Source organism: Engraulis encrasicolus, chromosome 2 (assembly GCF_034702125.1).
Source record: "Engraulis encrasicolus isolate BLACKSEA-1 chromosome 2, IST_EnEncr_1.0, whole genome shotgun sequence".
NCBI lineage: Eukaryota > Metazoa > Chordata > Actinopteri > Clupeiformes > Engraulidae > Engraulis > Engraulis encrasicolus.
The window spans coordinates 52,915,133-52,987,221 of NC_085858.1; the positions used below are offsets into that span (position 1 = coordinate 52,915,133).

At 44.3% G+C, this 72,089-nt stretch overlaps 4 protein-coding genes across 7 annotated transcripts in view; all 4 read right to left on the bottom strand.

Moving 5' to 3' along the window:
- The window catches only part of cacng1b (calcium channel, voltage-dependent, gamma subunit 1b), a 15,977-nt gene extending 15,940 nt beyond the window's left edge, over positions 1 to 37 (bottom strand). The window contains exon 1 of the mRNA XM_063216716.1: positions 1 to 37. This exon is cut by the window's left edge and continues 216 nt beyond it. Coding sequence (XP_063072786.1) covers positions 1 to 37 — 37 coding nt within the window.
- A 13,049-nt stretch (positions 38 to 13,086) lies between these two features.
- cacng4b (calcium channel, voltage-dependent, gamma subunit 4b) lies at positions 13,087 to 32,293 on the bottom strand. Its single transcript, XM_063216717.1, has 4 exons — positions 32,080 to 32,293; positions 16,472 to 16,555; positions 15,175 to 15,315; positions 13,087 to 13,643 (listed from the first exon to the last, which is right to left on the bottom strand). Exons 1-4 carry the CDS (start codon positions 32,291 to 32,293, stop codon positions 13,087 to 13,089), a joined length of 996 nt encoding a protein of 331 aa, XP_063072787.1.
- Positions 32,294 to 40,141: 7,848 nt separating this feature from the next.
- On the bottom strand, positions 40,142 to 44,688 carry aimp2 (aminoacyl tRNA synthetase complex interacting multifunctional protein 2). Of its 2 annotated transcripts, none has more exons than XM_063216728.1 (4): positions 44,536 to 44,688; positions 43,643 to 43,843; positions 43,306 to 43,540; positions 40,142 to 41,392 (listed from the first exon to the last, which is right to left on the bottom strand). In XM_063216728.1, exons 1-4 carry the CDS (start codon positions 44,548 to 44,550, stop codon positions 41,001 to 41,003), a joined length of 843 nt encoding a protein of 280 aa, XP_063072798.1. In that variant the 5' UTR covers positions 44,551 to 44,688; the 3' UTR covers positions 40,142 to 41,000. The 2 variants fall into 2 exon arrangements, with proteins under 2 accessions (XP_063072798.1, XP_063072789.1); XM_063216719.1 differs by having other exon boundaries at positions 44,422 to 44,688.
- A 26,410-nt stretch (positions 44,689 to 71,098) lies between these two features.
- Positions 71,099 to 72,089, bottom strand: part of pvalb8 (parvalbumin 8) — a 2,250-nt gene continuing 1,259 nt past the window's right edge. For 2 of the 3 annotated variants that reach the window (XM_063191421.1, XM_063191431.1), the window contains exons 4-5: positions 71,806 to 71,915; positions 71,105 to 71,412 (exon numbers count right to left, since the gene is read on the bottom strand). In XM_063191421.1, the coding sequence (XP_063047491.1) occupies positions 71,387 to 71,412; positions 71,806 to 71,915 (136 nt within the window). In that variant the 3' untranslated portion in view covers positions 71,105 to 71,386. Of the gene's footprint in view, positions 71,413 to 71,805; positions 71,916 to 72,089 lie in introns of all 3 variants that reach the window. The other variant, XM_063191412.1, reaches the window with a different exon arrangement.

Genomic DNA, 72,089 nt, shown 5'->3' on the forward strand with positions numbered 1-72,089 from the left:
AGATGACCTTGACCTTGGTCTTCTGGTCCTCCAGCATGGCTTCCTTTCTCTTCCGTGTTGCCTTGTTTAGTTCAAGCAGACTTGCTGAGGTTCCTCTTAATTACCACAGACAGACTGGTCGTAATACCTTATTAGATAATCACCTCACTTCTTCTTGTGCTGGTCTGTTCCTCTGTTGTGGTGTCCTGTTTAGTTCTGATAGGCTTCCTCTTGTTCCTCCGGGTCCTCCTGCTTTCCTCAGACTGGTAGGAAAGGATGGCAGTTAGACAGTCACCTCACTACTCCTTCTTGTGTGGGTTTTGATTTTGTTTTTTATGTTTAGTCTTCCTCTTGTTCCTCTGTTTCCTGTTGCTTAGGCTACCTCAGACACACTGGCAGTTGGGCAGTCACCTCACCACTCCTCCTTGTGAGGGTTTGTTTTTGTTTTGGTGGTAGGTTTTCCGATGTTGTCTTCTTGCTGTGACAGAGGGTTCCCTGACCCCCCTCCTCTTGGGTGAGGCGCTGTTTTCTTCTTGACGTGAGGGGTCAAGCTGGAGGGTTCTCCCTGACTGTCAACAGGGGCACCTTTTCGGTTGTCAGGCTGTTAGGTGCTGTATCCAACGCGCTACAACCCTCTGGTCACAGATGTCGGCTTCTTCTTTTCTGCCTGCGTTGAAAAAAAGGGGACAGCTAATGGTGCCCTAGATTTCTTACTCACACTCTCCCTCCCTGTTGGGTGTGTGTGTGTGTGTGTGTGTGTGTGTGTGTGTGTGTGTGTGTGTGTGTGTGTGTGTGTGTGTGTGTGTGTGTGTCTGTGTGTCTGTGTCTGTGTCTGTGTCTGTGTCTGTGTCTGTGTCTGTGTCTATGTCTGTGTCTGTGTGTGTTAAACACCAACGCTAACATGCCTGACAACAGCTTATCAGGCTAACACACACATACACACACACACACACACACACACACACACACACACACACACACACACACACACACACACACACACACACACACACACACACACACACACACACACACACACACACACACACACACACACATTAAATATAAAATGCTTCATTATCAATTTGCCACATGCATGCCTCCTCTACCTCCCCTTTGACCCACAGGGTTGACGTTTCCGATGGCAACCTTTGTCACGCTTCGGGTGAAATCTGGGGCAGTTTCCGTGCCGAGGCTGTCAACGACGAAATTGGACATGATTGGATTGTAAATAGGTGTTCACAGCAAAGTGAAAAAAGATAGTGTTTTGACATTCTGAATGCATTTGAAAGCAGTTGTCCGTTTTGTTTGAATTTTTACAGCTGCTGACTGTTTTTTTGTTTGGTTGGTTGGTTTTGCCATTTCTTATTATCAGGCCTTGAGGGAAATCTCTTCTATTAGTGATTGGGGAATAGGGATGTGTTTCGGGGGTGGGCATGGAGGGAGAGGGATTGGGGGTGTTTGATGGAGCTTCTCTACTCTACCACACTGAGATGGGGTGAGAGACAGCAGCCTATTCACTTGAACACTTTGTTGCATTAGAAATCAGTAGAGGAGAGATTCTGCTGCCTCTTGATTTTAGGAAAAATAACAAGGAAACAAAGCAAAGGTTTGCTATCATTTTTGGTCCATTGCTCAGCCTGTTTGATAGATGCAGATCAATCCCGTTACTAAAACGAAATAGGCCTACAACAAAAAGATAATGTAAGCTTTTAATGGCAATAATGTGTACAGTATTAACAAGTGATATCAAAGATAAACATGCCGTTGTTGTCAAAAGTCAAGTTACTTTTCAACCCACCGCTACCATTACTTGGCTCGTCTTATATCAAAAATGCATATTATCAATTATGGAAAGGACACAAAATAGTTGCCATCATTATTGACGTTTGTGTCATCAGAGATTGATAAAAAAAATGTTTAATATAGTCTGTCAGGGAGGCGATTGGGAGGTACAGAGGCTTTTTATAAAGAGTGGTGGCCCACTTTTGTCTGCAAGATCTTGACCCATTTCCTCCCTGGACGATTCTTTCTCATCTTCAGTTGTGACACAGAAAAAAATAGACTCCAATTTTAAATAGACACCTGATGGTATATATTGCAGTGTAACCGCATAACAGCCTCTTTCAAAACACTGTCATGGCTGCAGTCACAGAAAGAAGACTCACGCTCATACAGTAAGGGGAGGTTGAAGAAGCTGTGCTTTGTCAGTTCTTTATTTTGGAGGATGTGGCACTAACACTTTATAACAACTGCCCTTTAAATCATACATAAGCTATTTGTTAACTCTTCATTAACCCGCCATTTGTACGTCATTTGTAACCTTTAGTTTCACACTACTGTTAGTTTTTTTATTGTTTTGATTGGCCTTTGGTGTCATTAACCTTATCTTCCATTCATCTGCTTATCATAAATGGGTCTAAGCTGATAGAGACGCTGTTGTGTTTTGTGTGGCATTTATCCTGGGAACCTTGCTGTGAAATCACCAGTTTTCCTCCTCTGATTACTGAATCTCATGAGCTGCTCGTCCACCTTGTGTGTGTGTGTGTGTGTGTGTGTGTGTGTGTGTGTGTGTGTGTGTGTGTGTGTGTGTGTGTGTGTGTGTGTGTGTGTGTGTGTGTGTGTGTGTGTGTGTGTGTGTGTGTGTGTGTGTGTGTGTGTCTGTCTGTCTGTCTGTCTGTCTGTCTGTGTGCGTGCGTGCGTGCGTGCGTGCGTGCGTGCGTGCGTGCGTGCGTGCGTGCGTGTGTGTGTGTGTGTGTGTGTGTGTGCTCCTTCATGGTCCCCATTGCTCCAGATGGATATTCCCATGTGTCTCCCCTGCGGTTGCCACAGTTAGTTTCCCCACTCATCTGCACCTGTGGCTTGGCCCTCCTGTGATGCGGGCTACCTCCTGTGATGATTGCTGTGTCCTATGGTGTGGGCTGCCTCCTGTGTGTGAATCGTTCCTTGGGTGGATTTCTCGAAACCAAAGCTGCTTTCTACATTAGCTACACTCTAAGAAAATTTCCCTGCAAAATAACGGCAGTTACTGGCAATTATATTTACCTGTAATTCTACTGTTATTTCACACCAAAAATCAAATACAGCTCATTGCTGTTTAATGTATCACAGTATATAACATTTTTTCAGCAGCAATTGAACTGTTAAATAACAGTACTCTACAGAACGTTCACAGTATTAGTATTGTTAAACTAAAAGTGCTCTACAATATTTATGCAGTAGTATAAGTAAAATAACAGTACATTTCAGTTAAAAAGTTGAATTGTACTGTCTGATGACAGGCAAATACTGGGTCATAGTTGTATTCATGAATATGGCCATGGCAACTTCCCACCCCACCCATCATTCTCCATAACTGTGCTACCGTGGCCATGTTACCACCCCACCCTCCCATCGTTCACCATGACTGGAGTGCCTTGAGCATGATACTATGGCGCTATGCTGTATTGAGAAAATGGTTTGCGGTGGTCCTTTGAAAGTGTGGGCATGAATAAAATTTCAGAGTACGCAGTGCTATGTTACAATGATAGTGTGCAAGGTGGGCTTTTTACTGTATCTCTTGATGAGGCAATGATGAATATAGCATTGGTCAGTCTTTAAAAAAATATTTTGCACCAAGTAGCGCAGCAAACAAGCAGCACTACAAGCTAGCTCTCAAAGCAATGCCTAATTTGCAGCAGGCACATTATATGCAACAATGCCACAAATGATGCCACATACAGCAAGCTTTCACAAAGAGCAAAGTGTGCAAGCATGTAAGCAAGCTTGTAGGCAAGCTTGTAGGCAAACAAGTGCTATGCTGTGCCATGCAGGCCAGCCAGCAGGCAGGCAAGCAACTGAAGTGTTGATAGTCCAGATTTATATACAGGTGCAAGAGTACCATGTGACCAGAGTCATCAGGCCCTTGGCAGGTGACGCCCGTAATTGAATAATGGCATAATAGCCCTACTCAGGTGAGGCCAGGCACTGATTAGCAGATTGGTTTAGATGGGGCTGCTTGTTGCAAGAGTGTTACAAGTTCTTAAAATGTTTCAGCCATTCACACTTTCATCACTATCAAAATGCATGTGCTACTCACACTTTGCTGCATCAAGCACTTTTTAAGTATTGTAGTTTCCTTAGAAATTGTTTCATCATGCTTGATAGTATCAGATAATCTTTAACCAGTCAGAATGACTTCAGTTCTTCAGGTGGTATTGAAGTTTGATGGTGATCACGGACAAGTGGAGGATGAATGGGTTTCAATGGTGCTGCCTAAAATAACTTCTTATTTTCTAGAGATGCACCGGATCCGGTTCCGGTTCCGGATCCGTCAGGATAATAGAGTTTTTCACAGGATCCGGGTCCGGCAGGATCTTAAGCAGTGGATCCGGTATCCGGCATGTTACCTAAAAATCAGGGTCTGGTGCATGTCTAGCCTAGGCTTTTCAGTCTTTCACAACCCCAATCACTGCATGGAGTGAAATCCCTTTGGAAGCGGCTATTGCAGGCAGTGTGGCAATAAGCCAATGAGTCTAAAAAATAGTTTGCGCCAAAGTAATAAAAAGGGCCCACGTGTGCGAGTAGACTATATGTTTCAACCCTTTTGTAGGATCCGGTATCCGGTTCCGGATCCGGCAGGATCTTAAGCAGTGGATCTGGTATCCGGCAGGATCCTAAAAATCAGGATCCGGTGCATCTCTAGTTTTTTCCACTACGGCGAATACTGCTATTGTGCAGTACTTACTGTTTATGCTCAATATGTGACTCAAAGTAATATTTTCACAGTAGTTGTCTGTTTTTTCGAAAAACAGTAGAATGCTGTTGCAGAATTGCCGTAAATAAACAGCTATTTGTTACAGTGTACTTTGTTGTTTTCAATGCATTTTCCCATTGGCAACTACCAAAGTTGCTAACAGGCTTACAACTTCTCTTTTGAGAAATGCACCCCTGGTTTGATTCCAGCATCAGCTTCAGTCGATGTGTTTCCCGATGCAGGACTTGGAAGCGGAGACTCCTCGCCATGTTGCCTGGTTGGGGTTTTGTTTTGTTTGGCAGAGTCTTATCATCTGTGTGTGTCTGTGTGTGTGTGTGTGTGTCTGCCTGTGTGCGTGCGTGTGTAAATGTGCATGCATGTATGTATGTATGTATGTATGTATGATATTCAGTGTAGAGATGCACCGGATCCTGATTTTTAGGATCCTGCCGGATACCGGATCCACTGCTTAAGATCCTGCCGGATCCGGAACCGGATACCGGATCCTACGAAAGGGTTGAAACACATAGCCTACTCACACACGTGGGCCCTTTTTATCACATTGGCTCAAACTATTTTGACTGAAAAGCCTCGGCTACCGGATCCTGGATCCTGGAACCGGATCCGGATCCTGTGAAAAACCCTATTATCCTGCCGGATCCGGAACCGGATCTTGGATCCGGTGCATCTCTAATTCAGTGTAGTGAAAAAAGTGAAAAGTGAAAGCCCATTGGGAAACTCCAACTCCCATTGTCATTGTGACACAGCACTCCACAGCACACAAGTGAACACTGCACACTGCACACAACGAAATTGCATTTATGCCTCACCCGTGCAAGGGGTCAGCCCTCAGTGGCGCGGGACGGTACCATGCTCAGGGTACCTCAGTCATGGAGGAGGATGGGGGAGAGCACTGGTTGATTACTCCCCCCACCAACCTGGCGGGTCGGGAGTCGAATCGACAACCTCTGGGATGCAAGTCTGACGCCCTAACCGCTCACCCATGACTGCCCAGTGTAGCTTTACAGGCAGTGTTTACCATACTATTTACTACCAGTGTTCATTTATGTTTTATAAGAGCTATGTCATTTCCACAGAGGTTATAAGCATGCATCCAGAAAAATTATTCTATAGTGTTGGTTGTTGTCGTGTTTGACAAAATGGTTGTTGGGCCATTCTCTGTTTCTCCCGTCTCTGTCACGGTGTAAAATTGCACATCTCACAGTGAATACATGCACAGCTTTCACGCTTTGCATTTTGAACAGCACAGAGACAGCATGTGTAATAGGCATTCCCTGCTTTCTCAGCCAGCTGAATGTGTCTGTGTCTGTGTCTGCTGGCATGGCAGCCAGACCTACCGGCACTACAGCCATGATGAGCTGCATTTTCCTTTTAAAAAAAAAGCCAGCCAGCACCATTTTATTTTAAAAGGATTGCAGAGGGAAAAATGAAGCACACATAGGTAGGTAAACCTGATTATTCTCTGGGGGAAAAAAATAAATGGAATAAAATAAAATAAAATAAAATAAAGACAGCCAGGCGGCCAGGCTTCCATTTTCTCTAATGTGTCTCTGCGGCCTCTGTGTTTGCCACCACTCTTGAGCAGAGCAGAGGCAGGATGTATGTGTAGGGTTTTTCTGTGAATATCCTCATTTATTTTGGCCATGGTGGACAAACAGCTAAATTGTATGGAACTGAGAGCGTCTCTTCAGAGCTCAAAGTCCTTTTATACTACATCCTGAAGGCTTCAACAGTTCTGGGGTGCATTTCTTGAAGCCATAGTTGCTAACTACATTAGCTACTTTGTTGTTTGCTATGTAATAATTTCCCATTGGCAACTACCTGACAGAGGTTCACATGAGTCACCCATTAACACAAGTCAGTGTGTGAACTGAATTGAGTGTAAGAAGAACTGATCTGATGTGGAGGAATGGTTAAGTGCCCCTCAAAAACTGAAGACTCAAGGCAGAATGATTTCAAAGTCCAAAAAGAAGTAGCGTTGTACACCCCTTTGAAGTGAATACATGCAACTTTGTAATACGAGTTTGCCTCTCACTGCACATAACTAGGGGTCTGATATTGCACAGAGCGGGGTCATGCATTAGGGATGCTAAGGTGTTATTGTATGACTCAGAGCACATTAACAACAAATTATTATTTGTCCCTGCTCTCTGATGCTGCTGCTGATACACTAGTCTGGATGGAACATGCAAAAGCCCTTACAGCACATTTGCATATGGTTAAGTGTGTACACAGTGCGCTGTGTGTGAGAGTGGGTGCGTGAAAGTGTAAACGGGTTATTGAGATTTTACTAGTTGCAGGCGGCAGGCTAATGCCACTAATGTTTGGATTAAATGTTTGTTTGTTTGCTTTGACTGGATCATCAGATAACCTCAGACGATTATCACATTAACATCAGCCTGACTCCCCAGCTCAAAATGAATGTGTTTGTCTTGGAGAGTCATGAGGAATTAGGCTATTGTGTTGACACACAGTAACCATGGTATTGGCAGCCTAATCTCCAGTCCAATCGAAAGCCTATGAGGAGCTTTATGCTATGTTGATGTGTTGAGGTGTACTACACTTTCCACAGAGTGTCTGAGAAGTGTTTCTTGCGAGACGTATGGCGTGAAAACGAACCCATGTGCCCAAGTCCCAGGGGAGCGCTAGATATATTATATTGAACTGAAAGGCATTATGCAGTTTCTCACATCTAAAACAAATTGTAATACTGTAAAAAGGGAACACTGAAATATGAGACATAATAACACATGGCATACTGTACGTGTCCCTGTTTCTCTTCAAAATACACATTTACGACATGGTAGCCCTCAGCCTAAAGATGTTTCCATGTTAGCTAAATTGACAAATGTCTACAATTACATCCAGGCTTGCTTCTGTTGTCAGCTGATGGTGGCTGCACAACTCATAAATGTGGTTTGCGCAGCATAAAGAAGAAAGGACGCAAAGTAGTTTATTGATTTGAAGACAGAGAAGGAAGAATTATTTATCCAGTTTGGGTTTTGCGTTTAAATTTTCCCCTAGACACCTTGATACCACAGCACCTCTGTGTCCTTGCCTTGGGTGAAGTCTGACTAATACAGCATGCCCCATCTGGTGCATCACAGATACAGGTCCATCCCACACACCAGTTACAGCATAACTCTTTTCATCCTTATCCTTGGCAGCCTGAGAGAGAGGGAGTCTGTCTATTAATTTCTCACACCTGCTTGTGAGAGTATACACCTGTACATACGGTCACAGTCATGTGTACGGTATGTAGCCTACCTCATACTGTACATATGGTGAAAGCTCACCTAGAAAACCACAACTCCCATTGTCATTGTGACACAGCACTCCAGAGGACACAGTGCTCACAGCGAAATTTCATTTATGCCTCACCCTTTCAAGGGTGGCAGCCCCAGTACCATGCTCAGGGTACCTCAGTCATGGAGGACGATGGGGGAGAACACTGCGGACTCCCCCCACCAACATGGAGGGTTGGAAGTTGAACCGGCAACCTTTGGGATACAAGTCTGATGGCCTAACTGCTTACCCATTACTACCCGTACATATATGATGTACTATACTTGTCACAAACACCTCTTCCATGCTTTGTCCTCTTCTGCCTCCTTCTTTCACATGTGTACGGCTTAAAAAGAAGTTGAAGACAAGTGTTGTACCACCATTGTAGACAGAAACAATGATTGACAATGTGCCCCAAAGAGGTGAGATTAACAGGTATTGTGCTTAAATTTTCCTTCGAGTTTCTGAGAACCACTCTTGTAGACAGACACTGGTCTGGATAACTCAATCTAACAACCAATGTTCTAATGGCTAAGATTAACAGTGTCTTTCAAATGCCTCCCACGGATTGGGATGTAAATGTTTACAATAGCTTTCATTTATCCTTGGTGGCCGGATTCACAGGCAGAAGAATGCTCCGTTTTGAAGCGAGAACAGAGGTCCTGATATAGCTGTTTCAGTGATGAATGCTCATGTTTGTGTCTTATAATCCCTTTGGGCCTGCAGGGCACCTTGAGAGCGTTATTCATTGTTCATGCTCATGTACATAGAGATACACAACTCTACGCTGAAGAAAGGGAATGCATTTATCCCTCGGTTTCCCCGCACCGGAGGCTATAATACAACATGATTAGATGGGAGTACAGGACTCATAACTCCATAATGCATCTCTGTGTCAGGAGGATGAGGAGGGGTCCTGATGGCTCGTCTCGCCCCGGAGACACGCAGGTCTAACTACAAACAGTGTGCCGCCTCGACCCTGGGTTTGACTGATGGCCCGTCACTCTCCATGTTCCCCAGACGTCCATCAGGTAACACACTGGCAGGCAGGCAGGCAGGCGGTCTGTCTTGCACACATGATGTCACCGTGGCACAAATCTCATTGTCTGGCCCACAACCACTGCACTCAGGGCTGCTGACAGCTTTGGCTGGGCCTGGGACATAAGAAATCTAAAAGCCCCCCCACTTCATACAATGCAATGAGGACCCAATTCCGCCCCCACCCGCTCTGCTTGGACCTGGAGCAACTGACCCCCTGTTGGTTTCCCCGAGCCCACCCCACCCCGCGCCAACCCAGCTCCTCTTCCCGAATTCCCAAGATGTGTGACATTTACAGCGGGCAGACTTTTTGTCCGTCAGTGGCGCCTGCGTCTCTTGGTACTGTGCCACCGCACTGGAGCCACACGCACAGGAGCAATGGGCAGAGTGAGACAGACAGGGGAGGTGAGCAGAGGTGGCCTTGAGATAGACACAGAGACAGAGCGACAAGAACCATCTCCCAGACAGACTCATAAGAGGCCCAGGCTATATTTAACTCACGTCCACCATTCAGACAAATGTCAGCTGTTAAAAGTGTGTGTGTGTGTGTGTGTGTGTGTGTGTGTGTGTGTGTGTGTGTGTGTGTGTGTGTGTGTGTGTGTGTGTGTGTGTGTGTGTGTGTGTGTGTGTGTGTGTGTGTATTTGATGCAAGAAAGTTGTAGATGTAATTGGCTACATTCAGAGGAATGGGCTACTGAGTTACGCAGCGGAAATATTTGGCTGCTGCCATTATGTGAATACCGCAATTAAATTGTATTATCAAAGTCTGCAGGCAGGTCTCTAATTGTGGCCTTTAAAGGTCTCCTGGGGTGTTCCTCGGAATGGATGTTTGTGAAAACATAAATGTAAGTGTAAACAAGGAAATATAAACAGCGGCCACTGAGGGCAAAGGTGTTGGATTAAGTCATGGATGGACTCCAAGGGAACCATATGTAGCAGGAAGGATTTACACCAGCACAATGTAATGAAACCACTGTAGACTGATTCAGTAACCAACAGATTCATGATCTCTAACTGAACTTGGGATTGAATTAAACACTGGTGTTTATGTTCCAATGCTTTCTACTTTTGTCTTTTCCATACTACCTGTTTGGCACACCTCTAGCATCTTCAACAAGAAGCCATTTTGTTTGTGATTACCGTGAACAAACATTTCAAACAAATGTGATCATTCTGTGAGCCAATACCGTATGCAGTCTAATAATGAAGAGTTAATCTGTGATTGAAACAGAGTGTTTTTAATGTTGATGTTTGGCACAGAATGGAAAATCCACAAGAGAAAACCTCCAACTTAAGACACGACAGGCCACATTTCACAATCTATACAACCTAAAAAAAATCCAAAAAGACATGAACAAAAAATATACATCATTAAAACAGAAAAGATTTAGGCAAAAAATGGCACTTCAGCAGATGTGTTTGATCACATACACTCAGATGTGGATACTGATGTCAAATGTCAAGTTCAATAGAATCCAGAATAAAGGCATTTTAATCGAAGGGAACACCAGCTTTATCACACACCTGTAGCACTTTGACAAAAGATGGAATACTGTTTTCTTTTCCTATACACGTTATTTGCGTCAACAGTCAACACTCTGAAAAGAGCACACACAGTAAACTTGTAGTGCTAATTCAACACTTAGAAAGTCTTATCTAACACACGTTGTGTTGGTTCTATTCTCTAATGCAGTGTTTCCCAACCTTTTTTGTCTCATGTACCCCCCGGGCCTTTTTTTTGTGCCACGAGTACCCCCTAACTTGTGTTTTACATCGTTTTTTTCTATTCCGGTGTGACTTTGCTCCATGCATTTGTTCAAATTACATTTTTCCAAGTACCCCCTTCAGTGTGCTCGCGTACCCCTAGTGGTACACGTACCCCTGGTTGGGAAACACTGCTCTAATGGCACGAATACACCAGACGTGACTTGAGCGACAGTGACGGAAGTGATTGACTTTGTGTTGAGCCGCTGGCCACAGAAGAGACCAAAGAGATTCGGGCGACTGGAGGTGATTTGAGCGACTTGAGCGACAGTTTGTAGTTGGACTTCAGCAAATATTATGTATAAAAAAACCGGGCAGTCATGGGTGAGCGGTTAGGGCGTCAGACTTGCATCCCAGAGGTTGCCGGTTCGACTCCCGACCCGCCAGGTTGGTGGGGGGAGTAATCAACCAGTGCTCTCCCCCATCCTCCTCCATGACTGAGGTACCCTGAGCATGGTACCGTCCCACCGCACTGCTCCCCATGGGGCGCCACTGAGGGCTGCCCCCTTGCACGGGTGATGCAAATGCAATTTCGTTGTGTGCAGTGTGCAGTGTTCACTTGTGTGCTGTGGAGTGCTGTGTCACAATGACAATGGGAGTTGGAGTTTCCCAACGGGCTTTCTTTCAAATAAATGACCCATGATTCAGCAACAGCCTCCACAGCCAATTGGGATGTTGGAATGCTTGCAATCTGCTTTTAACGGGTATACTCTGTTCTATCGCTTCTATCGCTTGTACCACTCTGCTACACAGTCCAGCGATTCTCTGTTGCTCGATATCTCGTCGCTGCCGGTGTGTTTGCTTGGTAAGTGTTGAATTAACACTGCACTTCAACATTTACGGCGCACAAACTGTGACACATTTTTTTCTTGCTGACAGGCACAGAAAACAGAATAAGACAACTGTGGCTACAGAGATTATGGCACAAGGGAGGTGTACAGCACTAACCTAAAGGCAAATATATAGTATTTACAAAATGCACACAGGTGGCTAGGGCACTATTTCTCCTTTAGCACCATTGCAGTCCATGAACATCACATTTCTACTGGGTGGTGAGTGTTTGTATACTGTAGCTTAGAGAGGGGAGATATATAGTATTTCTCTCTTCCCATGACGATGAACATCTGAATAAAATAGTAATCAGAGTATATTTTCCAAAATGGACGTCTTGTTCTAGTGTCTGAAATTGGCAAATACAGTAGATGATGCAACACACAGTACGTAAGTCTTCTTCTGACATTCTGACAAGGTCCATGGCGATTCTCCGTAGAGAATTCATTCAATGCTGTTGAAAAATATACAAGTTTGGTCCGCCACACATGATGATGTGGCATTGCCTCTAAAGTAACTATACCCTGTATAATCACATGGCATGTTCATCGTTGACCTTAATGGACTTTGTCTCTTATGGCCCTGCACAATTGCTGTAGGTGAGACACTACATTCTGATGGTCTCAAAACATTTAGAAACATGTGGCACTTCCATATTCATTTTTTCATTTGGGAATGGTCTGAGGACCAGTCTGTGCGAGACTTATTGGGAAACTTCAGCACCCCAGCATATTATGGAAAACCCACTAAGTCCAGAAAGAAAGAAAAACATTCCTTTTAGATCTTCAAAGGAAGTCCCAGGTATAATCATAAACAAAACAAAAAAACAAATATCCCTCTCAATCCATGTAAATGTTCCAGCTAAGTTCATTAAGACATAAAAGATCCTTCTGAATCCACAATGCAAAGGTTCCCACTGTGTTCCTCCAAAGACAGGTTTGTTCAAGCATTGGCCAGCTGGGCTCATGATACGCAGGCTTGATACTCAATACATACTCAATTCACGGGGGGATCCAACAAGGGCAGCTTGGTTGCAGCTAAACAGGCACTCACAATCTCTAGAACACCATGGCTCTTTAGGTACAGTGATGGAGGCACCACCTTGGTGCAGCTTATAGATGACTATAACTCATGTGGAGCTTGGACAGAGAGTGTCATGACTCATGTGGACATAGTCTATCTGACATAAACAATGTGGGCTTGGTTGAGGGCAAGACAATAGTGAGATGGTCCTCTTGAGCCCTTGTTTGCACTCAGACAGTGTGGGCTTGGTTGAGGAGAAGACTGTAGTGCCATCGTCTTCTTGAGCCCTTGTTACGTATACGCACGTAGGCTTGGGATCTGGACAGGCCCAGAGTCAGATCGGCTTGGTCCAAATCCAGTTCCAATGGAGGTTGGCTGACGTTACTCCACAGTTACCACAGCCTGGTAACTCATACAGGAGTGGTCCGTCTGTTGAGGGTGTCGTTGAGGTCGTTGGGGAAGCAGTTGTGCACCTGCAGGAAGGCGGCGGGGTCGTGTTCCGGGCTGTAGGTGCTGTCCGTGCCCGCCTTGAGGGAGTGCTCACGGGTCAGCGTGTACATGGAGATGTCCCCCAGGGGCGCCGTGCCGCCCGCGCTTCCGCTGCCCCCTCCGCCGCCGCCCCCGCCCCCCACCGACGCCTCGTGCGAGGAGGCCTCGGTGGAGTGGGAGCTCTCGCGCGACGGCCGCCGGCGGTAGCGGAAGCTGGGGATGCGGGAGTAGGGCGAGGAGGAGGAGGCCGTGCGCACGAAGGCGTGGCGGGAGTGCAGGCGGATCACCTCCTTGTTCTTCTCGATGTAGATGTTGACGGCCAGCACGGCCACCATCTCGGCCACGATGAAGGACAGCGCGCCGAAGTAGAAAGACCAGCCGTAGTTGTACTGGCTCTTCTTGTCCTCGCCCTTCTTGTCGCCGGGGTCGCCCGTGTTGCTCGAGATGTAGACGATAATCCCGATGATGTTGCTTAGGCCTAGAAATAACCAAGAGATAAAAAGAGACTTTCTTTGAGACCGTGATGATGTTCCTGCACAGTTCTGCTTGCAGTGTTAATGCAACACTGTTCTGAGAATATATAGGACCCAATTAAGGTAGAGTTAATTCAACTCTGAGCTTTGAATGTACACGTAGTGAGTTGAATTCTTCTATCCTTTCTAGCTACAGGTGTTCTGGGTTTGGCTCCTTGTGTGCCTGTCTGCCTGCAATGTCAAATGGGGAAACTATTTCACTTTCACGCTGCTATGTTCCACTGCACATTTGATGTTTATTTCTGGCTTGAGTGCTCCGGAGAAGATGTGAAGAGTTCAGATGCAAAAACCCCTAACTCCATTTCTGAAGACCTGCACTTCTATATTTTTAGAGAATTCTGTTGTTGGTTTGGTTTACATTCATGTACTTGATAATACATATAAATAGTTATATTACATAAATAAAATAAAAATCTATGTAATTTTGATAGCTTTGTATTAAATAAAAATGAATTAAGATTATTTTCTGAGAAGGCACTTAGGGGGTTTTGCATCTTAACTCTTCATGTGACTCTGGGTATAGAGTGGTGTTAAACCTGAGCTTCTGTGGTAAAGTAACAGCACCTGTTTTACCATTTTCACTTTAATCCATCATGGGAAATACATTTAAAAACTATTTTCATACAACACTGAATTCATGAATATGATAACACCGACAGAGGTTTTGCTATTCTACAATAAAGAAAAAATAACTCTTTTTTTAAAACAACATGGAATAACCTCTTCGTGAAAATTCAAGCCAATTTGTATGATTTAGATGATCTGAGCACCTAAAAGCATTGTTTCATCATTTGTAACTCAGGTTGCAGGTTGGGTCAATAGATCAAAGAAAAACTCATTCCCCATTGCGGTACACAGCACACATTTAACCCATCAAACATGATGTGACCAAGAGGCAGCCATTACAAACACTGTCTCTGGAACATTGTGTGTGAGGACACAGTACACAATACAATTTCTCAAGGCACCCCAGTCACTGGGGTGAGACACAGTACACAATACAATTTCTCAGGGCACCCCAGTCACTGAATGGGGAAGAGTGTCATTCTCTCCACCCACACCTATCAGGAAATGCTTGTGTTACATTGCAAGTCCACTGCCATATCTGCTTCCCCAACTATCACAGCCTGCATCTACACATACATTTGTATTTACCTTGAACATCTGTATTAAATGCTCCCAAAGGAAGTCCAGTTGCCTACAACTGAAATGACTTGACTAAGATGATCTGTAGAGATGGGAACCTTGACAGACACCTACTACAGACAGGTCCCAAGGAAGACCATAGGAAGGTTGTGAGCAGGCCTGACAGCTTTGGATGGGCGCATGACAAAGTCATCTGAAAGGGCCCCCCCGTCTCTCAATAGATTCAATGTACTGAGGAGGACCAAATTCTGGGCCCTCAATCACCCTGGGCCCAGGATAACTGACTCCTTTTGTCCCACCCTGTCGGCCTCCCTGGTCGTGAGGACTGACCTGCGGCTACAAAGAGGATGCCAGCGCTGAGCAGGATGCTGTTCCTCTGGCTGTACATGCGGCCCACCGCCACACACATCGCCCCCAGCAGCAGCAAGATGGAGCTCAGGATGGGGAACACACTGGACGCCCGCACTATACCTGTTGAAAACACAAGCACAGACGGAGTAAGTACAGTATGCACGGCCCTAGCCCTGGCCTCAAACAGCCAGTGTACTGCCTGTTACTTCGGAGACACAGTCCAGTGCCAACCCATCCCCCAATCCCCCGACACCCCCCCCCCCACACACACACACACACACACAAATAAAAGTACAGTATATATAACAGAAGCCAACTAGCAGAGGGTGGCATGGAACGTTAGTAAATCTCCCTCCCGAGGCCTCATACAGTATCGGTAGCACTGAGCTATTAGACTGGACCCTTTAGCTCAGCGGTATCCTGCTGTGCCTCCCATGCCCGAACTGCAGAGGTGTCAATCCCGGGTTCAGAAAGTAAAAACCCTGCCACAAATTGGATCCAACCATCTCCGAATCACCTGATAATTGAACACTCAAGACCAGCTGCTTATTAGAGTCACCTGTGTTGGAAGGAAACTGTGGCAGGGTTTTTACTTTCTGGACCAGGAATTGACACCTCTGCGGCGAACTGGAGCATTGACTAGGAGGTGGCAGGTGCGAGCCCCGAGTGGTGGACTGCGCAGGAACACCTCAGTCACACTGGTGCCTTTGACCCGCAATGGGAGTGAGGTTTAGGGAGGTGAGTGTAACGGAGGCCAACTAGTAGCAGACTGTGGCGTGGAACGTTAGCAAACCTCCCTCCCGAAGCCTCACAGTCGTTACATATGCACACAAGGGTGAAACTATAGGATGCGCAAGGATAATCTATCGTCACATGCATATTGTGGACATATTGATTAGGGTTTGACTTTGTAACTGTGTAACACATCCTATGGACACACTTATTCATAAACACGGGCACGAACCTCCTGGACACATGCATACACACACACACACACACACACACACACACACACACACACACACACACACACACACACACACACACGCACACATACACACACACACACACACACACACACACACACACACACACACACACACACACACACACACACACACACACACACACACACACACACACACACACACACACACACACACACACACACACATCCAGATTACTAGAATAATAATGTAGTGATAATACTAAAAGCCACAGTGTATATGTGTGGGATAAGCATGGCTCATTAAAGCTAGCAGGCCTGTTTACTCACGTAGGAGGTATTCTGAGCTGTCTGTGTCGTAGTCATTATCATCTGGGAAATGATTGATCCGGTAGCAGTCTCCACTATTGATGCCTGAGGAGCAGAGGAGGAAAGTGTTCAAGTGGCTATTGAGCGTCCATACATTTGCATGTACGTACACTTACTCATCATTAGACCTTTGTTTCCCATGGCAACATACAAGTGAAGCGGATATCGAGGAACAAGACCACTTATCACCTCAGTCAGGGCTGCTGACAGCTTTGGCCGGGACCAGGACAAAGTCATCTGAAAGGGCCCCCCACCCAAAACATACAGTGCAATGAGGACCCAAGTCATGAATGTAATCAACCCACCCCACCCATCCCCTCCCACCCCAACCCGGGACAACTAACCCCTTCATCCTCCCTACCCCAACCCTGCCGGCCTCCCTGAACTCAATTGTTATCAAGTAGATCTTTCATGACTTCATGATTATGTACCAGTAACTGCTTCGTAGTTAATTAACTACAGACAAAACAAATCATGCTCCGCCATTTTGAAAAAAATGACAGTGTTGTTGTGACACCTGATTGCTTGCAAGTCGGCAAGTCAGAAGCCTAGTCAGTACAGTCCATGCGATGGTATAATTAGACGTTCATTAGCCTGTGTTGATTAGCCCTGTGTCGGTCAGTGTTTTGACAGGAAGACATGAATAAACAACATCAGAAATGTCATCCTCCTCCTCTTCACGCTGCTCCCCAGCTGAGCGAGAGATCTGTGTGTGAGTCAGACATGCACAAAAAACACCTAACCACTTTTCTTACATAACCAATGAAATAAGTTACAACCAAAATAGCTCCGCTTTTTGTCAATATCCTATTCACAGTACACGTAACTGCTACTGCTGAGCGAGGTCTGCCGGCCTTGGACAAGTCTAGCCTGAACAAAACACATTGGAGTGTAAGAAGAAATCGGGTTCACACAGTCTATCTATGCAAAATGAGCTGGAATTCAAACTGAACAAGTCCAATCAGAGATGGCAACCTGACCCCCTTGCCAATGCTAGTAGATGCACACAATGCTGTGTGTAGCGCCACCTACAGGAGACCCAAAACACTGGGCGGACACACAGCCAGACAAACAGACAAACTGAAAGACTAACACAAAGTAAAGTTTGGTGTCTTGACAGGCCTTGACACAGGCCTAGATGAAGGACTAATGAAAAAGATACTTAAAAGAAGCACAACATCCCTGCACTCAAAACATCATTATTACTATATATCTAAAAACTCTCTTTGCAATTTGTTTTACCAGCTTTACTGTATCTTTCACACTGGAGTATACATTTTGGTTACCACTCTTGTTTCTCGGCCCAAACAAAGTCTGTAACACCAGTGTCTTAATTCAAAATTCTCATGCAGTGCCAATCACTAGGGTTGTTGGTGCACTCTGACTGTCACTCACTCCAACAAGCCTGGGTCTTTGGTGTAGCGGTCAGAGACCCATTTCAGTTCCCCAGAGGTCAGGGGTCCAAATCCAGGCATGGTAACTCCACTCCCCTTTGCTACAACTGTTGGGATCCATTGGGATCGGATGCAGACTGGACTCGAACAGCCTAGTATGGGTCATTTAGCACACAGCATCCCACCCCCACTTGTCTCTTATGCTTACCGTGCAAACACACAGAATGCAAAAGGAGCGACAACGGCGACGGAAGTAATAGACTTTGTATTTAGGAGCTGGCGACAAAAGAGGCAAAAGCGATTTGGACAACAAGAGGCGATTTGAGCAACACGAGCGACTGTTAGCGAATATTATGGTAATGAGCTATGATGCGGTTCTTTGACAGTCATCACAGCCAACTGGAATGTCGGAATGCTTGCTGCTTTTACTGTCACAATGATAGGCTACTCTGATGCTTTTATCGCTCATGTTGTTCTTGCTGCGAAAACAGCAACGCTTTGTAGCTTTTGTCTCTTTTGTCTCTTCTGGTGTGTTTGCACGGTTACTCCTGACCATGAGATGAATGATGGGCAGGGAAGGCGACAGGGGAGGATAAAGGGGTCAGTTGTCTCGGCGCTGGGAAAACTACCCCAAAATTGGTCGCAAAATTGGGTCCTTATTACATTGTATGTATTGGGTCAGGGACCGGTTTAGCTGATTTTGTCCCGGGCCTGGCCAAAGCTGTCAGCGGCCCTGGTGAGGGGTAGTGGGTGGTGGTGGTGGGGGTGAAGGGTAGTGGGTGGTGGTGGTGGTGGTGGTGGTGGTGGTGGGGGTGAAGGTTAGTGGGTGGTGGTGGTGGTGGTGGTGACTGGTAGTGGGTGGGGGTGGTGTGGAGGGGTAGTGGGTAGTGGTGTGGAGGGGTAGTGGGCGGTGGTGGTGGTGGGGGTGACTGGTAGTGGGTGGTGGTGGTGGTGGTGGGGGTGACTGGTAGTGGGTGGTGGTGGTGGGTGGGGGTGACTGGTAGTGGGTGGTGGTGGTGGTGGTGGTGGTGGGGGTGACTGGTAGTGGGTGGTGGTGGTGGTGGTGGTGGTGGGGGTGACTGGTAGTGGGTGGTGGTGGTGGTGTCTGGTAGTGGGTGGGTGGGGTGGTGGGGGTGAGGGGTAGTGGGTAGTGGTGGTGGGGGTGACTGATAGTGGGTGGTGGTGGTGGTGGGGGTGACTGGTAGTGGGTGGTGGTGGTGGGGGTGACTGGTAGTGGGTGGTGGTGGTGGGGGTGACGGGTGTAGTGAGTGGTGTGGGTGGGGGTGACGGGTGGTGGTGGTGGGGGTGATGGGTGGTGGGTGTTGGTGGTGGTGGTGGGGGTGAGGGGTAGTGGGTGGTGGTGGTGGTGGTGGTGGGGGTGAGGGGTAGTGGTGGTGGTGGGGGTGACTGGTAGTGGGTGGTGGTGGTGGGGGTGAAGGGTAGTGGGTGGTGGTGGTGGTGGTGGGGGTGGGTGGTGGTGGTGGTGGTGGGGGTGACTGGTAGTGGGTAGTGGTGGTGGTGGTGGGGCTGGGGGGTGGTGGTGGTGGTGGTGGGGGTGACTGGTAGTGGGTGGTGGGTGGTGGTGGTGGGGGTGACTGGTAGTGGGTGGTGGTGGTGGTGGTGGGGTGCTGGTAGTGAGTGGTAGTGGTGGGGGTGACGGGTGGTGGTGGTGGTGGGGGTGACGGTGGGTGGTGGTGGTGGTGGTGGGTGGTTGGTAGTGGGTGGTGGTGGTGGGGGTGACTGGTAGTGGGTGGTGGTGGTGGTGGTGGGGTGTAGTGAGTGGTGGTGGTGGGGGTGACGGGTGGTGGTGGTGGGGGTGACGGGTGGTGGTGGTGGTTGGTGGGTGGTGGGGGTGAGGGTAGTGGGTGTGGTGGTGGGGGTGGTGGGGGTGAAGGGTAGTGGGTGGTGGTGGTGGTGGGGGTGACTGGTAGTGGGTGGTGGTGGTGGTGGTGAAGGGTAGTGGGTGGTGGTGGTGGTGGGGGTGACTGGTAGTGGTGGTGGTGGTGGGGGTGAAGGGTAGTGGGTGGTGGTGGTGGGGGTGACTGGTAGTGGTGGTGGTGGTGGGGGTGAAGGTTAGTGGGTGGTGGTGGTGGGGGTGACTGGTAGTGGGTGGTGGTGGTGGTGGGGGTGACTGGTAGTGGGTGGTGGGTGAAGGGTAGTGAGTGGTAGTGGAGTGGGGGGTGACGTGGGTGGGTGGTGGTGGGTAGTGGGTGTTGGTGGTGGTGGTGGGGGTGACTGGTAGTGCGTGGTGGTGGTGGTGGGGGTGAGTGGTAGTGGGTGGGTGGTGGTGGTGGGGGTGACTGGTAGTGGGTGGTGGTGGTGTGGGTGAAGGGTAGTGGGGTGGTGGTGGGGGTGAGCGGTGGTGGTGGTGGTGGTGGGGGTGAAGGGTAGTGGGTGGTGGTGGTGGTGGGGGTGACTGGTAGTGGGTGGTGGTGGTGGTGGGCGTGACTGGTAGTGGGTGGTGGTGGTGGTGGGGGTGAGTGGTAGTGGGTGGTGGTGGTGGGGGTGACTGGTAGTGGGTGGTGGTGGTTGTCCTGTGGGGCTACTCATCCTGAATATACTGACATAGAGGAGACTGACTCCAGTGCTCAAGGGAGACAGCTGTAGCTGTAGCTCTCTTTTCGCCTGTCAGTAAAAACGTGCTTTCAGGACAGTTACTGACAACCGACGACAGAGAACATGGGTTATCTTTTGCGTCGACAAAGCTGAACATGACAGATCAAATAATATGTCAAACTGCCTCACTGAATAACGCACAAACATCACACATGCTCCTGTCATGCCAAAAGGCCCCAAAAGAGCTTCTGATGGTTCCAGGTGTGTGTGTGTGTGTGTGTGTGTGTGTGTGTGTGTGTGTGTGTGTGTGTGTGTGTGTGTGTGTGTGTGTGTGCGTGCGTGTGCGTGTGTGTGTGTGTGTGTGTGTGTGTGTGTGTGTGTGTGTGTGTGTGTGTTTATGCGTGTGCATGTATGTGTGTGTGAGAGAGAGACAGAGACAGAGACAGAGAGTTTGTAGATGTGTAAGTGTGCACATACTGTATGTTTTGAGTGGATGAATTAGTGTATGTCCTGTTAGTGTATGAAATAGTGAGATGGTGTGTGTGTGTGTGTGTGTGTGTGTGTGTGTGTGTGTGTGTGAGAACGTGTGTGAACGTGTGTGTGTGTGTGAACGTGTGAGTGTGTGTGCGAACGCACGTGTGTGTGAACGCGTGAGTGTGTGTGAACGTGTGTGTGTGTGTGTGTGTGTGTGTGTGTGTGTGTGTGTGTTTGTGTGTGTGTATGTGCATGTGCATGTGCGTGCGTGTATGTCTGTGCGTGTTACACAGGAAGGGCCAACAGAGTCTGTGCCGGGGGCCCTGAGGTGAGACGGTGCAACACGCTGTTAACTGGGTCTGCTGTTTAATCAGGAGCATCCAATTAATTAGAGTTAAATAGGTCTGAGGAAGTGGAGCACTGTTGCTTTTTCCCTCTTCTCTCAGCCAGCCATTGTTTTAAAAAGAAGGGCCTATTTAGGGCCGAAGCTGTGAGCTAGACTCTCCAAGCTGATGAAGGCTTAAGTATACCCCGGAATGTCATATAGCTAATCAACTTAAAAATCACGTTGAAAACATAGAGCCATAGCATAATATTCTTAAAATGTATACCAAATATATATATATATACACACACACACACACACACACACACACACACACACACACACACACACACACACACACACACACACACACACACACACACACACACACACACACACACACACACACACACACACACACACACATATATATATATGCCACAACAATATCCAGATTGTTGAGATTATTGCACATCCCAAAGGGGTAATTTCCCCTGGGCCCATGGAGAGGGAGAGACCAGAATTTGGTCCTCATTACATTTTATGTATTGGGTGGGTGGGGGCCTTTCACATTACTTTTGTCCTGGGCCCAGCCAACGCTGTCAGCTGGCCTGAATAATGCATTCCTGCTCTGTATTCCACCTAGATGGATGTAAAATGCAAACCTGCTTTCTTCATTATTCTACAGGCGTTCATGTAGCACATCTGTATTCTCTATTTGTGGTCCAAATGTGGATTTCAAAGATGTCTGACTGATGCCAATATTCTCTCTCTCTCTCTCTCTCTCTCTCTCTCTCTCTCTCTCTCTCTCTCTCTCTCTCTCTCTCTCTCTCTCTCTCTCTACCAGAGCAGCCATTTTCTGTAATCGTCCAGTTCATGCTTAGATGTAGAAATGCATGATTTTCAAGGCACTGTTTACACGCCGCTTGGCTTGACAGACAAGACCACAAGACCTGACCATGAAAAACAGAGCTTGTCCAATCCTGCCAACATGTGTAAATAATGCATGCAACAGGACGTTCAGAGTCTGCATGTTAGGGCTCTGAAAACATATTTGTGAGAGATGAAATAGTAATATAACTAAGGACAAGGAAAAGATAAAGGAAACAGTCATGACCAGGGCTGCTGGCAGCTTTTTCCGGGCTCAGGACAAAGTCATCTGACCGCCCATCCAATACATACAATCAGGGCTCCAAATTGACATTAGACAACAGGCCAAATGCTGGTCAAAATTCAGTTTGGCTGGTAGAAAAGACCAACTCACTAGCCAGTTTGACCCATTAGTGAGTGTGTTTGGCTAATAAGATTAACTTCTACTAGCCATTTTGGCTGCCTACAATGTAATGAAATCCCAATATTAGGTCCCCTCGTTCCCAGGGCCTGGGTCAACTGCCCCCTTTGCCTCCAGCTTCCCTGGTGATGACTGAACCATATCTAGGCCTATATTAGAACACCTGTCACCTGTCAAAGAATATAAAAATGCTGGAGCTCATGGGAGAGCAAGACAGGAAAACAACACCCCCACAATGGATGCCATAGTTACTATTTCTAGTTATCTTCTCCTGATCCCTAATCATATTTATTACATCCCCGAAACGCGGAGCGTCGGGGATGTAATGGTTTTGCGTGCACCGCCGCCGCGTCCGCGTCCGCGTCCGCCGCCGCGTAAGGTCTTTCGTGTTAACGCGATAACTTTTGAACGGATGTTTGGATTTGTCCCAGATTTGGTGTGTGAATGCTCTAGGGTGAGTTCATGAACTGATTACAGTTTGGAGGTCAACAATTTCAAGATGGCCAAATTCAAGATGGCCGAATTTTTGTTTGGCCCATTACTTCTGACCGGGTGGATGGATTTGTCCCAGATTTGGTGCGTGAATGCTGCAGGGTAGGTTCATGAACTGATTCGAGTTTGGAGGTCAACACTTTCAAAATGGTGGAATTTTTATTTGGCCCATAACTTCTGACTGGGTGGATTGATTTGCCCGGTAACTCCTTAATTTAATGGTTCACCATTTCAGTGAATCTACCATATCAGGTAGGCCTACAGTGTAATAACCAGTGTAACAATATTTAATACCATGTAATACTAGAGTAATACCAGTGTAAAAATAGGCAGTACCAGGTACAGTGTAATAACCAGTGTAACAATATGTAATACCATGTAATACTAGTGTAATACCAGTGTACAAATATGCAATACCATGTAATACCACTTACACACAAATAGCCTACATGATATAAGTACAAAATTGGTACATGGTGTCACACTGGTATGACGTGGTATTAAATATTGTTACACTGGTTATTACACTGTACCTAATGTGGTATATCCACTGTAATAGTGAACCATTAAAACAGTGTTACCATTTGCCCCATTTTTTCCTTCATTTTCACAATAGTCATTTGGTTTTAAGCCTATGCACGTCATTGATCTATGTATAGATATTAAATATATTTATTTTATATTTTGTATTTATCATAAACGTTCATGAAAAGGTGGACGGGAGTGGTAGGAATGATTGGGGACTGGAAGCGTCGCGTTTCGGGGATATACCTTAAGCAGTCGAAGGCGACTGCACAGGCAGTCTAGTTTCTCATTCCTTTGTTATCAGATCAATTGATTATCCGATGTAGATGTTGCTTTCTTATGTGTGTGTTTGTCTGCCAGTGGTTAAGGCTGCACACACACACACACACACACACACACACACACACACACACACACACACACACACACACACACACACACACACACACACACACACACACACACACACACACACACACACACACACACACGCATGCACACTTCCTGCTTGTGTGTCTCTCTGGTAGCACCTGAATGTCATTAGTAAAACCTGCGATAACTGCTTCTGACAAACTAATTTCTGTCGAACAGAAAACGGTAGTGTCAGAAACGTCTTAGCCGATTTGTTCCAACACCTTCCATTTTCACTCACACCTGAATGCAGGCAGTCTAATCCTCTTAAGACACAGTCTGGTGTGCAAGAAAAGGTGCACATCTATAGCTGCAATGCAATAATTGTTAGACATAACCAGAACAGACATGGAAAGATGCAAAAAAAAGAAGCCAAAACATTTGTACAAACCTCTAGAACAGTAATATGAAATCGTGTGCTGTAAATTGTTAATCAAGTCTCCAATGAAAACAAATCTATAATGGGAAAAAAACCAAAACACATGATTTACTTGAAGAAAAAAACCCCTCTCCACTGAGTATGATGCTCTGTCTCACAGATGTCCCTCACCACAGGGGGAATTCAGCAGTGCTACACACACAACAATTACACAACAATTAGGTCAGCAGTATGAAAATTGCTAGACTAAAGCAGACCAACCAAATAAGGTTTTTTTTGTTTCATGTGCATGGCCCTGAAGGCCTCTGACAGGTATTACGTACACCATGTGACAAGAACAGATGCTGGCCAAGGCTGCCGTCATCCGTTCGTCTGCCCACACTCCCTTTCACATCACGTGCTACACAAAGACAAATGTTTGTCTCTCAATCTGCATTTTGGAACAGACCCAAAGGCACTGGCTGCTCCATGTCTTAATTAATTTGTGATACATGTTTAATGGCACAGCATGCACTCACAATCGACAAAGTGTTTCTTACACATTGATCACATTCCACCATATTTAGTATTTCACTTAGCATTGAATATCTAGAATACCACAAGACCTATTATGAAAGATTTCATAAAGGTTGGGTCAGGCATATGGCTTTTTCCCTCTTTCTTAATGGTGCTGACCAAAAGAAAGTATAAAAGACAAATAAGAGGAAAAGGATGCACCATGCATTAACAACTTTTTTATTTCGCTACACAGACGCATTTCGGCGTTCTGGCCTCCTCAGTGTGTGATTATGAGTGATTTCCCGTTATGAAAAGGAGATGGCAAAAAAAGCATTATCTGCACAATCTATTGTATTGATTGGACATGTTCTTGGGTAAAGGCTGATAACTGTAAGCTATTCAACTCACCACTTGTCTATTGTTCACAGAACAGGAAACTGGCTGTCTTCTATGAACGGTGTGAATGGGTTCATCTGTTTCCATTAAATTGAGATCACGATTTGTATGAGTGTAGCTTGTGATACGTACATTCCTTGTGTGTGTGTGTGTGTGTGTGTGTGTGTGTGTGTGTGTGTGTGTGCAAGCTTATTGTTCTTGTGTTTGGCAGCCTAGGACATGTACATAGGCTTGCATTGCGTGGACTGCAACTCTGTGGACTCAATAAGGACAATTCAAAAAAGACTGCTAAATACTGCTCAATTTCTGCAACAATTGGTAGTTTAGCAATATGGCGAAGGAGGTGCCATGTCTACCCCTAAACAACTTAAATTAACCAGGCCATTCTGACCTATGATTCTGATCAGTCCCTACTGATTGCTCTGACATTTGCTTCCATCACTATTTTGATTTGTAATGCTGCCTTCTTGGTGAGATCCAAATAAAAGTACTAAACTGTGTGTGTGTGTGTGTGTGTGTGTGTGTGTGTGTGTGTGTGTGTGTGTGTGTGTGTGTGTGTGTGTGTGTGTGTGTGTGTGTGTGTGTGTGTGTGTGTGTGTGTGTGTGTGTGTGTGTGTGTGTGTGTGTATCATGTGCATGTGCATGTGCATGTGTGTGCGACTGTGAATGTGTGTGCGGATGTTGGTTGTGTGCCTAAGTGCTTGTGTGGCTGTGTGTGTTTGTATATCTGTCTGTGTATGGGTGTGTGCCTATGAATACATGTGTTTGTGTGTCCATATGTAGAGTGTGATGATGTGTATGATAGGCTGTATGCACATGTGTACCCGCATGCATGTATATGAAAGTGTGTGTTTCCCATACGTTTGTGTTCATATACAGTACATGTGTATTAGGATATGTGTGTATAATCAGTACACATGTACAGTAGTATATTTAAAATGTGTGTGTGTGTGTGTGTGTGTGTGTGTGTGTGTGTGTGTGTGTGTGTGTGTGTGTGTGTGTGTGTGTGTGTGTGTGTGTGTGTGTGTATAAGAGAACGGGGAGAGTAATTGCACCCTGAGAAAGCCAATATGACTGTTGTAGCTGTAGGCTGGCCATTATGCGCTCACCTCCCTGCTCTGATCCACCGCACCGCACCACACCTCCTCGCACCACACCTCCTCGCACCACACCTCCTCACACCTCCCCCGCCTCGCACCTCCCCGCACCGCACCTCCCCACACCACCCTGCACCGCTGTGTTAAACAGGAGCCGTGCATTAGCCACCCGTTCTCTCATCTCCCCTACTCTCAGCACCGGCACCTGCACCTGCCCCATGGGGATACACATGCGTATACACTACACTGCCTACGATATCAGACTCTCACTCACCACACACACACACACACACACACACACACACACACACACACACACACACACACACACACACACACACACACACACACACAGAATGGCAACATTCACTACCATCCGCACCTATCCCTTAAGCACTCACACACACAACTACCAACCCAACCACCCACGCACACATTCACGCGACCACCACCCACCCACGAACGCATAACACACACATAACACATTTACCCAAAATATGCAATGCACACATACAAACATTATTTACACAGACACACAGACAGACAGACAGACAGACAGACAGACAGACACACACACACACACACACACACACACACACACACACACACACACACACACACACACACACACACACACACACACACACACACACACACATAACACATTTACCCAAAATATGCAATACACACATACACACATTATTTACACACACACACACACACACACACACACACACACACACACACACACACACACACACACACACACACACACACACACACACACACACACACACACACACACACACACACACACACACACACCAATGCAAAAAACACCAGCATCAACAGCTCACTCACGCACAAATACGCACACTCTACCATCACCATCGCCACATCTTCCCTCAGGCTCTCTATCATCATTAGAACCCCCCGACCCCCCCTTTCCACCCCCTTCCCTCCCTCTAGCTCTCTCTGAGCAGGGGACAAGGTTGCCAGATGAGACTGAGGATTTCCATCCCAAAAAATGCCCAAAACCCACCTGGAAACACTAAATCCCACTCAATTTGAACAAAATGTTGTTGATTTCTATGGTCACAAATGTGCAGAAAATCTGCCCAAATGCCTGTTTTTTTTATATATTTTTAAATTTTATTTATTTATTTATTTATTTTTACCATTTTTACCTGTAGACGGCCATCCTAAGCAGTCCAATTTGGGCAGGAAACAGCCCAATCTGGTAACACTGTCCAGGGCCCCTGATGGAAGCGTGCTGCTCATCATTCACAAAAAATTACTCTGCCCCTCTTCCTCTCCTCTCACCTCCCTCCAACCACCTCCCCACTCTCCTCTCTTCACCGCTAAGCCTTTACTTGGCTGGTCACCACCTGACCTAATCACAAGTGTCTTTCAGATCGAAACGATTATGCAGAGCTAAAGGCAGTAGTATGCCTTAGTTCCCAGGCTAAGCCTTTACAAGATAAACCTTTGAATCCAAAGTGATACTCTCACCCAGCAGAGTTTAAATGGCTACCCAAGGGTCTTGTACAAAGTAGGTTTGAGATTGACCACGTACATACAGTAAGCTACTGTATTCATCTCCCTAAATAAATGTCAATTTAATGTGCAGGAATTAAATATTCAAGATGTTATGCCAATGAATATTATTTTCCTTATTAACACGGTAAGTTGCCTGTAATATCCGGCCCTTCAGTCAATATTCTAAACCCAGTGTGGCCCTTGGGAGAAAATAATGGCCCTCTCCTGCCCTTCTGTCTACTGTCTCCTCCACCCCTCTGCTCCATCCACCTCCTCTATCCTCTCCTCTCCCTTCTTCATCTTCAACCACGTCTCCTATCCTCCTCTTCCATACCCTACCATTCCCCCTCTTCTCTCTCCATGCATTCACCTTTCCTCGTCTCTTCTCTTCTCGTCTCTTCTCTTCTCTTCTCTTCTCTTCTCTTCTCTTCTCTTCTCTTCTCTTCACCTTTTGCATCCCCCACCATCTCTCCTGCCTTCCATCCATCTCTCCTCTCCTTTCGTCTCCTCTCCTCTCCTCCCCTCCCCTCTCACCATCTCTTCTCTTCCATACCCTACCTTCTCATCTCCTCCTCTCCCACCACCACCTCTTATCACTTCTGCTCTCCTCTCTCAATTCCACTCCTCACCCTCCTGGGCATAGTGGCAGAGCCACGCTGCTTCCTGCCGTCCTGGCTTGCCCATAGCCCCTCTCTTGGCTGCATATCTGAAGGAAGGGCCCCTTCGTGTGCGTCATAAAAAGAGACGGTAGAAAGTCATCTCGGCCGGCTCAGTGGGCTGTGTGGAGATAGTGTCAGGTTGGGGGTGGAGTGGGGTAAAAACAAGGAGACATGGTGAGAGAAACACAAGCAGGAAGTGTGAATGTGTGTGTGTGTGTGTGTGTGTGTGTGTGTGTGTGTGTGTGTGTGTGTGTGTGTGTGTGTGTGTGAGAGAGAGAGAGAGAGAGAGAGAGAGAGAGAGAGAGAGAGAGAGAGACAGATAGAACGAGAAAGAGAAAGATAAAAGAGAGAGAGTGATGTGGAGAAATGGATTCCCGTGGTCTGCCTGGAAGCGCTACAGCGCTCACACGACGACAGTGGCAGCACACCTTCTCCATGGCAACGTCAGCTCTGTTTCGCGCCAATCTGATTTCCATAATGTCTCCTAGGACGCCTTTGACATCTTCATTGTGCTTTAATACAACAACCAATAACACTCCCCCCCAGCCCAGCCCAGCCCAGCCCCCTCATCGCATTCCCAAAGCTCATTTCTCAGCACCCTTCAGCTATGTGAGGAGGTGGGCATGGGAGGGGGGGAGCTGGGGCTGAGGACTGGAGGGGAGGGTTGGTGCCTACTAGGCAGAGCCCATCAAAACAGCTGTCACAATTTGGCTACCGGATGTCACAGGATGTTATTGGTGCAAATTAATCCAGGTACTGAAAGGCAGTAATAATGTTGCTCACCTGTGGTAATTGTAAAACAACCTCCTGCAATAACAAATCCTTTGATATTTTTTTAATCTGGCAACGCAGCAATCATACGGTCGGCAGGCAGGGTAAGGCAGATAAGAAATGGCCTCCTGTCGTCAAGCTATGAATTGGATGAATGAAAAAGTCTTCACAGACAAGGTCTTTGTGTGTGTGTGTGTGTGTGTGTGTGTGTGTGTGTGTGTGTGTGTGTGTGTGTGTGTGTGTGTGTGTGTGTGTGTGTGTGTGTGCGTGTGTGTGTGCGCGCGCGCGCATGTGGGAGAGAGCAAGAGAAAGAGAGACAGAGAGAGAGAGAGAGAGCAAGAGAGAGAGGGAGAGAAAGAGAGAGAGAGAGAGAATGAGAGAGAGAGAGAGAGAGAGAGAGAGAGGGAGAGAGAGAGAATAAAATAAAAAAAAAATCAGACAGACCAGAGTGTGCGTACAGATGACCCATATATTACATAGTATCACTACTAAAAACTGAGTTGGTCAGCCTGTGAATGGGCATTCATGCAGCAATAGAGTGGACCCGCCCCTCCTTGACTCCTTGGCATGGATCCTCGCTCGTTAGCACCACTGATTTGGTGTGCTAAGCAGTGGCGGATGGACACCAGAAGCCGCCCGGAGGCTAATTAGTGACTTGTGGCCTTTCAGAGGAGCTGACACCTTTTAATTACAGATCAGTGGCTCATGCTGTGAACGGAAAAGCGACAGTTCTCAACCTTGTCTTATCTTCTCACGAATGATGTGCACTTGCCATGGCTTCATGTCTTTAGTCTCCTTCTTCATTTAAATAAGTGTTCTGCAGAGATGGTGCCAACCTCCTGACCTTGCTCCCCCCCCCCCAACCCCCCACATGTTCCGTGTCTTCCACGTCCCACCCCCTTTCCATTGCTTTAGGTAGCAAAAAACATCCCCATGATAATTTGAATTCATAATTTCAAGTCCACATGCATGCTTGTAGTCTGTGATATTAATTGCAATATTGCTTCAGCACCACATAAATGGACAGCTCAGAGCAGGTGACAGGTCATAATGTGCATGTTTCTTCAGCACATTAATTCGCGACAAAACAAGTCACATAACGTTAACGTCACGTCGGTTCAGTCCTGGGCACTGCAGTGGTGGGCAGCGCGTAACAGGTCATATAACATGGACATTACTTCAGCACCACGGTGCTGGACAGCGCATAACAGGTCATATAACATGCACATTACTTCAGCACCACGGTGCTGGACAGCGCATAACAGGTCATGTAGCGTGAACATCAGGCTACTGCATTACAGTAGATTACTTCAGATCCACAGTGAAAGACGGCACACAACAGGTCATAGGCCTATAACGTGGACATTAGCCTACTTCAGTAGCCTACCTCTGTTGTGGACAGAGCGTAACAGGTCACATAACGTGGATATGACTTTGTCCACGGCGGTGGACAGCGCACAACAGGTCACCGTGGGCGCTTCATGTATTCCGCCATAGAAGCACATGCGCACGGATGGTCTGTAATGCTATTGATCATTTTCACCAAAGAGCAGAATGTAGAGCTCTTGAAGCGGTGCTTTTCACCTAAGCAAATAGCCTATTAGGTTTCATATCATGACCTTAGTCCAAACTAAGAAAACTGTTTGTGGATAGGCTACTTTGTGCTCTTGGCAACCTATGTAACCTGTTAATCCACTCCATTGGATGGAAGTTTCACGGTTAATACTAATACACAAAGTGAAATTAGACACATTTCAGACACAATCCAACCATCCGCTTCATCTCAAACGAAATCCAGCAACAGGTCTGACTAGAACACCATGGTAGGCTACCTGTACCGAACAAGTCCCTCAGGCTATCACTGCAAAAAGTTTAGGTCTAGGGTTTCATGATTAAGCTGTAGGAAAGAATAGGGATAGTGGTTTTCCTTCTGATCCAGATTCCCTTTTCAACAGTATGTCCACATCTATGACAAGAGCAACAGATATATCTAAGGCTATTTTTAAACCTTTTAAAACCAACGTTACCATAGTGATTTCAGACAGTTGTTGCCAAGCAACAGCACCAAATACAATAAAGACATGAATGAACCCAAAGCCGCCCTAATGCATCTTCCCAATGCATTCACTCATTCACTCGTTTTGGTCCATTGAGCGTTAAGAGTGAATAAAACAGAGCATTCCATCTTAGAGCCATGCCGTATAAAATAACTGAAGCAGAGAAAGACAATTAACATGTTTGCGTCACCTCTGGAGTCTGACATAGCCTATGCTGGGGTGGAAAGCATATTCACCACAGGAAGGCTTTGTTCTTTTCTATGCATCCCTACAACAACTTAAGTATTTTTTTTTATTTTTTTTACCCAGTAGGCAGGAACAACTCGTGCGCTCTCGTCACAGTTTGAGCGCACTTGAGATTTCCTTCCCCTCTAACTTCAGGAGATGCTAGACAGGTGTAGATATCAAAACAGAGCTGATTCGACTCGAACCGATAGGCATGATCTGTCATGGACAGTAGAGTCATCCTGTCTGATTTCTAGAAAAGAGTAACACACCAAAGAGCGTGTAGAGTTGGGATAGGAAAAAAACCCAAAAAACCTAAACAAAACCAGACATTACTTCCAAAGTTTTCCAAGACATTATTATTACTAGACTATAATTATTACTATCATCATCATCATCATCATCATCATCATCATCATCATCATCAATAATAACAGTAATAATAATGAAGAAATGGTTCACATAATAACTAGGTCTTACCTTCTATGCAACAGATTCTCCATAAGCCGGAATGTGTAAGATCGCCCTTAGTTTTGGGTTTACTTTCATCCGTGGTAACGTTGGTGGCGTTACAGATGTATGCCCGAGAGTAAAGCCAATAGTCGGTACCTATAGCGATGGTCATGAGACTGAAGGCTGCGAAAGCTCCCGCCGTGGCCAGCAGCATTTGAACCCCACGGTCGCACCAAGCCATCGCGCCTCATACTAACCCGACTCCCTGTCAGCACACGAGTAGCGTCACGGCGCACATCCCATCATGTTCACGGAGTTCACTGACGAGGCACCTTTGCTTCCACACGCTGTTGCATCCAAACCGAGTCTGATCGCAAATGTCATCTCTGTGCGCGCATCCTTGGCGCCCGCGTGGAACCTCACCTCTCCGAATGGATCAACGGTTGCGCGCCGGTGTGAGTGAGGTAGGTTAAAGACTTAACCACATGAAGACCTGATTTGAGACAATGACAGTGAAGACTCTCCAATGGAAGCTCCTTTATACAAAACACAACTCCTCAAATTCTTGTTTTGAACGAAAACTTAATGGTTAAAAGAAAAACGAGGCAGTTGATGCGCAATGGTTGTGTTGCGCGCACTGACCGATGCTTCTTGTTGAGTGGAGGGAGCGAGACAGAGATAGAGCACAGTCACCAAAGCACACAAAGTACCTCCATACTACAAGCTTTCCATCACCATTTACAATAAATATTCAAGCAAATTAAATCATAGGCCTATCTGGCACTGCCAGAGGTAGACTTCATGCTTTCACCTTTCTCACCTCACTTTTTTGAATGGTATGGATCCCTGGACATAAAAGATCCATCAGTCCATGAGAATATAGCAAGGTTGTGACAATTCCCAAACTTCATTGTGACATGTTACCTTTGACCTGCTTAATTCGTTGATTTAACATGAAGGAAGCTCAACCTGTGAAGCGTTTTCATTCCGCAGGTCAATTGGGAGGAGAGATGGAATTTGATGGCATGAAAATATTTCAAACAGGCCCTTGATTTTCTGTGACAGTGCAGTAGTTGCCACACTTAAAAAAATGTGTCCATAATGTTTTCTTGGAAGTTTTATAGATCACATATAAAATCCCATATCATGACCTCGGGCCATTTAAAAATATGTATATATACAGTATGTTAATATCACACATTGCCAGAATCTCTGATGCAGTCACTGACTTTGTCTCTCCTTTCTTTAGAAAGTGTACTACTTACAGGCAGTCTGACGGCCGAGGGGCACAGAAAGTGTGCCAGGCAGAGGAGAAAGAGAATAAGGGTGGGTGGTGATGTGTGTGTGTGTGTGTGTGTGTGTGTGTGTGTGTGTGTGTGTGTGTGTGTGTGTGTGTGTGTGTGTGTGTGTGAGAGAGTGTGAGAGAGAGAGAGAGAGACAGAGAGGGATAGAGAGAGAGAGAGACAGAGAGGGATAGAGAGAAGAGAGGGAAAGAGAGAGGGATAGAGAGAAGAGAGGGAAAGAGAGAGAGAGAGAGAGAGAGAGAGAGAGTGTGAGTGTGTGTGTGCGTTTGTGGGGTGTGATGAGTGATAAGTGGAAAAGTGGTTCACAGACTTTAATACAGCCATGGGCTCTCTCTACTCCTTCAAAATAATACTCTGTAGATAACTGATCATTTATTAAAATCAAAGGAAGCACAAAGGAAACACACAGTTAGTCAAAAACATGACAAGCAAGATTAAAGCGATAGGCCTGCTGGGACGTTTAATCCTTTTCACGTTTCACGTGTAAAGTACATTTTACAAAAACAAAACGCTGTTCAAATTTTAGAATTGTACCATGTAGAATCAACTGAACTAGTTCATTGGAGTTTCGATTGTGCCCCAGCACTTGACTTACAGTAAGCACCCACTCATGTGAATCTGAAAGGTCAGTGCCATCCAGGGAGGTGCAAGATCAGCTGAGTTTCCCTACAATTGTGTAAAGAAAGGCCTAACCTTATATCCTAAAACTCAGACATCTGGATACAGTTTGAATGCAAAATACGTAAACTAGTAAAGAGTAAAGGTAAGGATTGGGGTGTCTCCAAGTGAGAAATTGTCTCCAAAATGTATCTCAATGTATCAGTGTTAGTCTACTCCGGATTTAATGTGACCAATATAATTTTGCTCTGTCCACACACTGTAGGCTACTTTCTTACACAATCAGCTTGTGGGTAGATGACGGATAGGGAGCAAAAAACATTTTTTTCACAAAACATTGTTTATGAGGGAAAAAAGTATATGTCTACGTAGTGTAGCAATTAATCTTTCAAAAAATCCAAGTGGTCACAATGTTGGTCTATTCATTGATTATTTATTTACGTCGATAAAGCAATTTGCTGAAAATATGTCCTTTGGTGTGACGTTAAGAAATAAATATATTAAGTAATGTAGAAATGGCTTGATGGAGTTTTATGAACATTGTTACACTCTTCATATTTATTGCGATTTTTTAAAGTCTTAATTTAAAGAGAAATTACCATTTAAGTATTTTTTTTCCCATAAGATGTGAGATTATTAGAAACCTTCGAGGAAAAACAGGGATATCTTTCTTTTAAATGTTCAAAATTGTCCGAATTTATACTAACTTTTCAGGGACGATAATTTGTTCTTCCCTAATGCAATATTCAGTGTTTATCAAACATATTGTTTAGCTCAAACATTTGACATGAGCGTTTAAAACATGTCACACTGTAGGACATTCATGTCACGCTAAAGGACAGAAATGCAAAACTGAGCCAGAAACAGATATATCAACATGTTTATTTTGTCTTTTGATCATAATATACTGTTGTAGTCAATATGGACCTACACTTTACACTTATAAGTCTTTGAATCGTCGATTATCAGCCTATCGTAACTCTTAATGACAGCCATGCGGTCATTGAATGTAACCTGCAGAGCTCATAAGACTCATACTGAAGGGTGACCTTGGCATGAACATCACACTTTTGTAGGTATGCTATGACTGTCACACCATTGAACCTGTAGTGTGTAGTGGCCAGTGCCTGTTTGGTATCTCAAGCTGGACAGCACATTTATGCTGTATATTGAGCTCTCCACAGCATACTTCATTCATCTACTTCTCTATACTCTCTAACTCATCTTTCCTTCACTGTTACCGTTATAATTTATGGTTTCAAAGCACCATTAATGACATTTTATATCATTTGACAGTATCTAAAATCAACAGCAAATATTCATCAACAATGCATCAAAGTATAAATTCCAAAGGCCAATAAAGGAATAAGTAATTTGAATACACAATATTTATCTAGCCAAACAACAAAACAAAAAAATACGTACTACCAGTTGTTTTAAAAGCTATTTCTCAAATATCTAGTCCATTGGTGTGACCTGTTTGTCCTTTGGTGTGATACTCCAAAGTGTCACACCATAGGACTTTTACCATCACACCATAGGACTTTTACCATCACACCATAGGACTTTTGAGCTTTTGAGTTAATTTAAAGCCATGTCGTTGCCAACTGAAATACAATTTCACCTTTAGTAAGATGCATTTTCATACATCTACATAAGAAAAAAATATGAAAAATATACACTATTGTCAAAATGTATTTTATGGCTGTCACACCAAAGGACTACAAAACTAATACATCTTGTGATAGCAAAACATAATTGATTGACTGAAGAACTCTGAGAGAAAAATCTAAAATCCACCCTTGCCATTGACTTCTTAAGGGTCTAAAGTCACAATTTATGTACCGCTGGAGCTTCAACAATAGATAATTATCCACAGAATTAACCAAAAATATGATGTCACACCACAGGACATTGTTTTCTGCGACAAAGTTTCATAAGTCCATACGGTCTCAGAAAAACAGGGAAAAAATTAAGCATTGCCACTTGCTAAAATAGACACCTTGCAAAACATGCCAGGGTTGTTTAGACAAATGACTGAGCTTTGATTATTTATTTAAAAATGTTTTAATATGGAGAACCAGACTTGCCTCAGTCACACAATAGGACAAATGTGACATTTGACTCAAAATTAAGAATACTTATTTAAGCTCTGGATTTATTACACATTACTTTTTCACAACAACGACATTAGCTTAATCATTTAAAGCATTGACAATTTTGAAAGCATGAATTTACTTAATTTTAAGAGCCTGCGACAGCAAAATTTACACGTCACGTCATCTACCCATGTACTGTATACAATAGATCCTCGTATGCCTCTTTTCCACTGTCGGTTTTCTGGTAGGCCTACAGCTTGACAAAGCACGACTCTGCCGCCACTTTTTGCTTTTCGAATAGGCACGACAGAGCTCAATCGTAAAGCAAAAAGTGGTGGACGAGTTGCGCTGTGTCGAGCTGTAGGCCTACCAGAAAACTGGCAGTGGAAAAGAGGCTGTAGTCCACAGCAGAGCGCTTTGCAAATGTTGATCAAGTCGTGTGGAGGATGTGCAGCCAGTGAGTGACAAGCCACTGTCAGTCAGTGCAAATTATAGAATGCCCCTTGGAAAAAAAGTGTTGCCTGGTGGATGTTGCTAAGCATCCATGAAGACGGCGTTGTCAATAACCCTGTCGCAACCGAACTCCTACAGTGACAGCAGTCGTTGCCAAGGATGGCCTGTTTTCAGGCTCTATTCCTTGTCCTTCCTGTTGCCTTTGTGTTTCAAAACTGGAGTATTTCATTATCATGTCTAACTCGGTCTCGGACACAACATAACCATCAATGTTTGATAGGAATCACAATGTCATCTCATGGACAGGGCAAAACAGAGCTCTTGGTCCAGGCAAAGAAAGGAATAGAGAGGAAGGACAACGAAAAGCTAAATTAATTACATTTAAATTAACTTACATATAAAATATAGAAATATGTTTTATGCAAACAGGCCATTTCAAAGCAAACCTCCCTAATGTACCATACACTATTCACTGAATATCTCAGGAACCTGACCTATGCACCTCAATGATGGATGTCAGGGCATGGTGACCATGAAGATTATTTTGGCAAGATAATGTTCCATGTTTTGGCCTTGTTCACGTGATCATAAAGTCAATGGGAGGTGACCCTGAGGATCTGAGCTGACTTCCAATGTGCCATGAATTCAAATATTCAAGCCCATGTGACACGAGTCCAGCATTAATGGCATGATATGGCACAATGGCTTTTAAAGGTGCATTTTAATGGCTTTCAAGGGTGCATTATGTAGGATGGTGTCCGTGGGTGGTGGCCAGATGGTCACCAGAGCAACTATGATGAATATTTTCAAAGCAATATTAACTAATGAACTAATACAGTATATACCAGTATGAGCAAACTATGTTCAGTTTTGCAGCTAAAAATTGAAAATGGCGGACATTGAGAACATCCATCTTTTCATGTATGAAAAGTGCACTTTTTCCAATCATGATGAATACTAAGAATTTGATGATGGTGGTAAGTATTCATTGAAAAGGTAACATTTTTGAATGAGCAGTGGCACGTGGGGATGTTTGAGAATTGAGTTCTCTGCCATGCACCAAAGCTCAGCTTTTGCATGGCTGTTTTTGATCTCGCTTCAAGCTGGTATCAGTCTCTCTCTGCCGGTTGGATCATCTCATCTCTCTGGCTGGAAGGGAAAGCACTAATCACTGTGTTGTGTTTTGTTCCTTTTTTCTGCCACATTGATTTTTAGCCAGCAATCCTCTCACCAGCTGGTGTGATGAGACCTCCCACCCCCATGCACATCCTCCTTCCCCGCTGCAACATGCCCCCCCCCCCTTACCCATTTCAGAGAGGGGTGGGACGAGTAGAGCTCTAATGGAGTCTGGGCATGGCTGCCTATGTGTGTCATTAGTGATAAAGAGGTGCTAGTGTTTCAGGACTACCCTCCACTCCACTCAGCCGCCACAGTTGGACGTGACAGGTGGATGGAATTGCTCGGGCCACTGCCATTGATTGCATGCAGCCATGCTTGCAACAAGTCAAGGACATGATGGAGAATTTCCTTTTTGTGTGATGGTATAGGGAAAGCCGTTTTGGCTGGTAGCGGCTTCTCTAGTGGCTTCTGAAGATTTGACCCATTTTGATGTAAACATGTATTACTTTCACAGATGTTATAGACATTATTACCTACATTATTATTATTATACATCATTACATTGATACACTGGATATTCCACACACTTAAATGTTTTACATTTACTTAATTTCACATATCTTTTTCTCTATGTTTTCCCCCATAACTGACTGCTATATAAAGCATTGTATAATTGTAATATTTTTCATTTAGGCTATCATTGTTTTACTTACTGAGGAACATTCATCTCATTACCACCACTGCTGGTGTTAAAAACACGTTATCAATGAATATTCATGCTGAAATGTTCAGCATCACTGAGCCTGTTTCTCTGTCAACAGCAATTTTCACTCTGGGCAGAGCAGACACCTTCTGGATGAATACAGCGCAGGTATTACATTTGGATCACGTAGTAGGGCAAGGAAGAACCGCACACCAGAGAGCTCCCGACCCTTTTTTAACCCATCTTTATTTTCGTGACATTTCACGCCACCACGACCCTTCCTCAGACTGAGGCAGCGGTGGCCTGAAACATCAGGAAAATAGAGATGGATTGAAAAAGGAAGCTCATCAGTGTGCGGTTCTTCCTTGCCCTACATGAACTTTATGCTTTGACCCTTCACCCGGCTGAAAGGAATTGGATGTGTGTGAGATCTGACTGGGTTAACATTTAGATCAGCCAACACAATTCTTTCTGTCCCATAATCATGGATGTGTGTGGAGAGGACAGTCAACGTCTGGAGAGATGTCCTATGCAGTGACTCCTAAACTTCTTTTCTGCAGGGACCACGTTTTATGGACCCAAGAGTATTTTCCCCGACACCTCACCTCACCTCACATTTTACAAATGCCAAACATTTTTGTCCCTGTTGCATGCTGATATCATAGCCACTTAATATATTAATGTAAAATTCAAAGGAAAAGTAAATAAATGTAGTAGGCCTACAAGTGAACAATGCTAACAATGCTATGTTGTATTATGAAGGTATACAGTAGGCCTATATTCAATGTTTTGAAATGTCTTGAAATGTCCATGTGGGCATTATGTGTATTTATGTAAGCTACTTGACACCTTCATTTCCCCCTGGCGATCAATCTACTATCAATCTACTCTACTCTACAACAGTCCCTTGTCATTCTAGGGGTGTAGACACGCAGTTTAATAATCACTGTCCCTCTGTGTTCCAATGTGTTCTCTGCAGGCCATTCCAACAATACGAGACTGAGCTGCCACCTACTGCACAAAAGCGGCACCTGTCTCCCTCACCTACAGAAGATGGATTTTTTCCACACATTTTAAGTGCTTCCTCTGTGAAAACGATTTAACTGCCTGTGGGATCACTGCCCGTTTCATTTACTTGAAATTATTCAAAGCAGTTTTTGCCAAATATTAAGCTGGGAAACGTTGTGGAGTACACTTCAAATGGTGGAGCACATTAAAAAAAAAAAAAAAAAAAGCCACAGGTGTATATGAATACAATCATAGGCTTAGTTATGACCCACATGGACAGGTTACTGCACGGGCCTAGCGGGCCCAGGCCCAGGGGCCCAAGAGTCTAGGGGGGCCTGAAGCCCAGGCCTCTATATTTCCATTCTCATATTGCATTAAAATTGCACTTTTACCAACTTATTTTCAACATTTTCTCAGAGGACAACCTCCCCCATAACCCCCCACAGCATACTCACATCTGGCCTAAAACCCTGAATCGTTTTCTACACTAACAGCACCCTTGAAGGGGGGCCTTTCTTGTTGTCTGACCCAGGGGCCCATGCAATCAGAACCCATCCCTGATTACCCATCATCACTGAGCCACTAACAGTGCTGGTTAACCATCTACTGCATTCATCATAGAAGTGGTTGTACACATTGAAAATGTAACCCACTTTCAGGTCATGTGTTTAACATAAAACACATGCCAGAGCAAAATGGAATGCATCAGTGTGTGTAGACAATATAAAACTTATTTTACTCAGTAAAAAATATGTTGGACACACAAAACAAATACAACGGCCAGGTATGAGACAAAGTGGAAAAATTTAATAGACTTTGAACAGAAAGACAAAATAACTCTACAGCGTCGTCATACTGCTTCCAACATTAGCAGGACCTGTTCTTCACATTTCAAAATGTTAAAACATCTCAGAATGTTTTAAAAAATGTTAGCGTTAGCATTGCACCTCACACATCTAGTACGACGTCATATTAGGCACAAAGGGGGAGATGTGTGTTTTACAACAGTACTGTATACTCTCTCTCTTCTTCCACCGGGATCTCTTATTATATCTTGTCTAAAGGTCCACTTCTTAGGGGTTTGTCTCTTAAAACGCTACAGGGAAAGACCTTTGTATACCCTACATGACAACAATGTATAAATGATGCGTCAACCGGAGTAAGATTAATGTAGTTACTCTTTATTTATTAGTTTGCTTCTCATACAAAACATCATAAATTATGATGTTATAACACAGTTAACTTACAGAGCAGCAGACCAGCATTTCCGATCACACACCCACACACTCCTCGTGTCTTACACCTCATGTCATGTAGGGTCTACAAAGGCCTCATCAGTTCGATCATGATATGTTCCTCTTGGCATGGATGTTACTTCTCTCCATAGATATGAACACTAGATGCCGCGTTGCCCACTCCTTTGTATTGGAACGAATGGCTGAAGTCAGATCGCGCCGCCACGTTTAACCGGTATCACTACCACTGCCATCAATCGGTGACAAGGCGATACGCATATTATCCTGTATGTGGCGCCAACACAATATCTATGAAAAACATAGGATTACCGGCGCAAGACGGCATCCTAACCACAGCAGCTAGTGTTCATATCTATGATGTCTCTCCACAGGGAGGGGAAGGGGTGGGTCACTGCAACAGGGGGTTAATACAGGCCATGCTGCCCAGGTTCTGGCAGCCTTTGAGCCAGCGCTGGACGTTGGCAGGGGCAGAGGCGGCAGTGGTGCCCGTCCCGAGGAGGCAGCAGGCGCACACCACGTCGGCCAGCGAGAGGTCTGCGCCCGCCAGCCAGGGCCCGCGTCCTAGGGCTGCGTTGAGCGCCCGCAGCACGGCCGCCCGCTCCTTGGAGCTGCCCGGCGCCAGCTGGAAGAAGGCCGTGTCCACCCAGCTGTCGGAGAGCGTGGCCGCCACCGGGTCGCGTGGCTCCAGGCCTACCAGGCGAGACAGGAAGCGGGCCACGTTACCCTCGCCCTCGATGGGGCACATGTTGGGCACGCTGAACTTCATCTGAAGTCTGGGCACTGCAGATAGAGAGAGAGAGAGAGAGAGAGAGAGAGAGAGAGAGAGAGAGAGAGAGAGAGAGAGAGAGAGAGAGAGAGAGAGAGAGAGACAGAGAGAGACAGAGACAGAGAGACAGAAGATAGTGATTGAGATGATATAGTTGATGGAGCAACTAAGGGTTACACAGACACAAATAAATAGTCATTCAGTCGACCCCCCCAAAAAACCCAAACTTATGACAAGTACAATATCAAATGGAATGCTGCTTTCTGATTAGCTGACTGTGCATGTATCTTTTAATTTGTGTCTTAGCGTGCTGCGCCACAGCACCCCCATGGATTATTTTATTGAACCTGTTATGGAAAGCAGATCTGACATTATGGCATAACACCATTAACAACCGTATCTCACTCATTTCGTGAAGTATTCACGAAAAAAATAGATTAATTTTCGTGGTGCATTCACGTTATTGCCCGTTTTTCGTGGTAGGGCAACGAAACGCTGCCTATTCACTTGAATTGCCCGACTGTTGCCTAGCGACCCACTAGTTTGATGCCCTTTCGGTAGCCTACCGTCACATGGTAATCAAACATTTCAAACAAGCAAATTAGGGTTAGGTTTAGGGTTAAGGTTAGGGTTAGGGTTAAGTAGGGTTAAGGTACGAAAATCGGGCAATAACGTGAATGCACCACGAAAATTAATCTATTTTTTTCGTGAAGACTTTACGAAAGGCGTGAGATAGGGCTCATTAACAACACAAAATCATATCAATGCTCCATATGCTATGCTAGTGGCAACACACAGACATTCATACAGACACACAGACATACAAGCATGCAAACACACATTCAGGCATACACACAGACACACAGACCCACACAGACACAAACGTGGCTGACATAGATGACAGGGTCGTCTTGACCCAGATAACAATCGAGTTATTGCAGCATAGCATAGCACATGAAGTTCAGCCAGAGATCCCGGAGCCGCCAAAGTCAACAAACTAATCTGACTGCTTGAACAGGCACTGGTAGTGACATACGTCTACAGTACAGACATTTGAGTTACCCATTCACTGGGGGTGTCATCGCAGAATAACGGACTATAATGCTACATGTGTAAAATTGGAATTCATTTTCCATGTTTTGCTGGTGCCATGACTCACTGTCAAACCGAACTTCTCAGAGTAAAATGAAACAACACGAAAAAACAATAGCGATATTTAGAAAAGTAAGTTGACCTCCGTGCTCCTGTTCTTCAATATCTGGTGTGTCATGGGAAGGACTGAGATCCATGCGAGAAGTAAAGCCACCAAAGCACCTCAGATGTGGAAGATTAATTTGTGCTTTTATTCAGTGCCAGTCAGACAAACGTTTCAACGTTACACATGTAATGGATGCCAATTAGCAGAGTTTGGTGAAAAACGTTAGAAAACCTCCCTCCCAAAGTCTCATAAAGTTTCGGTAGCGCGGAGCTATCGATCTGGATCATAAGCTCAGCGGTATCGCCCAAAGTCTCATAAAGTTTCGGTAGCGCGGAGCTATCGATCTGGATCATAAGCTCAGCGGTATCGCCCAAAGTCTCATAAAGTATCGGTAGCGCTGAGCTATCGGTCTGGACCTTAAGCTCAGCGGTATCGTGCTGTGCCTCCCATGCCCGAACTGGAGTGTTGGTGGCGGGTTTGAGCCCTGAGTTCGACGTAGAACATAAGCAAACCTCCCTCCCGAGGCCTCATACAGAGTGGATGGATTCTAATATGCGGACTCCCGTCCTGCTTGTGGCCTCACGTTTCAGAGAACAATTAAGTTTCCCCCCTGTCAGCCAATCCACAACAACTTTTGGGGGACTATTCTTCATTCACCATAATGATTGCAAATGTGGAAATTAACGTTAGAATTGCGCTCTTGCGCTCCAAAGCAGGTCACTCACTCACCGTCTTTCCATATGAGGGTGAAGCCCAGCTGGAAGCGCTGGCGTGTGTAGCTGTCGGGGTGGCGGGGCCCCAGGCAGTTGAGCAGCTTTGGTGGGACGGCGGAGATGGAGGAGTGGACGTGCACCGTGGACAGCACGCTGTAGCGCTGGCAGAGGAGCCCGTGGAGGACCAGCAGGCTCAGGGGTGGACTGGATGGATTGGCGTTGATCACTATGTCCCTAAGGGCACCCAGGTCCTGCAATGGCACCACAAGGACATCATTGTAACATTGCTTAGAGACTACAGAGGGTGAAGACCCTGAGTATTCTGATTGCTTTGTTGCCAATAAATGGTATACCTTTCCCAATAATGAGTCCAGGTTTGCCACCTGTTTTGGTGCAGACAGGGGGGAGGAGAGGGACGTTGCATCAAGGTCTGCATCAGGGGTGGTCACGGTCTTGGCCAGGCCGTCTACCGCCGCCTTCAGCTCATACAGTCTACGCAAGATCTCATCTTGACGCAGCTCCAGAGCCTTCAGATCTGGGTCTACCTCTCCATTCTGGTCGAGAGAAAGGTACAGGTAGAAATGAACCGATGTGAATTAGGGTAGGCTAGGGATATTTTTCTTGGATAAAGACAACTTAGTTACAACTTGTGTTAGAAACTCAACAATCCTTGGGCGAACATAGATCTGATGCACAATGTTAGTCTCTCTCTCACAAACACAAAACACACACACACACGTAGAGAACTACACACACACACACGTAGAGAACTACACACACAGGTCATACGAGGATTACTTTACTACTTTGATACAGACACCTGGCCATGGGAACGAGGTTGACTCAGACCCTCGTCCACACAGCGCAGTGCTGACAGATAAAATGTGACAGACTTCTACCAACATCTGATACTTGACCACCATTGCATCAGCACAGCAGTGACGACCAAGGGATGCTAACATTAGCGAGCAATCTATGAGGGGGGCGCTGAGATTAGCAGATGTGTGATTGCTGGCGCTATGTGAGCTCTTACAGACGTCATTATGATGTCCAGCCAGACCTGGGTCATGAGGACACTTCTGAATATGGTATTATGAGCTAAATAGGTAGCTTATTCCAAAACGTGGATTACCTGTAGCACATTGTCGATGCAGCTGCCACTGTCAGACTGCGCATGGATGTTCGGTAACTTGTACATGCACGTCGGCAAATCAACTTTTATGTCACCCCCGCAGATGGGCTTTACCTGATACATGGACATGGCTCCGGATGAATTATGATACTTCCGAACTGAATATAAAACAAAATCTCCTGGGCGAGCCCTCCCTTAAAACGTTAAATTTATCATAAGACACTTCTCTTGGAAAGTGCCGAATGCTTTGCTACCCCAGGAGCCAATGCTAAGAGGAAGAGGTGTGTCTCTAAATACGTCATGTCCGGCAAACATCACGCATGTTTCTTTTCCATCCACTAGAGGTCAGACAAGCCGAGTCGTATGTCTCGAGCCAAATTGTGGATGGAAAATGTTAATTTGGTAGAATTTGCCTTGCCAACACACAGTGTGCTTTACATTTCCCCCTGCTTCTGTTCTTGGATGATAGGGGCAACATCAGAGCTCAGTAAATCTACGAGGTATGGTAGCTGCTAGAGTTCAACATGTTTTGTGTGTTGAGGTTGAGCCAGCTTTCACAAAGGATGCATGTCATTTGTAGATTATGCATAAAACTCAGGTCTTGTCTGTCTTTGACCCAGTGTGGACATGGGCTACTGCAAAGTTTGCTCATGTTGCTTTATTTATGTTATATCCACACTATTGGTCACTACTAAAACAAATACTGTAGACAAACAGGATGATGTTGCAATGGAGTTAGCTCTCATTTTGTTGTGTTTTGTTTGAGTTGCTATGCACATTCAAGAAAGACACACCAAAATCTATTATTAGTCTGTGGCTAGTTTGAGATTTGATGAGTCATCCTTTTATGACAGTGAATACTGTTAGGCTACTGTGTAAATAGGCCTATGTGTTGAGAGTAGATTCCAGTCATTATGTTGCAAAATTTGTGAAAACATTAACTACATTCACAAGTTAAGAAAAGATCCATTTGCTATGCTTAATTTCAAAACTGTTCCTCTGCCCTTTCTGGCAATCTTCTTGTCCAAGTACCTGACTAACACGATGGCCTTACACCTCTTCCTGTAGCTTACAGGATCATGGACTCCAAGTGGTGCTTGAGCAAAAAACAGATTAAACAACTGAAGAGGTAATGTTTTCCCTATATCCAATAACGGGTTGATAACACTGATTCGACAATGTCTATTCCAGGAAATAACAAACACGCCATATACTCAGAAATGGTCACGTTAGGCCTATTTGGTTTACTTGACACCGGCATCATGACGGTGGGGCTGCCAACTCCCTGTGGGGAAAATATGGGACACCTCATTGTCGCATCTTTATTTCCTGCATTTGAACCAAATTGTGTCCTGTTTCAGTTCAATACGGAACCACCCTTTTGTTTATAAATAAGTGCCAATTCCATATTTCAAGGGACGGTTGGCAAACCCTTCACGACAGTGTCAAAACAGTGGCATGACACAGTCATAGGCCTAAATGAGTCATAAACATTAGGTCAATGTCATAAACATTTTATGGTCATGAAAAGTTGGCATTGTTTGGGCTGTCTTTACCAAAAACCTAATGTCGCGTAATCAGTCATAAAATGTTCATGGCATTTATATAATGTTTATGACTCACTCATGAATGTATTATGACACTGTTATGACACTGTCATGTCATACGTATGGCGCCGGCGTCCAATAAAGTGTTACCCGTTATTTTGTGTGCCATTTTTCTTTTCATGAAATTTGACACAGAATTCACTGTGTAACACTCTTCGCACTGATTGACCAACTTCAGACAAGGTTACTTGATATCCCAATTAGCCTACATACATCTCTTTGGTATGTGTCTAGGCAGTGACTTTTGCTTCGTACCAATTATAAGCCACAGCTGATGGGATCATGGATGCTAAGTGCAGCGTGGCTGTAAACCAAGTCCTGAGTTAACCAGTGTTTCACCAAGACGCCATGTTTTCTTTTCAGACACCAGGCTTAGAGGCCTCACACAGGACATTTTTAGAAATACTAGAGACTGGCTTTTGACTTTTCTCTATCTTGGACTTGAGTATACACAACTCAAACATGTTGTAGTAACCATGTTGGCCAGCATTGTGGGAACCTTTTGACCATGTATCAGCTTAAAGAGTTGGTTGTTAATTCTCATTCATTTGGAAGAAGACCATCACAATGCACCCCCCCACCCCACATACAGATAAACACACACACACCAACCGTAACTCGGGCCATTCGTGAAGTCTTTACGAGAAAAACTGAAAAAAAATCAACTTCAAGCCTCGTGGTGCCATTATGAATAACCTCGTTTCTCGTGGTTAGGTGACGAAATGGGGAACTGACAATGGGGTAGTTTGGTTCTGGGGGGAAGAATAATGCGGACGGACGTCAACAATCGAGCGTGAGTGAAGGCTAACTGGAAACGACGCTAATCAAACATTTCAAAAAAGTGATTTACGGTTAAGTTTAGGGTTAAGGTTAGGGTTAGGGTTAAGGTTAGGGTTAGGGTTAGGTTTAGGGTTAAGGTTAGGGACAATGTTGGAGGAAGGTAGACATGGCATCTAGCTGACACAACGACAGCGCTCCCCTTCCGGAATGCACGCTGCTCGGGTGGTCTCTCTCTCTCTCACTCGCTCTCTCTCGCCCTCTCTCTCACCCACTCTCGACAACAGCGCGCGTTGCCCAACTACGAAAAATGAGGCTATCTCGTAGCGGCACCACGAAGCATACAGTTGATTTTCCCAGAGACTGGGGTCCACACACACACACACACACACACACACACACACACGCACACGCACACGCACAGAAAGACAGAAAGAAGTTGTTTTATACTGGAAATTGATTTATAACGCTGTCTTCATCTTGTTTTTGCTTCTTTTACACCAGTGTTTCTCAACTGGTGGGTCGCGACTCAAAAGTGGGTCACGGAGGGGTCATGGGTGGGTCGCAGAGCCATGGTGTAAAAAAAAATCGTAATTCATTGATTCGCTAAAAAAAACAAAAAAAACCATCCAACTTTTCCTGCAACAATTTACAACTTTTATTTTGATAAGCGATTGAACTTGTGCCATCTGGCGTCATAGTTAAAATCAGAATGTTTACGCAAGACAGTAGCGTGCAACCAGTCATTCGAGTGTCGCTAAAAAAAACTGGGTCACGACCGAATGAGATTCGAAAATGGTGGGTCCCAAGACTGTTCCAGTTGAGAACCATTGTTTTACACTATATAGAGAAAGTAAGCTTAATACAAATATCACAAAATGGGCCCACAATGCCATGTTTGGCCACATGACAACTTTGAATGTGCCTTTGCATTCTGAAAGCCTTTTACACTACGTATAAACCCAATAGAAACCATGCCTTATATTGAGATGACTGTTTGAACCTACAGTTGGGAATGGATGGGGATTGCATGTGAAATCGTCTACTTTTTGACCCCCCAACGATTACGATGGAGGAGCAAAAACAACCCAATAATATCTTGAATATGTTCAGTCATTACAACATTCTACAATTTTCAGCCCCCCCATCCCCCCCAGGTTGAGCTGAGGTTGGCGCCTTTGGTGATGGGAACGGTGTAACCATGTCATGCCCTGGCACAGCCTGCTCGTCTCAGGTTAGAGTAAACAGTAACCAATACTACTACACGCTCACAAACTTGCACTGTTTGCATACTGCATCGTGTTGGCTACAAAAGCACATCAAATGTGGCCAGTCAAACCAGTTTGTGGTTAAGTGTCAAATCAGATCATTACCCTACTATTTGTTGCACAGATATTTGTTTTGTGATTGTGCAAAGTCAGAATGGGAATGAACAGAATCATCAGACAAACAGACACTGTAGCTCTTGCTCTATCTGTGTTTTTGTGAGGAAGTATAGGCTACTTAAATGTGTGTTCATGTGTGTCTCTGGACAGTGTGTTAGTTGTGTGTGTCTGGTTGTGCATGTGTGTTTCTGTAGTTCTACTCTTGTGTGTGTGTGTACTTGTGATTGCACCGATACCATTTTTTGGCCCTGATACCGATACCCGATACCTGGCTATGCAGTATCGGCCGATACCGATACCATACCGATACCACTCTATTTGAAATGTATATATATATGAAGGGCTGCAGTGCATACTACTTGGATGTAAAATCATTGCATGGCTTTGTCAGGCTGCTGCCTACCTTTGTGTAAACAGGAAAAAGAGTAATACAAAGTGAATCCAGCAAAACTTTTATACTTTTTAAATACCTCTATGAAATAACTAATTTCAAGGCTGTTGAAGTGTCATATAAGCATCTGTAAATGGTATCGGTGCCCTATTTGTTGGTACTCGTCGATACCGATACCTCCATTTTAGTGCCGATCCACCGATCCACCGATACTGGTATCGGTATCGGTGCAACACTAGTGTGTGCACGCGTGTGTATGCGTGTGTGTGTGTGCGCGTGCGTGTGTGTGCACATCTGTGTGTGCACATGTGTGCAAGGGCACATATGAGATGAGTGTTGTGATGAGAGGAGGGTGGTGTGGTTGTCTGTTCAGTCAGCAGCGAGGAGATGAGATGAGAGCATGAAGCAGCAAATACCTCCAGTCGGCTCTTTTCCTGCTGATCACCATACGCCCTCTCCTCTCCTCTCCTCTCCTCTCCTCTTCCCTTCTCTCCTCTCCTCTCCTCTCCTCTCATCTCCCCTTCCCTCCTCTCCTCTCATATCCTCTCCTCTACTCTTCTCTCCTCTCCTATCCTCTTCCCTTCTCTTCCCAACTCTCCTCCCCTCCCCTCTCCTCTCCTCTACTCTCCGCTCATGTCATCTTCTCTTCTCTCCTCTCTTCTCTCCTCCTCTTCTGTCCCCTCCTCTCCTCTCCTCTACTCTCTTCTTGTCATCTCTTCTCCTCTCCTCTCCTCTCCTCTCCTCTCCTCTCCTCTCCTCTCCTGTCATCTCCTCTCCTCTCATCTTATCTCTCTCCTCTTTCCTACCCTTTCCTTTCATTACTTGTCTTCAGTCCTCTCTTTGCTGCGAGCTTGCCACTCAGGACCACAAATGTTTGTTGGTAAACAAACACACACACGCACACGCACACACACACTGACACACACACACACACACACACACACTGACACACACACACACACACACACTATTGGTGGCTTGCCAGAGAATGAGGTAGGCGGCATGGTAGAAGGTGACCAATTAAACAGGACTGAATGAGAGAATGCAGGAATGGATGCTGCTTTCCCTGAAACATGTATTATTACTGAGCATCATTGATACTTTCTGCTTTAAAAATGTAATATTTATTTCTCACCTCAAAAAGTGGAACCACTGACTCTATTCTCTGACTCTACATTCTGTTCAGTGTCAATAAGTGGAACTCTACATACCTAGAAATGCACTCAGAGAGGGCAGACCTCCGCCAAGGAAGCCTGTCAGACTGGAAATAAGAGCACAGTTGCAGATGTGGTTCAGGTTCTTTACTTCCACAATAATCTTCAATTCATCAACAAAGGAATTTGATAGAATACAACACTCAGGAGGTCACGCATGAAATCACAACTTGGTAAATACAAAACTTAGGAAGTCTTCAATGATCAGTAATCTTCATAAACACAGTCCAGTAATCAGAATAAAGGTAGTCCGTGATCCATGTACAGAAATTAGGCAGCGTGACAATGAATTCCAATCATGGCAGAGCAAGAGCACAAAGAGTTGGGCAGACACAGTACCGTGACCAAGAGAGATGTTCAAGGAGGCCGCTTCACAGAAAGAGTCTTAAAGATTGTCCAGAGAGCACAGTCCAGTTCCAAAGCAAAGACAAAGGCACAGGGGTTTCAGCAAACATGAGCACATGCATGAACAGTGACAAACAATTCTCAAGACATTTTAAAGATGGCCGTCACTTCCTGTGGGCTGAGCGTGTCACTCGTTGACTCATCTGAGCCCTCCGCTGTTTTGGAGGGCATGTGTTCGGAGGGATTGTGACAAAACCATTTGATAGAACATTTGACTTACACACTATTTTTTCAAGTCTTTCTGCCTTGTTTTTGTGGAGTTGGAAACCTGAATGTCAAAATTCACCCTATCCCGCAATGGTGAAGAATCCTTAAAAAAATCCTGGATCCGTATAGTGATCCGGATACCCACCAAAATGTAATCACTTGTTCCTTTTGTCATTTCCAACAACAATCTCTGCATAACTTTTCGAGTTATCCTGTTGACAGACAGACAGACAGACAGACAGACAAACCAACTTTCTAAGTATACGCTGCACAGTATAGGCCAGTGTTTCCCAACCTTTTTTGTCTTGCGTACCCCCTAAGCCTCTTAGTTGTGCCATGAGTACCCTAATTAATTTTCTATATCATTTTCTCTGTCCTGATGTGGCTGCTCCATACATTTGTTATAATAATAACACTTTTCCAAGTACCCCCTGCAGTGTGTTCGCGTACCCTTAGTGGTACACGTACCCCTGGTTGGGGAACACTGGTATAGGCTAACCACTCTTGTGTCAATATGTGCAACATCTTTCGTGCTTAGTGAAAACTGGACTATTAATGTATTTACTCCCCAAATTCAAATATTTATTTTCTAGAGGGGGAGATGGGGAGGAGGGGGAGAGACAGAAAGAGAGAGATTTAATTAAAACACACAATTGAGTTTGGTGTTCCGACTGCTTGTTGCTTCTGAATAATTCACCATCCTGTGTGGCGGGTGGGGTGAGCTAGTAGCGAAGTGACAGGCATGGCACCAGAAGTGCATTGAGATAATGGAGAGGGTGGAAGGGGGGATCCAGTGCTCAGAGTGCACCGCAGTGGTGTAGGGTGCAGGTGTAGAGCAGTGGGGGTGGGGGGTGGGGGGTGGCTGAGCTCCATAGTGTCCCTGAGACCAGCAAGGAACAGTAGGGAACATGACACTCAGAGGCGGACTTTCCATTAGGCAAACCTAGGCAATTGCCTAGGGCCCTGAAACAAATATGTCTTCCATAGTCATACCAGTCGCTTTAAGCACTCAAAAAAGTAGGCTTGATCTTAATTTGTCACTTACAGTAAAGTGATCGACGATATATATGAGGCGAAACTATTAAATAGCCCCAAAACACAGAATTGTATGTCTATATAATGAGCTTTGAGGGGTTTGTATGTTTATATTTCGCCTAGGGCCCCAAAATGGCTAGATCCGCTCCTGATGACACTCACGGGGAATGAAGTGAAGTGGGACTGGTGGGGGGTGAGGGATTACTCAGTTAGTTTGTGTTAGCTGTAAAGGACCCCTGAGTGCATGGGCCATGCACTCACACGTGGTCGCTGTCGGTATCTGCTGAAGCGCTGAACCTGTGCTCACCTTACTGTACTCGAATGTAACACCCAAAACACACCCCACGCCCTCCACTCTCCAACATCCCTGCCACTCACACTAAACAAATGCACCACATACACACACACACACACACAAACACACACACACACACACACACACACACACACACACACACACACACACACACACACACACACACACACACACACACACACACACACACACACCTCACACAGGGTCAGTCATGTACAAATACACCTGTGTGATATTGTAGTGTCCTGTCCAAGGCATACAAAAAAGACTGTTCACCAAAGCCTGACAGGGATTTGTTTTATACTGTGAGGGGCATGCCCCATTATAGTCACAGAGCTCAACTTGCGTAAGAGACACACCATCTGAAAAGGACCAAAATCGATAGGCAAATAATCAATATGAAAGTAATCGATACGCAAGTAATATTTTGTAGTAATTTGTACTAATTTGAACAATTTTTTTGTACTATTTTGAACTGCGGAAGGATGCAAAGTGCTCACGAATTGCACAAAAAATATTGAGGGTGCTCTTTGATGTAGGAAAATCTATGAAGACTATTATTGTTATTCATTTACAATTAGTATGTATTTTGCAAAATTCAAGGTATTAGGTATATGATTTCTATTTTCATCATTCACACAATTTAAAATAATGTTTCACTGATTCTTGAGAATGTGGCCAAAACTGATTTTAATTCTGAAAGATAAGAGTACTTCAAATTCGAAATATAGAGGTATATTGTCACAGACGAAGGTGGTTGTGCAGTAGTGGATTGGAACAACCTTCCCATGTTTTACCTTTTTCATGAAATAGGCTCTTACGTCTTTCTGTCAACACCGTCAAACACAATCAAAAGTAAAATACATGTTTTTTTGTATTAAAATGAAGAATTATTTTAATAATTCAACAACATTGTAAATACATATTATAATCATATTCTTAAAACATGTCAATAACACGTAAAACTTACGATCCTTACGGTGACAAAAAAGCCTCTAAATACGCCTCCAAATACGCCTCAGTGGAGGCTAGAGTATTATTTTGGATCACGATGAAAACTAATACGTGTATGTCTTATAATGTTGTAAATAATGTCATTAACCAGCACAATTCAGTCCCATGTGGAACAAGCAGACGCAAAACCTGACGGTGGTGACATCTGACAGAGGTGACAAAAAACTCCTCTTTTACATGATATATAGGCCTATATACAGTATATATGCATAGTTTGTTCACATTATAGTCATTTTGTTTCCTCTCTGGTTTTTTAGGCACTTTATACCTCTTTTCAAGAAGTATATATTAATTAACATTAATTATATCCCCGAAACTCGGAGCGTCTGCAGGACATTTACACCACACGCCTCACCCGGAAAGCACTGATGATCATCAAAGACACAAGCCACCCTGCACACAAACTGTTCAGCCTCCTGCCCTCTGGAAAGAGGTACAGGCGCCTCCGTTCCCGTACCACCCGGCTGGCGAGCAGCACAATGCACCAAGCGATCAAGATGCTGAACACTCAACCCACTCTCCCTCCACTGTCAGCCTCTAGCCAGCAAGGCCACTGACAACCCCCCCCCCCCACTGTCAGCCTCTAGCCAGCAAGGCCACTGACAACCCCCCCTCCCCATCCCCCACCACCATATCTGCGACTGAACATTCCACCTGCACTACTATACTTGTGACTGAACTTTCAACCTGCACTAACTCAAAACATGCACACACACACACACACACACACACACACACACCACACACACACACACACACACACACACACACACACACACACACACACACACACACAAGCACACTGCACTTTCTGCACTAAACCCAACATACACACACTGACACACACACACACACACACACACACACACACACACACACACACACACACACACACACAGACACACGAACACACACACAAGACGCACACCGCACCTTCTACCTGCACTAAACACATACACACACACACACACACACACACACACACACACACACACACACACACACACACACACACACACACACTGCTGCTGGTGTACTTGACAGACCTTTTTATATTTATTTTCTTCAAAATGCTACTATTACCATGTCAGAACGCTATAAAGGACTTTTTTTAGGAAAAAGCACAAAAACACAACAAATACCTCTTAATGTATGTCCTCTACAAGTCTTCTGTTGTCCAGTCTTGCACTTTAAATGTCTGTATGAGCACTGTCTATGTCCATACTGTCTTAAGTCCATGTATAAGTACTGTCTATGTCTATACTGTCTATGTCCTTACCTTAATTAGTCTATGTCTGTATGGGAAAGCAAGAAATGTAATTTCAAATTCTTTGTATGACCAGTGCATGTAAAGAAATTGACAATAAAACCTACTTGACTTGACTTGACTTGACTTGTCTGGGATGTAATGGTTTTGCGTGTACCGCCACTGCGTCTGCCGCGTCCGCCACGTTAGGTCTTTCATGTTAACGCAATAACTTTTGAACGGCTGATTGAATTTGTTCCAGATTCCGGTGTGTTAATGCTCTAGGGTAGGATCATGAACTGATTAGATTTTGGAGGCCAACACTTTCAAGATGGGTGAATTCAAGATGGTCGAATTTTTGTTTGGCCCAAAACTTCTGACCGGGTGGATGGATTTCTCCCAGATTTGGTGTGTTAATGCTCTAGGGTAGGTTCATTAACTGATTAGATGTTGGAGGCCAGCACTTTCAAGATGTCTGAATTCAAGATGGCCGAATTTTTGTTTGGCCCATAACTTCTGTCCGGGTGGATGGATTTGTCCCAAATTCGGTGTGTTGATGCTCTAGGGTAGTTCATGAACAGATTAGATTTTGGAGGCCAACACTTTCAAGATGGCTAAATTCAAGATGGCAGAATTTTTGTTTTGCCCATACCTTCTGGCCAGTTGGATGGATTTGTCCCAGATGCGATGTGTTAATGTTCTAGGGTAGATTCATGAACTGATTAGATTTTGTAGGCCAACTCTTTCAAGATTGGCCCATAACTTCTGACTGGGTGGATTGATTTGCCTGGTAACACTTTATTTTAATGGTTTACTATTACACTGGATCTACCACATTAGCTACAATGTAATAACCAGTGTAACAATATTTAATACCATGTAATACTAGTATAATACCAGTGTAACAATATGTAATACCGTGTAATACCAGTTACAAACAAATACATGATGTAAGTACTGTAAGTACAAAATTGGTACATGGTGTTACACGGGTATTACATGGTATTAGATATTGTTACACTGGTTATTTCACTGTACCTAATGTGGTAGATCCACTGTAATAGTGAACCATTAAAATAATGTTACCATTTGCCCTATATATTTTTTGCTTCGTTTTCACAATAGTCGTTTGGTTTTAATCCTATGCACGTCACTGATCTATGTATAGATATTAAATATATTTCTTTTACATTTTGTATTATATATATATTTATAAATACAGTAGGTGGATGGGAGTGGTAGGAATGATGGTGGACAGGATGTGTCGCGTTTCAGGGATATACCTTAAGCAGTTGGAGGCGACTGCATAGGCCTAGTTAACATATAATATTATTATACAAAAGGGGCGGTGGTGACAGATTATGGTTGAGACAGGAGCAGTGTAAACCTACAGGATCGTCAGTGATGTGAAGTATATAGTACACTCTAGAGCTAAAGGTTTCAAAAGGGGACCTCAGTAATGAAGATGATCTTGTACATGCCTGAATTTATTGTCTTTCAAAAAATATCTGACGGTGGTGAGGGAGAACCGTTTGTGTGCTGAGTGAGTGGGGTCTTTGATAATGTTCATTGCTCTCTGCACTTACTACATGATACATGTTCCACCCAAAACCATCAAGGTTTTTCTCTTTCTACAAAGCTAGCTAAGCAAACTTTTTTTTAATCATTGCGCCATCTTGTGTTGAATATCAGGTGACGGATTACAGACTACTATTAGCTTAGAATCTCTAGATCACTGCATGGAGCTGCTGCAGAAATCTTGGAACAGTACTGTAATGTCACACATCCACAGCAGAAAAAAAACAGTCACCACATACAGTCACTTGCAGCACCGTGCATTGCACAAATGCACACTTCAAATCTCAAAAGTCGCCCGCCCCGTGTTTTGTTATCAGCTGGAGGATGGGGTTGCCCATTAAAGATTCAGTCTGACTTAATAAGTAAGGTGAGCCTTAGAAACACTCCATTCTTGGTATGAGCTTTTGGTGACAATGGAGGCTGGGGCCATCAATTATTGACTAGAGGCGAGGCAAGGCAAAGTCAGGAGAGGCAGAGTAGCACATGTCCAACTTGAGGTTCTGAACTAGAGGTCTGTTTGGGGGCCAAGGTGCATCAGCAACCCATCTCTCTCAGCCCCCCACCTTTCCTCCCTCTCCTCCGCCCCTCCTCCTCCTCCTCGTCCTCCTCCCCCTGTTCCTCTGCCTCCCCCCCTCCTCCCTTCGACAGGTCCCGCTACGCTAATTGTGTCTGTGTCACAAAAGAAATTTGGCCAACATTACTTATTTAGGTCATCCTACGGCAGCGCATGATTAAAGGCGGCCATCAAATCTTCTCGGGGCGCACGCTTAAGTTACAGCCTCCGTTATCCTCTTCCGCCATCACTGCCGCCACTGAGTCTGTCCATGTCCACAACGCCGACCCTGCTGTCGCTCCGCTCGTGGAGATGTTGAAGCAGGGGCCATGGTGCCTCTTAGGACATACAACAGCATTTAACACCAAACCACTCCAGTTACAACAGGTATATGCCCATGTTGTAATTCGAACAACAGGAACACCTATTCCTCGAATATTTTCTACTGTCTTCTTTTTCTACATTGTTTATAAAAAAAGGATCTCACTCTGACAATATCTCTCAGTTGGATATACAATTTTATTTTTTGTGTAGATTCAGTCCTCTTTTTCCTGTTATTTCACCAGCTGCTATTTTCAAGACTTCTTCAGTATGCTACTTCAGGACCTTTATTGTCATTACACGGCCGCCTCTAGTACAATGAAGATAGACACTATCTGATGAACTACTTAAGGTGTTGTTACTTTTCTGAAAGACAGTCAGGTTACCTGCTAGGCAAGGCAGCGTAGAAGTGAACTGCCAAGGCTTTTTCCAGATGGGTTCTCTTACCATCTCCTCATAATGGTGTTATGGCCCTCCACTACTTAACCACATACATTATTCAACCAACAATGATCAGTATTTCCACATGCCAGCCAGACACACACTGTAAAACATTGCAGCCAGTTAAATGTAAAAAGTAAGTTACCCTGCTGCCTTAAGTTTATAAGTTAACTCAACTTGCGAAAGCCTCGAGTTGAGTTAGGTCTCGAGTTGTGTTAACTTGCAAACTTAAGGCAGCAGGAGAACTTACTTTTTTACGTTTAATTGGCTTGTAATGTTTTACACTGCATGGGGACACATGTCCACTGTAAAATGTAGTAAAGTACATTTAGTGGATTTAGTATAATATACATCATCTTAGCGCTATGGGATCTAGTAAATAAACACAGACAGCGAAGTTCACTTCAGGTCAATTTGGTGTGTGCTTTTATGGCATGGATACCAGTTGTGTTAAATTGTGCTGCAGTCCTTCCACCGCCGTGGCAGGCATGTGAATACAGAAATTAAGAGCGTAGAATGGTCAGGTCATGAATACTGCAAGGTGTTTATTAATCCACGCTCAAATGCCTGTTATATCACAAACAAAATCATTGACAAAAACCATTTTGGTAATATAGATTAATGCATTTTTATAATAAAAGGGATATTTCCTCAATAACCTCTCTTTGTACACTGTGAATAAGTTAAAAAATAGTGTGTAAAAGCAATGTTCAGTGCTAATACAAATAGTTTTGCACTTTGACATGTCTGGCATTTTTTGTCACAAGAGTGACAGTTGTGTACGCAAAGGGCTTTAATTGCGACCAAGACTGACCTGTGTTTAAGTTTTAAGTTTAACCACCAGGAGTAGGATTAGCTGATGGGTCAGTTTCATCGGTGTTGGTTACGGACAGCCTGCTATTGTGGTGTGTGCTCGATGGGAGACATTGGTTAGTCGAGGAGGGGCCGGCGGCCGGTGTCTCTTGTCCACAAGTGTGTTTGAAAGTGAGAATGGGGAATGGACCTCTGACTGCTGTGAGTGACCCAGGGCTGATTAGCAGGAAGGAAGCAGCAGACTGCATTGTGGGATAGTGTGACAGGCGAGGCAAGGCAAGGCAAGGCAAGGGCGAAGGAGCTGGAGAAACTTTGACTGTGCAATAATCCTCCATACACACACACACATGCACGCACGCACACGCGCGCACACACGCACGCGCGCAAACACACACACACACACACACACAAACACACACACACACACACACACACACACACACACACACACACACACACACACACACACACACACACACACACACACACACACACACACACAGTCATCCCATCAATGGTTTTGTTGTGGTCATATTCTTCTTTTCTAAAATAAGAAATGCATTTACAGCATTTATTGCTATCTATCATTTGTGGTTTGTTTGTTTGTTTGAATGTATTAATTGCCTGTGGTGTTTACTGCATGGGTATTTTAATTACTGCCTTGAATGCAATTTGTGTGTGTGTGTGTGTGTGTGTGTGTGTGTGTGTGTGTGTGTGTGTGTGTGTGTGTGTGTGTGTGTGTGTGTGTGTGTGTGTGTGTGTGTGTGTGTGTGTGTGTGTGTGTGTCAGGGGGATTAAAATGAAATCAGCCTGCCTCCCAGCTGTTGACATGCGAAGGGTGGGGCTCTCTCTCCAGTCCACTCCACTGGCGTCCCTCTGGGTGTGTCCTTTACACCGTTGGACATGGCTATTAGCCCCATGCACTGCACCCTGCAGCTATGTTTGGGTTGAGTGCAGTGTACTATTATCCTCTGCAAATATATAATTACAATGCAGGTCATTTGATAAAACTTGAGAATAAAAATACTGTTGCTTGAGGGAATGATAATGTTTACTTACAAGACTTCAATTGTCAGTTTGCTGCTGGTGTCTCACACTGTTGTTGATGGATTGGTCTCAGAGTATTCATCTGACTACACTGGGCGTAGTAGATTATCCAGTTAATCTTTAATCATCTCTTGGAGTAAATTCAGTAATAAACTTGGCAAGTTTAATCAACACAAGGCAATGCATTAGAGTGATACCATGGTTTTGCACTACTTCTTAAACTGTCTTTGATGCCCTACAGCATTGAAGACACAATCAACTCAAACACAATGCATTTTCAAATCTGAGCAGCATGGCATTTTCCATTTTGGATTGTACAGCAATACTGCATGGTTCATGATCGCATGGTGGAGTGCCAATATTGTTACCCATTGATCAACTTTTATGAACCGTGCCGGTGCCACAAATGAAGCTGTCAGCAACCAGCATTCAACTGGATGTGGTGGCTTCATGTGCATAAACTAAAATTAACTGAAAAAGTTGTAGCAGATCATTTAGCCTAATACAATTATCAAGAGACTTTAATTTGTATGTAAACTGTGAATAACATTATATACTAAACTTTAACAACATAATATCAAATGCTTGTTTATAGGCTATATAAAGTGGTTTTAACATTCTTGTATAAATAATAAAATACATTTGTATAGCACATTTAAAACTACAGTAGGTGCACAAAGGTGTGAAAGGGAAAAATGGGACAGGTCTGCACAGAAAAGACCGAAGCAATGCAGTTCAAGGATGAATAGATAGACCAGTACTCCATCCGTAAATCCTGCAGAGTTGTTGATCGTCAAATGTAAGCCAGAGCAGATGTGTGCTTTAAGTGACTATTTAATATCAATTTGTTCTTGAGGTCTCAATTACCTGGTTTAAAAAAAAGAATTTGATACGCTGCTTCACCACACAGAACTGGCACCTCTTGTTGAAGAAGAACATATCAACTAAGACGTGTTTAATGCTGGGGTGCACTGCTGCTTTTGGCTTGGTCTAATTCCTGCCTGTGCTCTGAACACAGTGCTGCATGTCTCCATGTAAATGGTTAGGTCTCTCCGGAAATTTGTTCTGTCTCAGACGTTTTCAGCTTAGCCATTATGCATAAGCATAATCAGCAGCAGAAAGTAACAAAGAATTTAATGGACGACTCATCAACTCTATTCTTTAAAAAAAGGAAGTGACGCTCATTGGTGGGTTTTTTTTTCTTGCTATTCCAATTTCATTAGTTATTCTTAGTATATTAAGCGCTCCGTTCCTGGTGGCCATTTAAAATTTTCTGAATGGAAGCACATTATGCCCTTTTGAATCCACGCTACAACATGTGACTAATATTGACAGAATGATTCTACAACCCATAATAACACATTTGAGTGCACTTGTGCTCGTGCTACATGTTCCTTAAAAATGAACCAAATTATCTCTTTCAATTTTGCACATTACAATATCGTATATACTGCAGGTATATAGGCCTACACCAGTTTATATTCTGTAGTGTGGACTGGACCCAAACAGATGATTGCTATGGATGATATGCCGTTTTTGAATAGTCCAAACAAACAGAGTTGGCAGGAAACAAAAGACAAGAGACAAAAACAGAAAGCAGATAAGCAGAACAATGACACAAGTGTGAGGTGATGTCAGGTCAAAACCGTATGGACAAAATGGAGGACTGAATTGAGAAAAATAGAGTGTCTACACACACCAATTTCCCAATAAGAAGAGCCGATGGTGTAGGCTAATGGGTTAATACAGTGGTGCTCAAACTGTGGTACGTGTACCACTGGTGGTACTTGAGACATATCTGGTGGTACTTGAGACATCTCTGGTGGTACTTGGAAGAATTTGTTTTTGTGCATTGATTTGAAGACTGATCAAGTTGTTGCAGTCGAAAATATCTCTTTGCTCTCACAGTTTGTAATATTGAACTGTATGAATCTAATAATGCAGAATAATACTAGGCAAGCAAGAAGTTTAAAAACAAACTTGCACTGAATGTGACCATAGCTGTTGATACCATTATGAACCTCTCCTGTATTGACTGGCAAAAGTTAATAGGGAAGGCCTTTACTGCGATATTCTAATGTTGGTTGTCAAGGTGGTACTCGGAGAGCTCAATATTTTCTCAGGTGGTACTTCACACAAAAAGTTCGAGAACCACTGGGTTAATATGTGAAGTGGGTAGGGGAAGAGAGGTGGAGGGAGCTCACTAATGGCAGGAGAAGAGATGAGGGGTGGCCAATACAACAAAGTTCTAGTACAATATCCTGACCACTGACCTATGTATTCAAGTCAATGGTCCTGACAGTTACTTTACTGACATTTTACTAGATCAACAGACTCAATGCTTCTTGGCACAAGTAACGCTGAAATACATTAGCCTTGTTGTGCAAGCATTGTTGGCTTACTCATAGTTTAGTTACTAAAGCAAACATTTGGGACGTGCCGCTTGTCTGGTCCGACAAAACCACAACAGCGGCTGTCGACTTGAAAACATTCAATCAAAGTGCAACCAGTTATTTTCTTGGTCAAGTGGATCTGATGTCATTGGGAATGCTTCTTCACAGGGGCATTTGGAGATGAGAGTGCTGTTCAAGCCAAAAACAGAAACACCAACAAACAATAGGGTAGCAAATAGGTCCAGTACATGTTCATTGGGGTACAGGTCTTTTCGTCGAATGAATTCTTGAGAGGGGACCATTCGAACAAAACGTTGGACCATTAGTATAAGGCAGGGGATCTTTAGTCGAGGACGGTCCGTCTACCGCAAAAGCCTACGAAAGGTCCTTAAAATTGAACTAAAGATCCTTAGGTTTCAACTAAAGGTCCCTTCAGTCTGCCTATATTAGAAATGTAAATCAGCTTTTTTAATGCGGGTTTTCTTAGAATCAGCTTTTTTAATGCTCATTTTAACGGTTTTGTCTATTTAAATATGTTCATTTTAACGGTTTTGTCTAGCCTATTTAAATAGGCCTAAATCAGCTGTTAAGTTTTGTTTTTTGTTGATTTAAACATGTAAATCTATAAATAAAATGTACTTACTCGTTTTTACTGGTATGTTGTTGTTGTTTTTAAGATTATGTCGTTACATTTTTTGACAATTTAGCCTGCGTTTACGCCCTTACATTTTTTGAGAACAAAGTTCGGCATGAACCAGAACACTAGGCTTATATAACAGTGTTGGAAACATTACAGAACCCATGCACCTGTGTTAAGTCCATGGCTACAGTAAAGAGAGAGAGAGAGAGAAGTTAAATCGTTACATTAACACTGCATAGGAGCGCTCTCTCTCTCTCTCTCTCTCTCTCTCTATCACCCTCTCGCTCTCTCTGCCCGGCGAGGCAATGTTCTTGGGCGGTAACTTTTTAGATGCGAAGAACCAGCAACAAGAGAATGCTGTCTGCCGACACTTTGATGTTTCTGATTCTGAATGACAACAAAGTTCGCGCATGAGCCAGAGCACTATGCATATAACAGTGTTGAAAACATTACAGAACCCATGCACCTGTGTTAAGTCCATGGCTACAGTAAAGAGAGAGAGAGAGAAGTTAAATCGTTACATTAACACTGCATAGGACCGCGCGCTCTCTCTCTCTCTCTCTCTCTCTCTCTCTCTCTCTCTCTCTCTCTGCCCGGCGAGGCAATGTTCTTGGGCTATAGTTTTATTAATTGAATAAGCTGGTAGCTGCCTATTTTGTTTCTTTCCTGTCTTTTATTGTTGGAAATCGTCCATCGATCCAGTCAGGCTGCCTATTTTATATCCTATTATTCCCGTGTGTCCTAGGCCTATTTCTTTTGTTCGAAGTCTAAATATGTGGTAAAACTGATTTACCCGCGATTCATATAGGCCTAATAATGGCACAAACTGAATGACAATCAATAGTTCGCGCATGAGGCAGAAAAAATAACAGTGTCGGAAAACATTATAGAACCCCTGCACCCGTGTTAAGTCCATGGCTACAGTAAAACAAAAACAAAAACACTAAGAGCGAGAGAGAGAAGTGAAATCGCTATATTAACACTGCATAGGAGCGCGTTCTCTCTCTCTCTCTCTCTCTCTCTCTCTCTCTCTCTCTCTCTCTCTCTCTAGTAATGTATCTAGTATCTAGTAATCTAGTATGTAAATCAACTGTTTTTTTTTTTTTGCTGTTTTCAGATGTGCTTCATAAATAAAATGTAGGCCTACTTAGGCCTACTCATTTTAACTGGTATGTTGTCGGTTTTTTATTTACGTTTTTATGCCGTTACATTTTTTGACAATTATCTAGGTTACTTTCTACTCCTTACATTTCTGGAACAATATTTGAGAAGCTTTTTTTCACTTTTACGCCGTTACTTTACTCCGTTACATTTTTTGACAAATATCTGTAGGCCTATGTTACTTTCTACTCCTTACATTTCTGGAACAGTATTTGAGTATCCCCAGCTGCGGGCAGAGAGGCGGGACCAAGCACAGCCTTGTCGCTTTGAATCAGGGCAGCGTGCGTCTACTGAGCACATTTGGTTGTCATGCAGCGAGTTTTCTGACTTTCCGGTAACTTTTAGATGAACGCTTCTAGCTACCGTCTTCTGTAGGTCTGGAATATACCTACGTGTGGAGTAGGCCTAGAGGTGCGCGGTGGATGTATTATTTCATCTGCAACCGCTTCTTAGAATTTCTAATCCACCTGCTATCCACCCTAATGTTTTTTTCTCCAATTTCCAAAACCGAATCCACCCGCCATCCGCCTATTAGTTTTTAGTATTTAAGATGCCTGAGGCACATAGTCGATCGTCTTTTTCAAGCAGTGCAGGTCATTTACATCTTGCCAGCCTATGTTTTAAAAAAAATCTCTAACTTACAGCGATTCCCAAGTTGTCTCCACCCATCGCACAACGTGAAAGTTGAAACGTGCGGATGCTTTAATGCAGCCTAAATTTTAGCAGTTTAAATACCTCCAGTCCAAGCAGCACAATCGAAACTATTGGCTATCTAGCTTACAATTTTGGCTGGTATCCAATAAGACGAGTCAAGTGACAGTAGAGTCTTGCAAAGAGTGCAGAGAATTACGTCGCGCGTGTGTGTGTGAGCGAGAGAGGGAGAGAGAGGGAGCGATTCCAAACTTGTCTCCATCCATCGCACAACGTGAAAGCTAACGTGTATGCTTTAATGCAGCCTAAATTGTACCAGTTTTGCCTCCTCTCCAAGCACCTTTTTAAGTGGTGGCAACCATGCATGTTTTCTGTGGAAAACATCAGGTCCTCATGGCGACGCCAGGCTTGCTGAAAAACGGCGACAAACACATTCAGATACACATTTTCTTAATGGAAAGTTGTTGAGAACAAAGTGTTCGCTAATGGGCATGAAGTCTTGTCATGCAAATGACCTGCCGTGTTCAGTGGATCCCCCTTCCCGCATAGACAAGGCAACCCTTTCAACAGGGCCACGCAGAGTGGACAGTGGAATGCTGCTTGAAATAAGTCGATAATGAATAAAATATTACCGCAGCGTCTACAAGAAATGTAATGGCTATTATTACCCTTGCGCGTAAAGATGAGGAAGGGATGGATAGATGGATGAATGCTGGTCCTATGGAAGGGGCCGTCAAAACAGTCTACATGACATCTTCATTAAAGTCGTTAAATAAGTATCCATAGCCTACTGTGTTTGACGGCCCCCATCTTCTTGCAAATATTACGCGCAACGGTCATAATGGCGTCTCGCACTACACATGCTCGGATGATGCCAGAGGCGAAATAGCAAACAGCCAAATTAAGGCATATTCGACATAGACTACCACGACAAGTTACCGTTTGGGTCGCAGTTGGATGTTTATTCAGTAGAATTATGTGCGTAATATCAGCTCCATCCACCAAATGCAGCACAATCCCCGTTACTTTCACGTGAGGTTCAAATGACATTACTCGACAAAAATGCAGCTTTTATGCCCAGCTTTTATTGAATACAGCGCAGGTTTTGAAGTTCACCAAACGAGCATCAACTTTGTGCAAGTCATTAAAACTCTTTTTTTTTTTACCAGCACTGACCTGTACACTGTTTCATTTATTAACTAATTGCACTTTCTGCCTTCTCGTTTCACATGTGATAAATCCACTTAGTATGCTTTATCCAATTAGCCATGGATGCAGGATCATTCACTGGACTGGACACTATTGTAAGAGGTGAAATTTAGACCACGATTCAGGAACGACAGACAACGGGAGTAAAGGTTATGGTAGTTTTTATTTTTTATTTCATAAAATACAATTAGGAGGGAAAACCACCACAATATCCATGCAACCAGCAGCGTCTGTAAACTGCTATCGTCTTTGAATAAATGAATAAATAATCACAATCTGGAGACACTCGGACGATAGTAGCCTACAAAAGTTAATTTAAGTTAAGTTACACACTCAGCCACTGCTGCCGGACGTTGGCCCGTCAATTACTTAATCAACTATAACACGCGCAATAGCCTACCCAAATGCAACTTACACACAGTTCCCAAAGCGACCGGCCGCGCGCAATGGATACCTACAGCAGCCCTGCCCCACCCCAGCGTGTAGCGCACAAGTCTACACTATTGTCCGAATGTTGTTATTTCAAGAAAGCAAACTGTCACTGTCCGCCGGCCGCTGTCGTGACATATTTTATTAACACTAGTATGTGAGTAACAAGTGAGGAGTTCCTTGATAGTTTCCTTAAGGGTGAAGTAGCCTACTCTTTAGGCTAGCGTTGCCTCCTCCAGCCAACCATCCGGCTCAAAGTGTTCAGCCTGTAGCAGGATCGATAGATAGCTAATGATGGTCAGGGCGCACATCAGTGGTTGTCTATGCTTTTTTTCTGGAATACTGTCGCAGATCAGATAGAAATGATCCTGTTATGAACCCGAGTTTAGTAGATATCGCGCAGTGAACGAGGCAGCCTGCAAACAGTTTGAAGCGCAATGTGGCTGTAACAAGTTAGAAAGTAGCCAAACTCTGTTGCTTGTTAACCTTTTTAAATTATGCGCGTAATGGTGGGGTGGCGTCCGCGCCAATGTCATATCCTGAGCGTATTGCTCGGTGCGTAATTCCAAGAGCAGTATGAAAAGGAAGAAAAGGAAGATGATGGGCTGACCGAAACGTTTGTCCCCTGTCTGTCGGTTTTATTTACTTTTTTCGGCTTTGTTTAATACAGTTTTTGATTCTGCATTCAGCTCCAGTGTGCTACTCCTTTCTTTCTTTTTAAATTATGAGCGTTCCACGAACTATCTTTCTTTGCGCACGCTATAAAATGGCAATAAACATGTTACTATAAACTACTGGTTTACTATGTATGCTTTCTAATGTTGGTAAAGGCGGCATAAGAGCGGGATAATGTATTTGTCCACACGTGACTACGGAAAATATATTTCCTTCGAAGCGGAATAACAGCACTCCGCCTTCGGGATTGGGGGTGTTATTCGCCCCGTAGGAAAATATTTGTAGTCTAGGTGTAGTCTACTTTTTTGAAGTGGGTATACTGTATATTCTCGCATTTTTTGAAGTGGGTATACTGTATATATTTATGCCATTATAAATAATGGATCAATCAATTTTAAGTTGGTATACTGAATCCCCTAAAATTTAGAAGTGGGTATACTCCGTATACCTGCGTTCTACCACTGCGTGTGGACAATACATTATCCCTTACCTTTAAAGCTGTTGTAGGCCTACATTTAAAAAAAAATCGTCGATATTGTAGCGGTGCAACCGACTTTAGTTTTAAGTTATGAGATGGGCGCCAGTCAGGCAGCAATAAGACTGCCGTTACCTTTCCAAAAATGAATACAAATCAGTGACCAACACATTAGAAATAACTCAGATCATCACAACGAATATCTTATTTTTAGTAGTGCACTTTTGCAAAACCCTTGTTTGCAGACTTGTGCGCTTGTTCTCAATTTGGAACAGCTCACATCACTATTTCATACTGTATTTATGATTTAAAAAAAAAGAGCTTGCATTGACACGCTGTTTTCATTTCGCATTTCTTTCAAGTTCATTTGGCATGCTTTATGGAATTAAGCATGGTGGACCATTCATAAGACTTCATTCTAAGATATCTGTTTTTTATAACGAATATAGGCCTAGATGCGTACAGTAGAACAAATAACGTAACAGTGATGCGTTAATCCAGGACCAGTTTGACGTCTTAGGACAATTGTAAATGGCAGCTTTTGATTCTGCATTCAGCTCCAGTGTGCGACTCCTTTCTTTCTTTTTATATCTTTTTACATCTTTCTTTTCTATCTTTCTTTGCGCACGCTATAAAATGGCAATAAACCTGTTACTATAAACTACTGGTTAACTGTGTATTCTATGCTTTCTAATGTTGGTAAAGGCGGGATAAGCGGGATAATGTATTGTCCACATGACTACGGAAATATATTTCCTTCAGAGCGGAATAACAGCTCTCTGCCTTCGGCATCGGGGGTCTTATTCGTCCCGTATAGGCAATATTTTCTTATAGTCATGTGGGACAATACATTATCCCTTACCTTTAAATTACTGTTGTAAGCCTACATTTTAAAACATTTCGTCGGTATTGTAGCGGCGGTGCAACCGACTGTTTTAAGTTATGACATGGGCGCCAGCTAGGCAACAATAAGACTTTCTTTACCTTTCCAAAAATTAATACAAATCAGTAACCAACACATTAGAAATAACTCAGATATATATATAGACAGATGTAGTGCACAGGGGGTAACGCTGCTATCTCACTCCGGAGGAGGCAGAGGCAGTCCGCTACGATATAGTATATTTATAAAATAGGCTATGAAATGGCCTAATGATAAAAAACTGAACTAAAATGAAAAATTAATTTTAAAAAAATAGAGACGCACGCACTTTCTACACGGTTCGCACATTGCATTGTGGTGGTAGGCACACAAGTTTGATAAAATATAAAAATAATAGGCTAATAAAATAGGCAGACTAAACTAAACATCTGCCCAGTTAAACGAAAGGTCTGCATGGGTTGAACGTAACGTCCTTAGGTCTTCGACGAAAAATCCTCAGGTACTGCACGAAACGCCCCATGCCTTCTACTAATGGTCCAACGTTTTGTTCGAATGGTCCCCTCTCAACAATTCATTACACGAATCGTCTCGAATTCGTTCATTGTATTGTCTTCTGTAACAAAAACACGTTTAACATTTGTGTGAGACAACATGCATAATAGAATTGCCATTATTTACCATACTGGCCGATACACAATGCTACTCAGCTGGGTGTTGTTATGTTGTAACTTAAAGGAGGTATCAAAAGTTCAAAGTCAAGACACACAGACATAACAGCTGTGTTTTCTGACCAGAACAAAGACAATGTAATCTTCCATTGGAATACAGCCATGGTGTCTCCAGCCACCTACTCATTGTGGTTAGTTGCTAAAACATCAATTGAGACACCTACACAGACAAACATAACCACCTTATCTGTACCTGTAGTAATGTTGAATGACAGGGCAGCATGCATTTTGTTCCATGGGGACTAGACCGTAGAATCAGAGATTCTTTAAGTATAGAGATATGCCAACATAATAGGTTTCTATGGGCACCTAATGTGACCAGGTTCCGGTCTGCCTAAAGGGGCGTGTCATAATGCTCCTAGCATTGAATAGAACAGTCCTCAGGTCTGCCTAGGTCTGCCTAAAGGGGGATTTCCCCCCCAATAATGGAACCAGGAAACAATGGGCCAATGGAACCTCTCTCTCTCTACTCTCTCTGGTACAATGGTGTCTTAAGATAAGATAAGACAAGATAAAATAAGATGTAAGAAAGGATAAGAAAACTGGCCTAGAAAGCGGTGCCCCTCCGCATCCACAAAGATGCCTCATCTAGGGATGCGTCCAAAAGTGCACAGTTGTAGTAGACTGCCTTTCTGCCCTACGAAGCTAAAAGGCTGTGACGACACGAGTTTTGTTGAAAAAATTATATTATAATCTATCAAAACTATTATATGTGGTCATACAATAGGACAAAAGGACAACTTAAAAAAACATTTTCTCATTTTTTCTCTTAATCAAGCCTGGAAGCATTCTGAAAAAAAAAAATGATGCCAGTTTGAATTTCCACACATATTCAATGGGAACACAGACACGTCGGATGGACACACACTACATGGGCCACGCCTGAGTTTTGCAAACTCATTTAATGTTTCAGCATCATCCAACACACCCGTCTGCTTCACACCCACCTTGCAGCAGAGCAGAGCAGAGTGGAGTGGAGAGGAGGGCAGGGACTAGGGAAGCGTGACCCTGTACTGTACTGTCAGTCACTCCTGATTGCACCACCATGCCACCTCACTGTGAGGTAATGAGGGATAATGGGGGGATAATGAGGTGTAATACCTGGCCTGTGTGCCGGACCCTGTACTGGGCCTCTCTCTGCATTGGAGGAAAATATGTGTGAAATAGATTATTTATTGTCCTTGCGGAAAATTGTTCTGTACCATTTACGGTGTGTCTGGTACAGTTACGATAAACAAAGAGAGACAATTAGACAGCCTGCTGTATGCCCTGCCCCGCCCCGGCCCCCGCACTGGGCCTCTCTCTGCACTGGACATACTTTGCCGTCTCTGGTGATGGAGGAAAATGTATTATTGGCATGTGGGATTATTGGCATGTGAAGGGTTAAATCTCGGGTTCACTAAAATGTAGAGTAATATAGGTAAGAAATTGTGTGTATACATATACAGTTGTTTTCCTCGTATACGGTAAGTAACCTATAAGGGCCAGTGAAACCTTTTGTGCTTGAGAAAAGATGCCCACTCACAGACTGGAATCCTTCCCATTCATGTGAAGATGATGTGTGTTCATAGGAGATGTATCAAACCTCTTGATCTGGCGTTTGTTTATTTACCGTATGTCATCTAAGGACAGACGTTAGGCAGGCGCATTAGGTGTATTTGGAGCTCTCCTGGGTGTACACGGGGAAGAGGCAATGGGACACTTTCCCTCCCCGCGTTCGAGATAACACATTGTTTCCGTTCCTTTTTCCGTTATCGTGCTTTGCAGACCTGCCAAGTTGGCGCTGACTTGCTTTGTTGCCTCCATTGTTGTGGGGGCTCGCCGAGGCTCCGATTCTAGTGTCTGCCGCACAAATACTTATTTACTGGGTCATCTGCGCTCCTTTTGTGGCTGGCAGATAAAAAAGTGCTGCGGCAAGAAATTAGCTGGAGCTCAGCTCAGAGCTCAGCGCACTGTGAGACTGGCACACTCGCAGCAGAGCAGAGTACAGAGCAGAGCAGTGGTGTGCAAAGGCAAGACAGAGAGAGAGTGTGTGTATGTGTGTGTGTGTGTGTGTGTGTGTGTGTGTGTGTGTGTGTGGGGGGTGGGGGGTTTAAGAGGAGAGAACAGAGGACACTTGGGGTTTCATGAAGGAGGAGGAGGACAGAGGCCCAGTCCAGCTCCTATCAGATTACCGTTACAGTGACAGAATGTGATTGGAGGAGGAGAGGTGCCACACTTTACGTAATGTGTACGCTGCGTTAGTGCTTCTGCACCAAGTCAAACGATGAGCACGTTATTTTTTTATGTGCACTGCCCATTGTTCTGTGATAAAATGTCTACCACTGTAGAGCAGGTGTTTACATTGCAACCAGTTGTACTGTTTGTTGTCCACCCATACATTATCACGTGCTTTTAAATGTGCCGGGTCAGTGTCACGGACGGGGAGGGGGGCAAAGGGGTCATTTGCCCCGGCCTTGGGCAAGGGGGCCTCAGAATTGGGACCTAATTACATTGTATGTATTGTGAATGGGGGGCCTTTTTGGATACCTTTGGGCCCAGGCCTGTGCCAAGGTTACACGCTGTACTGCTTTCCCGCACAAACACACAGTGGGCAGGAACCTGACACAAAGGTTCGAGTATTTGGTCAGAGGGCACTGACAGGATACTTCTGCGGGAAGCTTCGGTTTCACCAGCCACGAGTGGAGGTGGCTTGGCTTTCCTTGTCTCTCAACCCTAATTACAGCACGGAACACTGGTTGTCCGAAAACACTACATATGTCACAGCATGCGTGAACCATGTCTCAATCAGCACCCTTCTCAGCTTGGCTGGGTTGTCTTCCCAAAGTACAACTAGTTTACTCTGTTGTTCCAGTTCGAAGCTTCTGTTCACTGTCACACAATGGCTATGTGCCCTACACCACCAAACATGTAAATCTTTCATTCTTTCCTAAATGTGTAATTCAGAATTGTCCAGTGGATCAAAGTTTCAAGAACATGGCAAAGATTCCTATTACACTGGCATGCACAATATCATTTTCAGCACATTTTAAAAAGTACAGTACACGAAGTACAAGACACATGAGAGCCAGAACACAAGAGTATCCCTTTTCAATGAATTTATTTTGTGCATTCCCTCAGTGACATTAGTAGTGGTTTACACATAGGTAGTTTTTTTGTTGTTGTAGCACCCCATCTAAAATATATTACAAAAAACGGTGTGCGTGTAGTGTACATGTGTTGAACGTGGACTCCCGTCGACTGGCGCCCCCCGCAACATGTCATACTGATGCTTCAGAAGAAAATTCAAGTAAGAGAAGATGCTGTTGAAGGGGGGTGTTGGAGGACTATGAAGGTGAAGAAGAAGAAGAAAACCGGTTCAGTCCAGATATTCAAGATGACACCATGGCCTGGAATTCTGTAACAAAAGAAAGACAGCAAAAAAGGTTTTGAGTCATTGGTTCGCAAGCAGAAACACCATGCTGACATTGATGGGATGCCAGTTAAGCATATTCCAGCTGAAACTGCACACATTTCTTAAAATAGCCATGAAAAAGAACAGAGGACGAGGAGATGCATAATGTGATAGTGCAGTGTCATGTGTCCATCCACCAGACGCATGCAACCCATATCCAAGGCACAGGTACACAGTTACACTTTCTTTGACTGCACTGTGTCCACACCATTTGTTTTTGGAGAAAAGGTTATGCACCCTTGTTTCCCTAGTGAAGATCTACGTTCAATTAACTAAAGGACGCATCCCTTGTAACGGTTAATGTTCATTCTGTAAAACATTTGACATTGCACTTACCCTCTGCGCCGATCTTTCCATCACCATCACCGTCAGCAAGACTGAGGAAGGCCTTGGCCTCTTTGTCAGTCAGTACTCGAGCACCAGGAGAGAATTTCTGCAAGAAACACCTGTCAAAAACACCATAAGTTAGCAATTGGTTTGCCGGCACAAACCTTACCAAATAAACTAGCGTGAGAAGTTGTGATTCGTCAGAACTAATGAGATTTCTGTTAGTTTGTGTCCATTAAACACTCCAGATTATTGGATTTGTTAATCCTTAAAAAAACACACACACATCTTTA

What these genes read in the sequence shown, in the direction of transcription:
- cacng4b (XM_063216717.1), bottom strand. Translation starts at nt 32,293, where the DNA reads ATGGCTTGGTGCGACCGTGGGGTTCAAATGCTGCTGGCCACGGCGGGA. An exon ending in GAGAATCTGTTGCATAGAAG is followed by an intron (nt 16,556 to 32,079) that starts GTAAGACCTAGT and finishes TCTGCTCCTCAG; the next exon opens with GCATCAATAGTGGAGACTGC. An exon ending in CAGCTCAGAATACCTCCTAC is followed by an intron (nt 15,316 to 16,471) that starts GTGAGTAAACAG and finishes TGTTTTCAACAG; the next exon opens with GTATAGTGCGGGCGTCCAGT.
- aimp2 (XM_063216719.1), bottom strand. Translation starts at nt 44,550, where the DNA reads ATGTCCATGTATCAGGTAAAGCCCATCTGCGGGGGTGACATAAAAGTT. An exon ending in GCATCGACAATGTGCTACAG is followed by an intron (nt 43,844 to 44,421) that starts GTAATCCACGTT and finishes TCTCTCGACCAG; the next exon opens with AATGGAGAGGTAGACCCAGA. An exon ending in CACCCTCATATGGAAAGACG is followed by an intron (nt 41,393 to 43,305) that starts GTGAGTGAGTGA and finishes CTCTATCTGCAG; the next exon opens with TGCCCAGACTTCAGATGAAG.